Source organism: Acomys russatus, chromosome X (assembly GCF_903995435.1).
Source record: "Acomys russatus chromosome X, mAcoRus1.1, whole genome shotgun sequence".
NCBI classification, from domain to species: Eukaryota; Metazoa; Chordata; class Mammalia; order Rodentia; family Muridae; genus Acomys; species Acomys russatus.
This window is the reverse complement of record NC_067169.1, coordinates 46,798,374-46,870,462: the sequence shown is the minus strand read 5'-3', so window position 1 is coordinate 46,870,462 and position 72,089 is coordinate 46,798,374. Positions and strand designations below refer to the sequence as shown.

General features: G+C 38.1%; 1 protein-coding gene and 1 pseudogene across 3 annotated transcripts; one reads left to right on the top strand and one right to left on the bottom strand.

Moving 5' to 3' along the window:
• The first annotated feature begins 12,426 nt into the window (after positions 1-12,426).
• On the top strand, positions 12,427-29,582 carry Zc4h2 (zinc finger C4H2-type containing). 3 transcript variants are annotated; one of them, XM_051141647.1, is made up of 5 exons: positions 12,427-12,646; positions 24,251-24,422; positions 26,453-26,625; positions 27,692-27,854; positions 29,182-29,582. In XM_051141647.1, exons 1-5 carry the CDS (start codon positions 12,594-12,596, stop codon positions 29,293-29,295), a joined length of 675 nt encoding a protein of 224 aa, XP_050997604.1. In that variant the 5' UTR covers positions 12,427-12,593; the 3' UTR covers positions 29,296-29,582. The 3 variants fall into 3 exon arrangements, with proteins under 3 accessions (XP_050997604.1, XP_050997607.1, XP_050997605.1); XM_051141650.1 differs by lacking the exon at positions 27,692-27,854; XM_051141648.1 differs by lacking the exon at positions 29,182-29,582 and having other exon boundaries at positions 27,660-27,852.
• A 24,671-nt stretch (positions 29,583-54,253) lies between these two features.
• On the bottom strand, positions 54,254-55,113 carry LOC127184653 (reticulocalbin-1-like; annotated as a pseudogene).
• Between the last annotated feature and the right edge of the window lie 16,976 nt (positions 55,114-72,089).

Sequence of the window (72,089 nt, the reverse complement as noted above, 5' to 3'; positions counted from 1 at the left end):
GGGGAAGAGGAAGAGGGAGGGGAGTGGGACCAGAGGACAGCAGAAAAGGGGCTATGATTGGGCTATAAAATGAATAAATAAATAAATTTGTTTTAAAAATTTGTTTTAGAAAATGGTCCTCAAATTTGTCAGAGATCTGCTGAATATGGCATTTAAGACGTTTAAACTTACTATGACAGAGATCCCCCCGCCCCGGCTCCTAATAGTGGCCAAAGTTTCCAAGAAGATGATGGGGCACAATGATGACTCAATCTGAATCATGGTAAAGATAATCACTGGGAAACACTGTCCCCAAGACCTCACCTGGCACCAGGACCCAGCTCAAACTGTGGGCAAACAGGACACTGGAGAGTTGATTGCTCCACTTTGCCTAGACAGTTCCCCCTGTTCCTCCTCCACAGAAAAGACCTCCATTTTTTGGGCCTGGTGGCTGAAGACTGGTGCTCCTCTGATATCTCTACCCTCAAAACAGAGCCATGGAGATCTACCTTCACCTACAGTCAACTGATCCAGGAGGCAAATTTGACCCATTAATGTCTTTCATGTCAACAACATTCAACTTTAATTTTGCAAATGCCTGTTGCCATGGCTTTGTCTTAGTGAGGGAACAGAACAGAACTCTTGAAAAGAAACACTGCTATATAATCTCAGAGCATGCTATTCATGTCTCCATTGTAACAGCTCACATTATATTTTCATTGTTTATTTACTGGCCCATCTCCAATTGGGCCATGAATATCATGAAAACAGCAACTGCTCTTATTAGCTCGGGTCTCTTGCCCCTAAAATAGCATTCAAAACAAGGAGCATACTTATGTATGCATGTAGAAAAATGTAAATAGATCCTTATTTATCACCCCACACAAAACTCAAGTCCTAATAGATCAAAGGCCTTAACATAAAACCAGATACACTAAATTTAATGGAAGAGAAAGTGTGGGAAAACCTGGAACTAATTCGCATAGAAGACAACTTCCAGAACAGAACACCAACAGCTCAGGCAGTAAGACAAACAATTAATAAATGGGACTTCATGAAAATGAAAAGTGTCTGCAAGGCAAAGAAAACTATCAAGAGGACAAAGTGACAGCCTATAGACTAGGAACAGATCTTCACCAACCCTACATCTGACAGAGGTCTAATATCCAAAATATTTAAAGAACTCAAGAAACTAAACACCACCAAACCAAATAATACAATTTTAAAAATGGGGCTCAGAACTAAACAGAGAATTCTCAACAGAAGAATATCAAATGGCTGAGAAGCACTTAAAGAAATTCTCAACATCATTTGTCATCAGGGAAATGCAAGTCAAAGCAACTCTGAGATTCCATCTTACACCCATCAGAATGGCCAAGATCAAAAACTCAAGTGACACCACATGCTGGTGAGGATGTGGAGAAAGGGGAACACTCCTCCATTGCTGGTGGGAGTGCAAACTTGTATAACCACTTTGGAAATCAATCTGGCACTTCCTTAGAAAAATTGGGAATAATTCTACTTCAAGGCCCAGCTGTAACATTCTTGGGCATATACCTGAAAGATGCTCCATCATACAACTAGAACACTTTTTCAGTTATGTTCATAGCAGCTTTATTCATAATAGCCAGAAACTGGAAACAACCTAGATGTCCCTCAACTTAAGAATGGATAAAGGAAATCTGGTACTTTTATACAATGGAATACTACTCAGTTATTGAATACAAGAAAATTATACACTTTGCAGACAAATGGACGGAACTAGAAAAGATCAACTGAGTGAGGTAACCTAGACCCATAAAGACACATATGGTATGTACTCACTTATAAGCAGATACCCATAAGCATTCCCATATAAGCAGGATACCCATCCACAGATTCAAAGAATCTAAGTAACAAGGAAGGCCCAAAGGAGGTTGCTTAAATCTCACTCAAAAGGGGAAATAGAATAGATAGTGGTAGTGGTTGAAGAGAGAGAACAAGAGTGGGAGATGGTATGGGGAAGGAAACAAGGGTAAGGACAGATGTGGGGAAAGCAGGGGAGAGGGCTGGGAGAAAGAATGGAAATAGGGGGTTTGCATCTCTGAGACAAGCTGTAGACCTGAGAGAGGGTAAGCTCTTGGGAGGATATGGGGGTGAGCCCTAGCTGAGACTCCTAGCAGCAGGGGACATGAAGACACTAAGATTCCTAGTAGAGGGAAGGGAATGCCAACCTACCCACAAAACTTTCAACCCAAAATTTACTCTGCCTACAAGAACTGCAAGTATAACAAGGGAACAGAGATTGAGGGAATGTCCAGTCAATGACTGGCCCAACCTGAGACCCACCCCATGGGAGAAAGCCAACCTCTGACACTCTTAAGGATACTCTGCTATACTTGCAGACAGGATCCTAGCATAATTATTCTGAGAGGCTCCACCCAACAGCAGATCGAAACAGATGCAGGGACTGGAAGCCAATCATTGGAGTGGGGGCTTGGAGAGTCTTGTAGAAGTGTGTGGGGGAAGGACCCAGAGGTGACAAGAACTCCACAAGAGGACCAAGAGCGTCAGCAAACCTAGAACTATGGGGGACTTACAGAGACTGAAATATCAACCAAAGACCTAAACCCACTACATATATATAATTGATGGACAGCTTGGTCTTCATGTGGGTCCCCTAACTAGCAGAGGTGACTTGATGTGCTGGGATGGATTGATATGCAGGTCTCCCCTATTCTAGGAAGAAAGAGGAGCAAAGGGTAACAGGATAGGGGGTGGGACCAGGAGGAGAGGAGGGAGGAGGCTGAATTCATGATGCAAAACTAATTAATAAATAAACCTTAAGAAAACGACCACCACCACCATCAAAACAAACTTATGGCCTCATATATATTCTGCTTGGTTTTTCTTTTTTTGAGACAGGATTTCTCTGTGTAGCCCTGGAATCCTGGAACCGACTTTGTAGACCAGCCTTGAACTCAGAAATCTGCCTGGCTCTGTCTCCTGAGTGCTGGGACAAAATGTATGCACCACCACTGCCCACATACATATACTCTTTTTTTGTTTCTTTGTTTATGTTTTTCAAGACAGGGTTTCTTTGTGTAGCCTTGGCTGTCCTGGAACTCACTTTGTAGACCACTATGGCTTTGAACTCACAGAAATCTGCTGCCTCTGCCTCCCAGAGTGTTGAAATTAAAGGCCTGTGGCACCACACCTCGTTGCTATGTATAGTCTTATATACATAACTCCGACCTGCTCATATGTTACTTGTATGTATATGTTTTCAGAGCTGATAATCTGGTATTAGATAACCAATTGGTGTCCTCTTCCCTGGAGAAAACAATTTCTCCCACTCTTATTATTCTATAGTTGCCTAAGGTTCAGGGATCATTGTGGAAAATAGAGTAGAAAAACTTCAAGATCCAGAGGAACAGGGAATTTGCTGTGATATTTTTATCTCCTAGAAATGTCAGAAGCTGGATCAATAAAGTTTTATCAAGATGACTGCCTAAATATGACATGAACGAGGAATAAACCAATAGACATGTAAACACGAATAGGGGAAAGTTCACAAGGCCTCAACCCTACATAAAGAACTACAGGTAAATGAAGATCTATTTCTAATAAAAATTGTAAAGCGCTTGCTTTTAACTACAAGAGCGTAATGCTTTATGTTTCCAAATCATTTAATAAGTTTTAGTAACTACTTTATAGCTCTATTTAATTAGGGTTATTAAAAGATATTAGATTATGCAGAAATTTAAATTAGACCCAAGTTTGTTTTTAAAAAAATATTAGTGCACCGTGACACACCACAGCTTCCAATTCGAGATGTTTTATTTTATTTTTTATTTTTTGTTTTCTTTTGGTGGAGAGGTTGCAAGGGCAGGGGGCAGATGTGGAGGGTTGGGCAGATGAACGGGGTTGGTGCATGATGTGAAACTCACAAAGAATCAATAAATTGGTAAGAAAAATGTTAAAAGTAAAAGAAAAAGTGCCAATGTAAAGCTAAAGCTACTTTTCTATGTCTAAAATAAGGCTTTCCTAAAAATAGTTTTTCTGTACTACAAAAGAAATTGGTTTGTATAAGAGTTTGCATTACAAAAGAAGTTGGTTTATAAATGAGTGTTCATATATATTAAAATTATACAATAAGTTTAATTTTTTTAGTATAACTGACAATTTCAGACAAAATCAACAACTACAACAGCCCTGGCACACAAAGCTTGGCCACTCATCCCAATATGTCACATAAAAACATAGAGCATCAGTGAGGGTTAAAGAGAGAATACTGAACCAATGTGGCCAGCCTAGGGGGGGTAGATGACGGTGGGGATAGAGGAGCCTGATGGCCTTCTCTCTACCTTTAGAGTTCTAACATGTGCTTTAATTTTAAATACAAAAGCACATTAAAACAGAGGACAATTAATAGGTGTAATTTGACAGCCTTGCTTGGAGTGTTAGCTCCAATTATTCTTTCAACTCATTCTACAAGATGACACAAAGAAGTCACTATTGCTGGTAAGGATGAACTGTTACTTAGGAGGGAATGTTTTCCCCCAGTGTTTAGATTTGCACTGATTCGATAATTATCTGTACCTAAGAAGGGGTGGTTTTTCCAGGCTCTATTTTTTCTGGAATATAATGCATGGAACAGTGACTTTTTTTTTTTTAAACCCCACATTTTTTGTCTTATAGGCCCAAATGAGAAGTTGGTATTTTTGTTTGTTTGTTTTAATAAAATCAGTTTTGAATGCCCTCTATACCATCTTGTCACATTCACAGGCACAGATCTAGAAGGTCATATACCACCTTGTCCTATGAAATTCTAGCCATCCCTGTACAATCTCCATACTTAAAGACATAGCTCTATAAGCCATATTGTAGATTATATGCTGCCTTTGTCTAGTAGGTTCATCTGACCTTTACCTGTGTCTTTATCATCTTCACACTTCAAGGTGTGGCTCTAGATTTACAGTGTATCTACTGCCTTCACCTACTGAGTTCCTCAGATTTTCAACCACCCCATGGCATCTCTAAACTTGCAGGCATAGCAAGAACTGAACATCTCAATCGCTGACTGTTCCAGGACTAGTTAAAGGCCAACACACTATGCCCACTAGTCTTATAGAGATGTTTTTGATAAAAATTACCTATATAAAGCCCACGGCATCTACTTTAAACTAACAATCATAAGTTTTATGAAAAAAATTCAAGGAGTTCAAAGAAGACATGGACAAACAGCTCATAGAACTTAAAGAGGATAATAGTAAAAGCCAGAATGATGTCCAAAAAAACACAAATATCTAACAGAATGAAATGACAAAGAAAATTCAGGATTTGACATTTGAATTCAATAAAGACATGGAAAGATTGAGGAGAACTAAAGATGAAATTAAGATGGAGTTGGAAAACCCAGTAAATCAATTAAAACCTCAGGGAAAGCTTACAAGTAGAACGGATCAAGTAAAAGATAATATCAAGATTTGGGAGGAAAAGTATATAAGAATATAAAAAATTAAAACATCATGAAAGAAACATATAAGAACTGCAGAACACCATTTGAACCCCTGAAATCATCAGAATATACGCATAGATGAAGAAAAATCATACATTGGTGGCATAGACCATATCTTCAAGAAGGCCATAGAAGAAAATTTCAATTAACTAAAGACATACCCATACAAATACATGAAACACATAGAATATCAAATAGACAAGACAAGAAAAGCAATCCTTATTGTCATAAAATTAAAGCATTATATATACAGAGCAAAGAGAAGGCACTGGAAGCAGCAAGTGAGAAACACAATTCATTTAAAGGAAAACCCATCAGAATTGCAGCTGATTACTCAATGGAAGCTTTAAAGGCCAGAAGAGCATACAGCAATGCACTTTGAGTTCTAAAAAACCATGGACTCGAGTGTAGATTATGGTAGCCAGTAAAACTATACTTCATGGTTTAAGGAGAAAGAAAAAAATTCCATGATATAAACAGGATAAAAAAATTAATGTTCACCAAACCAGTCATACAGAGAATAATGTAAACAATATGTCAGACTGAAGAAAGGGAAAAATGCAGGAAAAGGCTACATAAAGAAAACAAATGGAGCTATAATTACTGAAACACAAAATAGGACTAAGAACATATAGAAAAAAAAACAGCCACCAACACACATTTTCAGCAACTACTTTAAATATTAATAGCCTCAACTTCTCGGTAAAAGACACAGATTAGTTCAATGGATGAAGGAATAAAAAATCAGTTTCTTTTATTTATTAAAAAAAGCTCATTTTAACTTTAAAGAGTCACCTAAAAGTGAAAAATGGTAAAAACCATTCCAAGCAAATGAGACCCAGAAGCACAGAGGTGTTACTATCCTGATATTTGACAAAATAGACTTAAAAGCAAAATCATAACACAAAGAGGAAGCACGTCATTATAATAAAGGGAACAATTAACCAAGAGCATATCCTAAATATGTACTAAATTCTGATGTACCCAGCTTCACAAAAGTATTAATATTAGACTTAAAGACATAGATAAATTCCAACTCAGAAATGGTAGGTGATTACAATACTTCACTTTCTCTAATATAAAAGTCATCTGGACAAACAATAAGCAGAGGATCACCAGAATTAAGTGACATCTAACAGATATCTACACAATATTCCACCAAACACCAAATACTACACATTATACTAAGCACTCCATGGAAGTTTCTCTACAGTAGATCATGACCTGGAACACACACAAAAAGTCTTAACAAATTAAGAAAGTTGAAATAATGTGGGTATCCTATTTGGCCACCATGTAATAAAACTTAAGACCAACAGCAAATGAGCCTGTAGTTTCACAAATTCATAGTGATTAAATGATGTATTACTGGAAGATGAATGAGTCAAAGAAGAAATCAAGAAATGAACTTAAAATGGCTGAATCTAAATGAAAATGAACACACACACACACACACACACACACACACACACACACACACACACAAACCCCTCTGGATCTTGTAGCAGTTCTGTGAGGGAAATTTATATCTCTAACCTACATGAAAAATCAGAAAGAGCACAAATAAACAAATTAATGATGTAACTCAAGAGTTTGAAAAAACAAGAACATTCAAAATGCAAATCCAATAGATGGCAAGAAATAATACACTCACAGCAGAAATTAAAGAAAACAATACATAGAACCAACAAATCTAAGAGTGTGTTCTTTGACAAGATAAACAAGATAAACATACCCTTGGCCCAATTAAGTGAAAGAAAAAAAATGTTTCAAATTAACACTGACATTTCAGCAGTCTCAAAGACAATAAAATATCTTGTAATAAACCTAACCAATGAGGTGAAAGACATTTATGATGAAAACATTAAATTTCTGAATAAATAGACAGCAGAAGGAAGACACTTAGAATGGAAATATGACCACAGTTCTGTGATCATGGGTTGGTAAAATTAATGTTGTGGTAATTACCATCCTACCAAAGTGATTTACAGATTTAATGCAATCCTCATCAAAACCCCTGTATCATTCTTCACAAAAATACAGGAATGTGTGTGGAAATCGCCATAAAATTTATATGGAATGAGAAAAGATCCCAGATGGCCAATGCAATCCTGAACAAAAAGGATAATACTGGATGGATTACTGTAGGCTCAGTTTTCTTAACCCATATATTTTATTAACAACTTAGTGACCAAGCATATGTCACTTATAACCCGACCAACAAAAACAATAGGAAATGAGCATTAATGGAGACAGTAATAAAACCATAAGGATATCAGTTCTGAGGAACAATTCTCCTGGCACAATCCACAGGATTTCTTTTTCTGGAACCTGGAGTAACCAGAACCCAGAACCTCAGCAGGAGCCGGAGCCCCGAAGCCTTCCGTCCAGCGGTTCTCTCTAGGAGTGTCTTGAAGTGCAGCCATGAACAGCCAAATCTATCCCCAGTCTCCAAAAAGCCCCGCCTCCAGTTCTGGGCTCATTTATATATCTTCTCCCACTGTCCTTTCACGGGATCTTTTCAGCTGGCAACAATTAAGCTCCTGCATGAGGTGGTTGCTCTTCTAGTGGATTAACCTCACCTGTTCTCTCACGTGACCATTCCAATCCCACACTTGGAATCCTAAAAAACATCTTTATCTCTCCTTCAGATTACCATTGCAAACTTCAAACTATATTATAGGAGGGAAAAGGCAATCATCAGTATCCCACAGCTACAAACCCTATGACCCTTATATTCAGAATTTTAGACTCACCAAGATAGGAAAGATGTTTTCTTCAAAGTTGCCAAATACAAATAGCCAAATCACTATGAATGTAACATAAATAAAATTCCTGACTGTTTCATAGTTTTTCTTGCTGTAGGTAGTTTATTGTATATGTGTGTGATATTATAAATGTATAAGTAAGAAAATAAAAAATATTTAATATAATTAAATTTAAAAAAATGCTTCCTGGTCTTTCAGAGGACCAGAGTTTGTTTCCCACCATGCATATTTGGTGACTCATAACTGCCTGTAATCCATCTCCAGGAGATACATTGTCCTCTCCTGGCTTCTGCAGGCACCTACACATATGTACCTAAACACATAAATAAAATGATGATAATAAAATAAATCTAAAAGAAAAAAGCCTGTGGGCCACAACAGTGACCTGTCTGCAAAATATACTGGTGCAATGGTATCATAAACATTATGGGAGTGACCAACCACTTTATGATTGATTTAAGGACCACTCCATGAGATAGAATCCATACCTGATACTGCTAAAGTGGCCAAGAACCTGAGATCAGATAAGCCATGGGCTTAGAGGAAAACCTACTTCAATTATTCTGCTAAAAGAACATAACAATACTATGGCTTCTATTGACATGTTGCTACACCCATAGGTTAGTGTTTCATTCACTACTAATCAAAGATGAGAATTAAGACATGGGAATTAAGACCTACAACTGGACAAAAGTGGACAGTGTGCAGAGAGTGAGAAAATTTGGAGCACTTAGTCCTAAAATGGGATGTTTTATCAAATCCCTCCCTTCAAGCCTTGAGGATTTTGGGGGAGCACAGAGGTCCTACTCACAGATACTCACAGATAAGGAAACCAAGAAGGTTAAACACACAGGGTGGTCTTCAAAGGAAGAGATGTATGACCTGTCTTCTGCCCGGATGGCTGAGAATGGCGATAATTAACAGCCTAGGAGACCTTTGCAATCTGTAAAACCAGATCACACCTGGCTCCCCCAGGCTTCCCCAGCAGTACCAGAAATAGTTAATAGCCCAGGTGAACTCTATGTTATCTGTATGCCCAGGGGCTCCCATAAACAGGACCACAGGTGGTTAATAGCTTAAGTGACCTCTGTGCTATCTTTAGTCCAAGACCAGACAAGATTCTTTCCTGGACCCTTATCCATCTTCATGGAAGAAGTAATATGAATTTTGAAGAGTTTCGATGTAATTACTGCTTGTTGTTCACACTGGATTGTGTTACACCAGGAAACTTTTTTTCTAAATTGCACTGTACTTATGCCTGCAAATATGTAAATATACTCTAAATATGCCTAAAATAAATTGCCCAGTGTCAGACCCTAGAAATTGAACCCACACAGGCTACTGGGTCTTGTTAAATTAGACTTCTCTTACCTTATGCAGATCATTACATGGCTAGCAGTGGCATTTGCAGAGACCCCTCACAGGTATTTATGAAGAAGAGGAGGCAGAAAGATGATAAGAGCTAGAAGTGATGGATGGCTCTAAGGAAACAGCATATTTCAGACATAGTGGGACTGATATACATATGAATTCAGAGACCATGACAGTATGCACAAGACCTGCATAGGGTCAAGCAAGACAAAAATCACAGCATTGAGAAGGAGAAATGGACACACATAACCAAGGACGGAGTTCAACTGATACCTACCAACAAAGGGAAAAATCAGTTTTCTCCAATGGAGTCACACTGGCCATATCAATCATAGTACAGGGCAGGCCCCATGCCCACGAGTAGCTGGGCAAAGAAAATGGACTCTATGTGTGTGTGTATGTGATTTTTGAGTTTTGTTTTATTTTAGCTTTTTGCCTTATTGGTTTTGTTTATTTGTTTTTATTTTATTTTTGTTTTGGGAGGCTTTTTGAAAGAGAAATAGAAAAACATAAAACATGATGCTGAGTGGGAAGCAAGGTAGAGAGGATCTGGAAGAGTTAAGGGAGGGTAAAGAATATGATCAAAATATATTGTATGAAAGAAATTTAAAAATAAAGATAGCAAACGAGTCAAAGACTTTTTATTAACCAAAAATACACATATGCATATTCTATATATAAATAAATTAAATGAAGTTTCATCATCTGAGATGATAATATTCTCCATAGAGCCTTAACAAAATCTCAGTGCCAGACATGAGAAACCTCCTTTCAGTTTATTGGTTAAGGGTATCTAAGGGATTCCCAAAACAATATAGGCTATTCCTGTTGCCTTGGTTGCCTCCACAAACTTGAAGGTAAGGTCCTCTTGTTGAAGATACCACACTTCAGGCATAGGATTTGAAAGAATCAGCCTGGAGCATACCTGACAGCCTCCTCCCTGACTATTAGCCCTAATAGTACAGGAGGATGATGCTATGAAACCAGCCGATGGAGAAAAAGCAGTTACTAATCCTTCCCCGCTATAAAGCCTATGAACTACAACAATGATCAGCATAGCAAGATTTACTCAAATGTGCAATACTGACACTTACATGCTGGTGGTAACCAATGGGTTTCTATAACTGGACTCAAACCCTCTGAATAGGAGAGAATTTATGATTAGTACTGTATACTTACCCAACTCCCCATAGCTGATGAGGTCATTAGCCCTAAAAAATAACCTATTGTTGTCATGTTCTTAAACTAATATAATTCCTAACTGTGTTCTAAATTTCTACCATCATATCCACAGACAACTGTTATTTTCACCCTTCATCAAAGAAGCTTCCTTTTTGACATGGAGACCATTGCATAAATCTACAACTGGTTGAAAAGGAGGGAAAAACTGACCTTGGGGACTCCCCATTCTAATCAGTACACCTAAAACACATTTCCTACACAAGGTTCACAGAACACAGTGGAAGGGGGATTGAAAGAACCGGAGAACTAGAACATTTGCTATAGGACGGTGACTACTATATATGATAGGGAGCTGCGCTCATGAAACCTCAACAATATTTTTACGTAAACCAGGCTAGCAGAATGACAATATTACTTAAAATTCCACTGAGAGTGAGCAAAATCTCAAAAGGCCTCACCCCTAGATGAAGAATTATAGGCAATTAATAGCTATTAAGAGGGAGAGACTCAGTTGTTTTCAGGTGTGAACTCCCTGATCAGTTATCCCATAGTAGTCAGCCCTACAAATGAATCACATATACCTATGAATAACACTGAATGAACTCAGTGGTTTTATTTAAATATATTTACATATTCATACATATAAATATTCATAATTATGAATAAAATATATGCATGTAGCAATAATGATTAAGGAAGAAGAGGTTATGAATTTGAGGCTGGAGGTAAGAGAGTGTAGTGTGGAAACGATGTAAATCCAGTACTCATTTATCAGATTCTAAAAAAATATTAAAAAATGAGTGCTTTACAGAAGCTTTTCAGTTTCTTTTTCTTTTTAAAATATAGTTTATTAAAGCTTTTCAGTTTCATGAGGTACCCTGGACCACTTGCCATTTTCATTCTCTAACGTAGGCTCTTCCGGGATATCTCACTCTTCTCTGGAAAACTGTTAGTTTTAAAAACATATTTATATCTTATGTATTCAGGTTTCACCTATGTACCTCTGAGCTGTAACAATCTCACAGAACACTGTATAATCCAATAATTTTCACTCTTTCATTCATAAAGGCGAGAACTTGTTTTTACTTTCTTAAATGCCTTCCTCAGTAAATCTTTCATTTACTGGCAAATTATAAGCTCAGTAACTCTTTTCTGGATGGGGAACCAGACGTCCTCCCCACAAGCCCAGTTTCTTGTTTTGAAGATTCCCCTTTCTTCAGTTCACCTCCTTTTCCCAGTATTTTCAGCTCCAGTCTATTTAAATTTCAATGTCAAAGCTACAAATCCCTAAGTAGCAGCGAGAACACTTGACATCTTGGAAGCTAAATCACCTACAGTTTCTCTCCAGCCTAAGGCATTCTTTAATCTATTTGGGGGTGGGTAGCCCTGAGGCCCGAGTCTCGAGATAAAAGATATGCTTCTCATCTTTCTAGTTGCTGTCGAGAAAATTTCCCTCATTTTGCCGCACATTGGTAGGACAAATATCTCCATTCCCGTGCACTATTCATAATCTTTGACACAATTATCTGTGACATATTGATTTAAAGTGCCGCTACAGGAAATGGAACAAGAATGTTTCGCTTGGCCTTCTGGGAGTTGTAGTTCTAGAGACACCCGGGTTGCCTGGCTGGCCCCGGAACTGCGGACTACAGCTCCCAGGCCTTCTCTACACAAGCCCCTACCACATAGGCTCAAAGCCACAAACCAGTAGGAGGTGGCTGTATTGTATCTATTGTATCCCTTGGCTGGTGCATTTTCACAATTCTCTGGACGTGAAATTGAGAGTGAAAGTCATGGCAGATGAACAAGAAATCATGTGCAAATTGGAAAGCATTAAAGAGATCAGGTAAGCCTTTCGCTGCTTAATGCAGCATCCTTCCACCGGCTTCGATCCCCCGCCCCCCACCTTTTCCCCTTTTGCGGGCATCCCTGGGAGCAAAGAGAACTGTTTTTCTGTGGAAACTATCTATTGTTGGACTACTTGCAAAGGGAATCAGTAACGGAAAAGGGGTCCATTCATCACAGACTTGCAGATAAGGTGAAGAATGAGGGGACTAGGGGTAAGTTGAAATCAAGTCTTAAGTCTAGAAGAGTTAGTCGGCAGAAGTAAGTGTGTGTGTGTGTGTGTGTGTGTGTGTGTGTGTGTGTGTGTGTGTGTGTGTGTGTGTGTGTGTGTGTGTCTGACGGAGGAAAGGATGGTGATGTCTTTCCAGATGTAGCTGAGCTAGAATAGACGAAGAGGGACACACCAGGAGCTGGTCACCAGACAACTAACTGCATTCTTTTGGGTACAGAGATAAGAGCAGGCATTCGTGGATGCATTTTTTTTTTTTAATGCTTGTTTAGTATAAGTTGATTTTCGCTTCTTGTTTAAAAAAAAAAAAAAAAGTTGAGAATGATTTTCCCTTCAGCTTCATGCCTCAGAACTTGGGAAAGCCTTTTGAGAGCCAAGCTGAGCTGGCCAGTACCATTCAGTTTGTAACTTTGCTGTGGCTATAGGCTGGGGATGCAGATGAATGTGGAGAGGGAGCTGCTCTTCTTCACCACTTTTTCCTATCCTGGGCTTGGAGGGAGGTTGGGAGCTATGGAAATGTGAACAAGAGCTGGAGGTCTGCCAAACTGGGTCTCGTCACACCTCCAATAGCTTTCTCAGCAGGCAAGTTTGGATGTTCAGTGAACAGTAGTAACTCAGGTGCTCTGTCGCCTTCCCCTGCTCTGCTTATCTCCCTGCATCTGGGGTGTTTTTCTGACAAGTGGAGAAAAAAAAAAGAAAGAAAGAAAATGAGATGTAGAGCATATCTTTTTGAGAAATTAGGCCAAGATATTTAATCCTGACAAGTTGGAGAAGAGCTTGAAGCTCTCTGTGTGGGACCTGCACTTGGTGATGGTAGTGAAGAGCCTTGCTTTCTTCTTCCTCTTGGAGGGATCATGGCTTTCCTTTTACAGAGCAAAGCAAATGATCTAAATAAACTCTCCCTTAAGTTAGAAAATACAAAAACCACAGGAAAAAAACCCATGTATCAACAAGAAGAACAACAAAAGCCATAAATAAAAATGCTAAAGGGGATCTTTAAAACAACCTAAAATTTCAACACATAGATTCAAGATGGAGAAGACAGAAAAAAAAGAGTCAGCTTAAACCTAAAACAAGAGAAATCACTGTGAGATTGTTACTAAATTTTAAAAATTCTCACAGGAGAGGAGAGACAGGACAGAATGAAAAAACAGTTGGAGAAATAAAGACTGATATTGTTCCAAACTGAGGAAAAACAGCTTCCAAGTTCAAGAAGCTCATCAAACAGTAATAGATTAAGCTAAAAGAGATATCCACCAAGGCATATTATAGTCAGTCTTCAGAAAAAGTAGGAAAAAGAAAAAAAAATCTTTAAAGGAAGGCAGCTGACAAGAAGCAATCCCCTAATTGTATCTATGAGGGAAAGATTAGAAAGGCAAATTCCTTAACAGAAAAATAGCAAGGATCTAGTGGATCAAGTGCTGAAGGAAAAGAATTGCCAATGTAGAGTGCAATATGCAGTGATCATATTATACTTCATAACTGAAGACTTTCTTAAATGGTGGAATTGTCAGCAGTGGTACTGTGGAAGGATGACAAAAATATTGAAAATAGAGAAAAAGCAACTTTGTAATACCAGGAAGCACAAACTTAGTAAGCCAAAAACATGATTGAGTTGACTTTTTTCTTTTGAGTTTTTCCTTAATTATGTGTGGTTATTGAAGAATTTTTTTACTTTAATTTTTATTATCATATATTAATGTATAAAAACTTACAGTGACATTTCACATATGTATATAATGTACTTTGATCATATTGACCCCTATTATTCTCTCTTGTTCGCTATCCCGTGTCTTCTCCTTCCCTATCAGACCTCTTGAAGGAAACTTTCTAACATAATTATAACATGCCAGTGTATGTACAGGAATATTTATGATATTTTACAAATAGGGGAATGTAAAGAGAAACAAAATAGATAATGTATTTTACTGAAGTTGGTAGTGTGATCTCAGAAGATACTGATAAATTCTGGATATAAGATATTACTGAAAGCAAACACTAAAATATTATACAAAGAAATATGCACAGAAGTATGAAAAATAAACAAAAATAAATTCTAAAACATATTTAGTTCATCCAAGAAAGGCAGGTTAAAAAGTAAAACCCCAAACCAACCAGCCAAACCACAACAAAAACAAAAAAACATCAAGTGAGCAAACGAACCAACTCCCAAGCAGAATATAAACAGGATATATAAAGGTTAAAATGCAGATGTAGTTTTAACATATGAATGATTCTGTTGTAGATAATGTGGGGCTGGAAAGCTGTTGTAGTGGTTAAAAGTACTAATTCCTCTTGCAGAGGACCTGGGTTCAGTTGTGGCTCACAACTGCTTGTAGCTCCTGTTTCAATGTTCACATCTGGCCTCCATGAGCATTTGCATGATACAACACAGTAAACTCACAAGGTGCACACATATACATCATTACATTTTTTTTTATTATTTTGTGTATATGGGTGTTTTGCCTATATGTATGTCTGTGCACCACATGCGTGCAGTGTCCTTAGAGGACAGAAGAGGAAGTTAGATTCCCCTCAGACTACAGTTAAAGATGGTTATTAGCTGCAATGTAGGTGCTGAGGATGGAATCCTGCTCCTCCAGAATGGCTCCTAACTATTGAGCCATTGCTTCAGCTCTCACATTACAAAGGGGGAAAAAAAAAGCTAAATAATTCAAATACAGCTAAAGAGAGATTTGTAGAATGAATTCCCTAAAACATAATTCAGTTATATACTGTCTATAACAAGTTCACTTAAAAATAATGATATAGGTAGATTATTGGTATAAAAATAATAACCTGCAGCTGGGCGTGGTGGCGCACAACTTTAATCCCAGCACTTGGGAGGCAGAGGCAGGTGGATCGCTGTGAGTTCGAGATCAGCCTGATCTATTAAGCAAGTCTAGGACAGCCAGGGCTGTTACACAGAGAAACCCTGCCTCAAAAAATCAAATAATAATAATAACAACAACAACAACAACCTGCAAACAATAAAAAGAGGACTGTCTCCGTGGGAAAAGTCATTTCCCATGAAAGTCTGGCAGCCCAAGTTTGCTGAATCCCTAAAACCCACATAAAGTTGGAAAAAAAGAATCCCACAAAGTTGTCCTCTGGCTTCTACATGTGCACCGTCGCACAGACACAATCATACATATATCATATGCACACATAAACTGAAACAAAAATCCAATAATTTTAAATTAAAATATATCTAAAGAAACCAAGAAAGAATCCTTTTACCAAGGAAAACAGATTTCAGAATGAACATTTTCCAGTGACAGAAAAATAGACATTATCTAATTAAAAGGGCAATGTATCAAGAACACACAATTCAAAAAAACAAAACAAAACAAAACAAAAACAAAAAAAAAGAACACAATTCTAATTAGCATGTTACAAAGGTGACTTAAATTGAAAAACCGCTTTTTGACAATTTTATAGTAGCATACAGGGGTTAATTCACTTAGTTCCTTAATTTTAAGTGGAGAAAAATCCTATCAATATATGCTTGATGTCTGCATTTCCATAGGTAAGTACATATGGGAGTTACAAGGAAGGAACTGCCAAGAAAAGAAAAAGAGGTCAAGAAAGGAACTAGCATTTATTAAGAACATAGAAACTAAAAAGCTCTTGGATCATTTGATCATTTAATCTTTCTTCTTTCTAAGTGAAAGAATTCTTCCCAGTTTGTACATAAGGCACAGATTCAGAGAGAGAGAGAGAGAGAGCGAGGAGTAGGTGAGCGGAGTGGAGAGAGAGAGAGAGAGAGAGAGAGAGAGAGAGAGAGAGAGAGAGAGAGAGAGAGAGAGAGAGAGAGAGAGAGAGAGAGAGAGAGAGATCAGGCTACCTACGGATGGTTACATAGCTATCAAAGAAAGTTTATCCTCTGTTCACATGGTACATGAATGCAGCGTCATTATCAAGTGTTCTTATAAATGCTGATAACCCAACTAACATTCTATTATTCACAGTTCTCCACCTGTTCTAAATCATGATTACCATTATTTTAAAAGTCTCTTTAAAAGACCAATCTATTTTGTTAAAACATTAATGTGCTTCGACTGAAGTAGGAGCGATGTGGCATTTTTACCTAATGAAGTCAGACTAAGACACACACATAGACACACACAAGAGGGGCAGAGGAGACAGAGCTATAGATAGAAGCATGTATATTTATATGGATTATCACATACAACAAATGCATAATTTGCAATGGGAAAGGTGTTAGGGATGGATTCTCTCATTGCAGTGCATTGCCTGATCATGTGCCTAATAGAACCTTCCCTGTCTTTCAGTGCTTATGCTTCAACAATCAGCTTCCAAATTACACATTGGTCTATTTTTTGTCTTTATTTCCTGGTCTTATAATTGGTGGACAAGGAAAAAAAGGAAAGACAAGAATGAACCAAAACCAAGTGTGATAGAAGACAGGAAAAAAAAAAAAAAAAAAAAAAAGAACAGAGAGCCTTTCACTACCTCATGTGTATGCCAATATACCTTTAACATGTTCTCGTTGCCAATACATACATATTGTGCATGCATGTGCTCACGACACACACACACACACACACACACACACACACACATCTGTCTTTGTTTAAAAACCCCTCATTTTAGAAATATATGAGCTGCTGTTAAGGGATATATCATCCAGGTAAATTCTGTACTGAAAACTCCACCTCATTTTCTCACTGTACACACTCTCCTGAGAAATCTGCCATAAATCCATGGCTTCGTAGATCATCTCCCAAACCTTTACACATAGCATCCATTTTCCAACTTCAGCCCTTCATGTACACCACAATGTACTGAGATTGCCCATCTGGATATGCTACAAATTAAGCTAATCTTTGCCAACCCTTTATGACTCCCCGACTCTCCACTTCTATTTAGCTACTCCCCAGAAAACTCACTTTAATGTTGTTATTCATGTTACATTTGCCTCTTGAACTTGAAAGTCCACATTGGCTTCGTATTTCTACCTTCAACATTTCACTCAAATTCCTGTCCATCTCCACTTACTGCCCATTTCAGGCCGTCATCATCAGTACCCTGAATATTTGCGATACTGTGCTTATTTCTATCTACAGAATTACTTCCCTGTCTCTAGTCTCTCCCCTGTCTTTAATTCAATGCATATTGCTATATGAACAACCTTCCTAAAATATGCATGATGTTTCCCCCCAAACACCCCACTGATTTACCTTTTTGGATAGCAGTATTTTGAAAATATTGGTCGTTACCTCTGGTGACTTGGCTTGCATATAGTTTTAATCAGTTGCTACTATTATTTTTAATTTTGATTTAAAAGATAGATTAACAATATACATTGCTTAATAGGTAGTAGGCATAACTTTGGGAAGACATTGTTTTTGTTAGTTTCATGTGCATGCAGCGGCGCGCACGCGCGTGCGCATGTGTGTGTATATATTTGTGTATTTGCTTATGATGTGAAACTCACTTTTTCCCCTAAGGAACAATAATATTATTCTGTTTATCTGCCAGACATAAATTTTCCTATCATTGTTACTATGACATTTATAACTGTACCACCTTTTATCCCACACTTTCTCCAATGCTCCAGATCAAAGGAATCAGTTTGCCTAAGCTACAAAGATATGTTATGATATTCAACATAGCCTGTTTTGTGATGCAGCTTTTAATTTACGTGTCCTCTGTCTTAATTAGGGTTTCTATTATTGGGATTAAAAAAAAAACATGTTGCAGACTGTCTGGATGAGACCTGATAGGCTGTGGTCAAATGGTGGGGGAGGAGGAGCATACCTGTCAGAGGTCTAGTGGAGGGGAATAGGGCAGATAAGGGGAGGGGGGAACAGGAAGATAAGAGCAAGGGGATTACAATCTGGATGTAATGTGAATACATTATAATTAAAAAAAAAACCTGAACAACACCAAAAAAAAAAAAAAAAAAAAAAAAAAAACCTCCATCATGACCAAAAGCAACTTAGGGAGGGAAGGGGTGATTTGCCGACACTTACAGGTGACAGGCCATCACTGATATTAGTCAAGGCAGGAACCTGGCGGCAATAAGTGGGGAAACCATGGAGGAGTGCTGCTTACTGGATTTCCCTCATGGCTTACTCAACCTGCTTCCTTATAGCACCTGAGACCACCAGCCCAGGGCTTGTCCTAGACAGCACACATGTTCTCCATCTGCTTGTTTACTCCACCCCTCTAATATCATCCTTCAGCTAGTGCTCAATACTCAGCTGACAACTGTTTTAGCCCCAAGGTTCAGACAAGATCAAGTCCATGATAGTTTGGGCCTCTGAGACTTAAAGTCAACCCAAACAGTAGTGACCATGGGAGAAAGAAGAAGAAGAAGGAGTTGGAACTTGGAACTGAGCTGCAACAGTCTTTAAATTAATGCTATTTTGCTTTTCTCTTAATAGCTGTTTTTCCCCCAGATAATCCAATTAACTTTAAATACAGAACAGTTGGTATTTGAATAATGTTACCTGAGTGGAAGAAGCAAGAAAAGCTGACTTAAAAAAAAATTCACCCAGAAGAAGGACAGCAGGTAGCCAAGAAGAGACTTGATACCCTATGAGAATATATAGGGGGAGGTAATCCCCCTCAGGAACAGTCATAGGGGAGGGGAATAATGGGAAAATGGGGCGGGGAGGAATGGGAGGATACAAGGGATGGGATAAACATTGAGATGTAACAAGAATAAATTAATAAAAAAAAAGAAAAAAAATCCACCCAGTGTCATTCATAGAACATGTGCATTAAGCCATACACAAGCTGGGGTATTGAGTGGAGGCTTATCACTGAGATTGAATTGAATCTGATCTGAGGTATCTACTAATTTTCATTTGGTTTCTTTCCTGCGTTTCAGACTCAAATATCCAACTGAACACTGACCCATCACTTTTGCTTCTCATACAAGCACCAACAGAATTCTTTACCCAATCATACTACAAGCATCCTCTTTAATCTGTTTCTCCTATTGCAGCAAATGCCACTACCAATCTTCACATCCTTTACTGCTATGGAGTCTGTGATAATTCATATCCAAAGCTTTAGCATACTGCACTGAAACTTGAACATGCATAATGTTTTACCCAGAGGCCTGCTTAATTATAGGCTCTTCAGACTCATCTGCAAGGCCTCTGACTTAGTACTTATTAAACCAAGATGGAGAATGTATATTTCTAACAGGTTCCCAACTGATCGTGTTGGTTTTGGTCCAGTTCTTGAAGAGCCACACTAGTAAGGCCTTCACATTATACCATTAAAATATGATCCGAGTCTCATTTCCACTGGTCAGTTTCTAGTCACTTGGTTATCTCAACCTGGGGTCCTATAGGTTGTAGGTGTCCTACCCCTGCTTTTTGAGTGAGCACTGGTTTTGAGTTGTTATGAAATTTGTCACAGGGGAGCCCATGCAGTTTCTACAAGTAATAGATAAACCATGTCTCTAAGATGCTATTTCTCCTTTCATAATAGGCCCAAAGAAGTCATTCTGGAGAAAGTGGCCAGCTAAAGGCTTTTTTCTTGGAAAGCATTTCCTCTTTCTGTATTTATATCTGGAGAATGTATAATTTAGGAGGATTAGGAAGCTAATTTTAAAAGTTTTATGTAAGGATTTGTTTCTTGGTACTGCGGGGAGCAGTTTTCCTGGCCATGCTCTGGCCTTATCAGCTGTCCTTTAGTCTTTGGGGGAGGATCTCATTAGGAGATTCCTTTAAGGACTTGGGTGGTTTCCTCATCTGTAAGGCCAGTTAGTCCAAAGACATCTCACATAGCCATCCAGCTCAAGATTCTAAAGAGGTCCATGATATTCCTTATTTTACCCTGAAAATTGGTGAGTCATCCAGGACCAGAATGCACCCCACTGCCTTATGGTCCATGAGTTTACACATAGGAAGATGACTAGCTTCATAGTACTAGGTTTTCTTCTTTCTGCATATATGACCCAGACAACTCATTTTACCCATATCAGTCTCAAAATTTTGTCTTTACAAATGAAACTCAATATACGTATGTGGGAGGGTCTTGTGAGCATGACATTTCATAGCATGTAATGTTCCTAGAGCAGTCGCTAGACTGTAGTAAGCTCTACAAATGTAATATCTATTACAATTGATCAAAGCTGTTATAAAATAACTCATTTTATGGTATCGGGAATAGAACCCTGGGCTCATATATGTTAGGCTCTATCACTCTATAACTCTATTACTAAGTTAGGTGATATGTTTCTTAACACATGTTTCCTTCTAACGCAACACAGATTCCTACCACTTCATTTGTATTCGTTTTCATTTTCATTTAATTCCTGGAATTAAATTTTTTTCCTGGTTTATTCTTTGGCCCATTGATCATTCAGTAAAGTGTTATTCAGTCTACATAAGGTTGTGTAATTACTGCCAATTTGTTTGCTGTTGATTTCAAGCTTTATTCAAGCTTTATAGGCTCTATAGAATTATTAAATTTTTCCTTGTTAAAATCTGTTTTGTTTCCCAGTATGTGGTCTGTTTTTAGAGAAGCTTCCATGGGGTACTAAGTAAAGTGTATATTCTTTGGTATTTGCGTGGAATATTCTGTAGATGTGTTAGGCCTATTTGATGTTGATGCCACTTAATTCTGGTGTGTTACTGTTTATATTTTGTCTTTTGTCCTGACTATTGGAGGAAATGGGGCAATAAATGTATCTACTACTCCTGAGTTGAAGCTAATTTTTATCTTGAAGTGCAGTAATCCCCTTTTTATGTAATTGGTTGCACAATAGTTTGTCATATTTTTTGAGACTATAATATAATTACACTATTTCCCCCTTCCCTTCCTCTAACCCTTCTCATGTACCCTGCCCTTGCTCTCATTCAAGGCTTATTTTCTTTAATTGTTGTTACACTGTGCATGTGTGTATTACATATTATAATGTGATATATATATGTATATATGTATATATGTGTGTGTCTGTGTATATGTACATATATAAGTATTTGCATATTTCTAAACTTATAAATAGAACTTTCTCAGTCTATATAATGTTACTTTTATGTGTATGATTTCAGGGGCGCCCACTGGGTACTGGATAATCTTCCCTGGGGAGGGCTATTTCTCCTCCTTTCAGCATTTCTTCACTGCCTGTAGTTCTTTGTCTAGGCTTGAGGTATTGTGAGATTTCCCCCATTCATGTTTGCATGTCTGTTGGTATCATCCTTGTTCACGTCATGTTTTAGCAGCCATGTCTGTGAGATTTCGTGATTGTAGCTTCTCTAACATTTCTAGAAGACACAATTTGACAGCAACCTTCCCGTTTCTTTAGCTCTTACCCCTGACCCCAAAATCATCTGCAATGATCCCTGAACCTTCAGTGGAGGAGTTGTATTGTAGATAGGACTGAGCTCTGCATGCTGAATTTTGATCAGTCCTGGTTTTCTATAAATGGTCTTTGTCTGTTGCAATGAGAAATTTCCTTGAGTGGTGAGAACTATACTTATCTGTGTGTATAAGGATAAATATTTAGAATGTAGTTAAGGATAATATTGGTTTATGTAATTGGTGGTTGTAGATTCTTCTCCAATAGCCATGGCTTCACTAGCATGGAGTAATTAACTAGATTTCCAGTATCATGGAAAACCAGAGGCATGGTTATCTTCTTATTGAGTGAGTCTTAAGTCCAATTTGAGAGCTGTTGGTTACCATCAAGTTATACATGCCACTCTGTTGAAGGAGATAATTATGGCTGAACTATTGGGTAGATTTGGGGAGTTGAGCAGTCAACTATAATTTGTTGACTGCTCATCATGTGCCACATAGCTTGGGAATTTACATTTGTTAACTCATTTAATCCTTACCACGTGACATATGAGGTAGGTGATGTTATTTCCACATGAGGATTGAGTAAATCAAAGATGAGAGAATTAAGATAATCAGATAATCCCACTTGATATTTAAAAGTGTAAGAATCCCCTTCCAGCTGAGGAGGAAGGATTTAACTCATTCCAGCTTGTCAGCTGTGTATTGGTCTCTGCCAAAATCCTTATATTCATCTAAGCCCCTCTCCCTCTTTCAGTAGGTGGTTCTGCCATGCTAATCTGTCCTTATTATTCCTTTAAAAGTTGTGTCTTTCTGCTCTAAGGTCTTCATTCATGATGTTCTCCCTACTTGGACTGATTTCCCTAGTCTCTCTGTACTCACTGACAGAGGATAAGTGTTCAGTAAATACTTGTTGGATGTGTGTGTGTGTGTGTGTGTGTGTGTTTGTGTGTGTGTGTGTGTGTGAGAGAGAGAGAGAGAGAGTGCACATGAGCACACATGTGTACTCATGTTTGCACTACTTAGTGCATATTCATTAAATATAGTTAAATGTAAATTTAATTGTTATTATACGAAGGCAAAAAATCTAGTAAAGGGAAAAACCAGCATGTATGCCCAGGTATGAGTTTAAAGTACATAGTGTTTCATGACATGTCTCTGCCTGCACAAATGGGTAGCCTGCACTGTGATGGCTAAATAAATCAAGATAAGCTGCTGCTCTGAATATCAGTTTCCCATTTCTAAAAGTGGGGTAGAAATAGACAAAGTTCCAGCTGGGTGTGGTGACGCACGCCTGTAATCTCAGCACTCTGGAGGCAGAGGCAGGTGGATCTCTGTGAGTTCAAGGTCAGCCTGGTCTACAAAAGCAAGTCCAGGACAGTCAAAGCTACACAGAGAAACCATGTCTTGAAAAAAACAGAAAAAAAAAAAAAAAAAAAAAAGAAATAGACAAAATCCCAGGTGTTCTGTTTGTAATCTAAAAAAGGTTGAGAACAGAAGTCTAGACAAAAAGGGGTTTAAATAAATGCTTTTCCAATAAAACTAAATATTGTTCCTCTGTAGAACAAGTCAACAGCTACATCAGGAGTTCTACATATGCCTGGTAACTTGACTCAAAGGTAATGTAAGGCAGTGTGTAATATGCAGGTATTGTAGTTAGTTTTGCATCATTATATTAATGTTCCTGGCATGAGCAACACAAAGGGAAATTTTATATTAGCAGCTGTGCTGTATGGTATGAGAGCCATTAGCCAAATGTTGAAAGTTAAATAAAATTTATAACTCAATCCTTTACAGTAGCCACATTTCATGTTCACTGGTTGTCTCTAACTGTGAGAGGAAGGGTTAGAAAAATGGCTTAGAAGAAAAAAACCTAATCCCAGCACTTGGGAGGCAGAGGCAGGTGGATCACTGTGAGGTCGAGGCCAGCCTGGTCTACAAAGTGAGTCTAGGACAGCCAGCGATACACAGAGAAACCCTGTCTCGAAAAACCAAAAAAAAAAAAAAAAAAAAAACCTAACTCTGCTTTCCATTTCTTTCTTCCTCCACTCTCCTATTCGCCTGCTTCCTACTTTTGAGAAATTTCAGGAACAAGACTCTGCAGATGGAAAAGATCAAGGCTCGCTTGAAGGCTGAGTTCGAAGCTCTGGAGTCAGAAGAGAGGCATCTGAAAGAATACAAACAGGAGATGGATCTCCTGCTGCAGGAGAAGATGGCCCATGTGGAGGAGCTCCGACTGATCCATGCTGATATCAATGTGGTATGTGGCTGGTTGCCTGGAGCCCATCTCTGGGCCCATTAAGGATGAGGAAGTACGGAATGTTGTTACTTTTTATTTAGATGTGACAGTAGCCAGCTCAGAGGAGAAGGTATCAAGCTACTGTGGAGCAGAAAGTGCCAGGAGTTCTGAGGCCAGATCTAGTTATGTCCTTTCGGAGCATCATATTTTCTCCCTGTATTATGAAAGAGGTTAATTGACCTTCAAGGGGTCATTCAGTTCTGACATGTTCACATTCTGGAAGCCTGCAGCTTAAGAAGTAGCCAAGGAAAAGTGGACTAGATTCCTGCCTCTTGAAAGGAGAGCTTAGCATGCTCAAAAGCTTTCCACTAGACCAAATGAATCATCTTTGTCTGCTTACCAAAGTGGGGCTGTCTCATTAGATGGCCATTTGGAAGCTCTTGAAACATTGGGAACAAACTGCTGAGTTGACAAACGTCCCTTGTTTGGTGTTATTGGTGAGGAGTCTGGGCTTCTGCACTGCTTATTCCTTGATCAAGAAGAGAAAAGTGTTTACCTGTCAGGTCCTTTTTAATCCTTACAGTCTATGACAGTAACTTTAAAAATTCACTTTTGATGGGGCTGAGTTTCTATTCTTGGGAAACTCATCTCTGTGGGATTACTCATTTTCAGAATATTGTCAGGCCTAGAAACTTTTAAAAAATATGTAAATGACGCTTCCATAATAGATCCTTGGGGTTTTGTGTGCTAGTGAGCACAAGATTCTGGGTCTCCGGAGGGACCCGTAGACTTTCCTGCAAGCTAAATGATGGTATAGAACCAATAGAATGAGTAATGTGTTTTTTTTATTTATTTGTATTAAATATTTTCACATATACATTTATATTATGATGCGCGCACGCATGCACACACACACACACACACACACACACACACACACACACACATTAAACTACCTATAGCAGGAAGAACCACGAAACAGGAATTATATCAATGTTACATTCTTAGTGTTTTGGCTATTTATATTTGGCAGCCTTGAAGAAAACATTTTTCCTATCTCGGTGAGTCTAAAATTCTGAATGCAAATCAATATCTATCATATCTCATCATTATCAACTTAAAACATCTATCTAGATTTAAAAAAGATCTCTGAGACTCCAGCCCACAGATCCCACACTCGACCACCATGGTCAGCTGGAGAGCCTATGAGAACACAAATTGTTGAACTTTACTCCAGAGTTTCTAGTTATGTGTGTGTGTGTGTGTGTGTGTGTGTGTGTGTGTGTGTGTGTGTGTATTAGGTAAGGGCTTGAGAATTTAAAATTCTTAGCGCATAAATGCTAATGCTGCTGCTGCAGCTGCTGGTGAGGGGGATGGAGTGGTGGAGTAGAAGTGTGGGAACCACATTTTGAAAACAATTGACTTAGAAAAAAATGTAACTGGCCTGGAGGACACAAGTCGCCTTCTTTTTTTCCTCTTTCAGATAGTTTCTCTGTGTGTAGACCTGGCTATCCTGGAACTCACTCTGTAGACCAGGCTGGCCTCGAACTTACAAAGATCCATCTGCCTCTGCCTCCCATATGCTAGAATTAAAGGCATGTACCACCACTGCCCGGCTAGGTCATCGGTTTTTGTGTAGGTTTTGCCCCTAAGAAGTATTTCCCTAAATAAATCTCTGAGCTTCTGCTCACTAACCTCTACCAGCAATTCTGAGGTGAACTAGATGGTCTCTAAAGGCAATTCCAGCTATGAGATGTTACTAATTTGAGTAATTTAACCAGCATTTTATGAGCTTTTACTCCTATAGTTCATTCGTATATTAAGTGCTTTGCATGAATTTGATCATTGAACCTTTATTGAGACTACATGGGGTATGCACTATTAAACTTTCACTATTATAGTGAACTGAGGATTGAGTGTATAGAAATGACAGCTAGAGGACTTGGCCATAGATTTGTCTCTCTCTGAATTCTGTGCTATTATCCATTCAGTTATAAAGCCTCTTGAGAACTTTGTGATCCTTTCTGTTTCTACCTTGTTCTATTCTCCAGATGGAGAACACCATTAAACAGTCTGAAAATGACTTAAACAAGCTGTTAGAATCAACCCGGAGGCTTCATGATGAGTATAAGCCACTGAAAGAACATGTGGATGCCCTGCGCATGACCTTGGGCCTGCAGAGGCTTCCTGACTTATGTGAAGAGGAAGAGAAACTCTCCTTGGAGTAAGATGCCTGCCATTGACCCCAAAATAACACATTGTAGCAGAAGGAGGGTGGGGTGGTGGTGGGGGGGGGGGGGTTGCAACATGGATATATACATAAAGCTCGACCTGAAAGTCAGAATACATAGACCTATTCTTAGGCATTTCAGTGGATAATTCCTTGCATAGCCTTCTGCAAGTCTCTAAGCTGACATGTTCTATAAGAAAAATGATGAGATGGAGATTGACAGGCAACTCTTTAAAAGACTTGGTACAATTTTTGACAATATAAGAATTTTATCTACGCACTGGTATGATGGCTCAGGGAGTAAAAGGGCTTTCTACCAAGCCTATGGACCTGAGTTCTGTCCCTGAGACCCACGTGGTGGAAGGAGGGAACGAACTCCAAGCTGTCCTATGACTTCCACACAGACACTGTAGCATTATGTACCTGCATATACACATACATACACACACACACATGCACAAATAAATACATCTAATATAACATTTAAAAATAACTTACCTATGAATTTTAAGAGGTCACTTGCCAAGCTAGGGCCTACAGGAGTATACAGAAACCCTTGAAAACATGAAATGATACACTTCCATGTTCTCCAGGACCTACTCTGTCCTTTAATATCAAGACTCAGAGTAAAACACTAGGCTCATTTTAAAGAGAGGAAGACAGTTCAGCCCAACAGAGAAAGTGTATCTTAAAGGTATAGCTGGTTGCCTATAAAAGTAGTGAGCTTCCTGTTCCTAGAAGGATACAAATATAGGCCTGGGAATACATAATAAAACATTGCAAATGGCCATCAAATAGATAATCAGTCTAAATATCTTGTTAGCCCTGAGATTTTCTGATCATCTATAACCTGACAAAGTTAAGAAGCAAAATGTTGTCTACTGTTTCTACTGATAATGTGTCTTATATTAAGGGGAAAGAGCCATGTGCTGTGGGGAGGGCACTACCTTCCTAGAGAGGCCCCTAGTATAATTTTTGGTTCTGTAGCTTAGAGATTTTCAGAGGGGCAGGGTTCTTCTTGCTTGTAGAATGATCCAGCCAATGTCTTTCATCCCCCAAGTTACTTTGAGAAGCAGAAAGCAGAATGGCAGACAGAACCTCAAGAACCCCCTATTCCCGAATCCCTTGCTGCTGCAGCTGCTGCTGCCCAACAACTCCAAGTGGCCAGGAAGCAGGACACACGGCAGACAGCCACCTTCAGACAGCAGCCCCCACCTATGAAGGTGAGTAAGCTAGACTGGACCATGGAGGGAGCAAAGCATTCTGCAGTAGGAGGCTGATGCTGCGCTGTCTGAAGCTGTGGCCTTATTTACTTTACTTTAGGTCTTACTTAAACATTGTTTGACTGGGACACAAAGAATGGGGTTCTATGTTAAATCTATGTTGCTCTTGTTGCTGTATATTACCAGAGAGATTAAAATATAGGGAGCTTGGCAAGCTCTGCTAAAATACAATTCACTAAAGGTTAGAAAGATAGTCTTTATACAAATATATAGTGAACATATCTCATTCGTGAGGGATTCAGCAGAATCACAAGGCAGGTTCTAAGTACATTTGATGGACATGGTCGGAAAAAAATGAAATAAACTTGAAAATTTTTGTACAGAAATTATTTACGTCTTATAGATACATAAATGAATGACTTTTATGATTATGTTTTCTTACTAATGGAATTAATTTGCAGTTTTACTAGGCTAAAACTATTTGTGAGTTATCAGTGTAATATCACAGAACCAGGCCAATAGTAAATAGTCAAACAGACATTCTACTCAAGTGGTTGCCCAGTAGACCATAACCTATTGGTAAAGCCTGGCTTGCTATATATTTTCATTGAAGTCACCTGGCACACACATATGCCAGGTGATTTATGTATTATATCTTAACATAAAGTTGAATAATTGCAACAAACCAATTAATGTGAAAAATCTAATATATTTATGAGCCACCACATGGCTCAGGATCTAAAATAATTTACCATGTAAACTTGATGGTCTAGATTTGATCTCTAAATCCCATGGTGGATGGAAAGAAAAGTCCTCAGATATGCACACATGTTCTCTGGCATGTTCCCACATCCTCTCTCTCTCTCTCTCTCTCTCTCTCTCTCTCTCTCTCTCTCTCTCTTACACACACACACACACACACACACACACACACGTGCATTTTCATACACAGATCCACAAATTTTTAATTAAAAATATTTTTTGAAGTCTAAATATTCACTGCCTTGGTTATTATAGAAAATTCTTTCTGATTTATCCTGTCCAAGAAAAAAATCAATAGTACATGGGTTAACTTGTTAGGAATAATGTTATGATATAATGCTGCATAGATATATAGTTCTTATTTTATGTCCAAGTTTTACCTTCATTTTTCTATACTTGTCTCTGTGTTGTATCCTTTACACCTAAGTTCTATGGCTTCTAAGAACCCTGAATCTTACCAATGTAAAAGTATAATTGTTTTCTGGGCCCCTGAGTATCAGCCATCTGAACCATTGCTTAGAAGAATCTGACGACTGACTTCATTTATCCTGTCTACCCCCACCAGGCCTGTTTGTCATGTCACCAACAGATTCATCGAAATGCACCTATATGCCCTCTGTGCAAAGCTAAGAGTCGGTCACGGAACCCCAAAAAGCCAAAACGGAAGCAAGATGAATGAAGAGAAGGTGAAGGGGACCTTCTGTTGATCATAAACCCTCCCCTTGGCCAGAGTGATAGATGTCATGATTTTTTAAAATATCCCGCCCTTACCCCTACTGAGTCTTCTATTTAAGTCTTCTATTCGCTGGAAGAATAACTCCTCTCTCTTTGCTCTTAGTTCTTTCTGCTCTTGGAAGTTCTGGTTTAAGAGCTGTGGTTTGGGTGTTACTGACTGAGTCTCATAAACCCTCTTTCCTCTCCCACTCACATTTCAAATACTGCCCTAGGTAGGAACTGAGTAAGGGATAAAAGACCCCAGCTGACTCTTTCTTTTTTTCCTGAGGACTGGAGCCTAATGAGCTGTAGAGTGTAAGGCCAGAATGAGATCTACGTCTTGTTTTAGGAAAAGGCCTCAGCCATTTCCTTCCCTCTATTTTTGCCTTAGGCTCTGAAGGGACAACAACGTTATTTTTGCTGAACTTCTCAATGGGCTGAATGCATGTATCTCCCCAATATTCGGGTCATCATTAAAGCCCAGGGTAACTTAGACCAGTGTTTCTTCGTATATTAACTTGGTGTTATGCTCTAATTCCATCCAAGTCTTCCAGTTTTACTGAAATTCTTACATAGCAGGCTGGGCATCTTGAGATTCCCAAGATCTTTGGGTCTTTCCCCATACTTCTAGTCTTTGCAAACCAGTAGACTTCCCCCACAGTGAAATTAGAGAGCCAGACCCATGCTACAAGTCTCACCTAGTTTACTACTTAAAATGCTAGGTCTTATTATTATGGTATAGGAATATCCTTGGGCTGAGGAACCCTAAGCTGACTTTAGCTTTGGATTTTGTTCAAAAACCATTGCATTACTCTAATATGTGCTCAGTGGTCTACCATTGTGAGGACAGAAGTGGACATGAATGCTAATCATTTTATACATGTGAGTAGGACTTTGTTTTTCTATTCTCTCCTCCTTTTGAGTCCATCTTCTGTAAGGTAGCTTCAGTTAAGGACAGTTATTGGTCACTATTTTTCTGTGGGTTATGTAGGTGACCTTTCTTCCCCCAAAAGAAAAGTCACTAAGCTCCTCAAGTCCCACAGCTCACTTCTTTATCAAAGCTAAACCTCCTAATCATGTTACTCTCAGACCTGTGGCATGAAGTCAGGGCTGACTGATCAAAAAGACTTAGCTTTAGGTCTCTATCTCTGGCTGGGGAGAACAGGGAGATATTTATCCTATTTTTCTTTAACTTCTTGTTTTGTGTTACCATGATATGTGCTCAAAGCATCAAAAATTCCTCTGCCTTTTGAAAGTAAAAGTGTTATGATATTATTTCATAAATCCTTTTAAATAAATGTTCATTTGTTGAAATAAATACTAACTGTGTGCATTCTGTGTACTGGATAATAATAATAATAGTAACAACAACAACAACAACAAAGAGAGGAGAATAAGAAAGACGGAGTGGGCTACAGAGATGTGACCAAGAGTTGGGACCACTGTGTATGGAGAGAGATAGTTGGATGGTTGGGGGCAGTGCAGTGGCTGCAGTGGAACTGCAGGCCAAAAGCAGGACCCCAGTGCTGAGACTCACCATGATTTTCTTAGAGTGACTAGTTAAGAATATGGGGAGGACTATATCCCTGCCACTGCCTAAGTACATGAAAACATGGGGACATGGTAAAAGAGACCAAAGCAATTACTTTAAGGCAGGAAGTATAGAGCATTGGCATAGATCTAGGCAGGATGCGAACGTCAAGCAAGAAAGGTGCAGGGAAGCATGAGTGAGGGACCCTTCCATGTACCCCTAAGAGCCTCATAAACTGAAAGTCAAGCTTGGAAAGTTTGCTCACCAGCACACCAGAGAGAAGGCTGTGGCTGGCAGATGGAGGTGCCTCAAACCAGGGAACTCATATGGAAAACTATCTGACATAGAAACACCCAGCAGACCGAACATACTGCTCTAACTTGCTTGACTTACTAAAAAGACACACAAATGTCTAAACACTGAGTCCAATTTTGTTATTTGTATATGATTTCAGGCTGATCACTTGGCATGGGGCAACCAATATGGTGGCTTATCCCTTGGAAAGGCTCATTATCCTCTTAGTAGTCATTAGTTACCAGTAGTTCCTTGTCTAAAGATGGGACCACATGAAACTTTCCTGCATCCATATTAACATGTTTACTGATACTGCTATTGTTCCAGTCTTGTTTATATGGCTATTTCTAGGACAGATGGCTACACCACAGATTCCCTGGTACTCTGATTCTTATAATCTTTCCACCCCCCCCCCTCTTTCTCAATTTTCTCTGAATCATAGATGCAGGGATTGTGATGTAAATGTTTCTGTTGGGGCTAAACTCCCAATGATCCATTGATTTTGCATTTTGTTTAGTTGTTTTCTATTATGTCTCCATTTGCTGTAAATGGAAGCTTCATTGAGGGGTGACGATAGCTATACTGATCTGTAAGTATAAGGATTAGAATGTAGTAAGAAATTATGCTGGTCTACTAAAGTGATGATCATAGATTCTTTTCTCAAGTCTATAAACTCACTAGCCCCAGGAAGTTCTCTAGGTTTCCAGTACCATGTATGAATTTCCTACTGTTGAGAGGGCCTTAAGTCCAATTAGACAGTTGTTGGTTGCCACCAACATGTGAGTGCCACTTCTTGCACATTTATGCATATCTTGCCATGCTGTTAATTGTCATGGTTCATAGGTGTTGCAGTTGGGTAGGATGTTCTCATTGCTTTCCTCTTGTCAGCTTGTATAGTATTTTCTGGAACCATTGAAGCTAGACGGCAGAGAAGAGGCTTTCAGATCAGGCCCAGTTTGAGTCATCTCAGTCCTGTGTCCTATGTCTGTGGTGTCTTCAGTAATAGGGGCTCACCTTAAACTCTTGAGAGGCAAGCAAGGGCTATATTGATAATCTATATGTTTTGGAAGTCATATGGACTACCCTACCAACCCTTCCAACCTGGTACTAAGGTTTTGTTAGCCTATGGTTCTTATAAAGAGCATTGTCAGCTCAAGTAGCTTAACTTCCTTTAATATGCACATATACGTATATATGTATACATATGCTTAAATGCATAGTGTGTAATTTTAGGTAAATATAAAATAATGATCTAGTGAAGTTTCATCAAACAACCTTGGTGTTATTTGTCTCTTGTTTGTCCTTTTTTTTTTTTTTAATTTTTGTATTGACCTTTCCACTACTTCCCCAGTTGGAGGTCCTCATCATTGTTCTGTTTCCTACCATTTCATATCACTTGTATTCTGCTATTTCCCTCTAAAACCACCCCAATTGTTCCTTTATATTTTTCTGTTTTCTGTGGATACTCCGTGTTGTATACTCACATCTGAGGATTTGGAGTTAGAAACCGTAGATGAGAGAAAACATGAGGCTTTCTGGTTTCTGGGTCAATCCATTTACCTGCAAATTCCATGATTTCATTTTTCTTTATAGCTGGATAGTATGTTGTGTATATGTACAACATTTTTATTATCGATTCATCTGTTGGATGGACATTTGTTTCCATTTCCTGGATATTGTGAATAGAGCACAGCGATGAAAATGGCTTACCAAGTATCTATGGAGTATGATGTTCAATTCTTTGGGCACATGCCACAGATTGGATAGCTGGGTCATATGGTAGATTAATTTTTATTTTTGAGGATTATTAATCTGCACTTCCACTGATAGTGAGAATTTTCTCTTTCTGTATAACCACGTCAAGACTTGTCAGTTCCTTTGTTGATCTTAATCATTCTATCTGGAATGTGAGGAAATCTCAGTGTTGTTTTAATTCTCAATTCCCTGATTGCTAAGTATGTTGAACACTTTTTGATATATTTCTTAGCCATTGTTATTTCTTCTATTGAGGACTGTTTTGATCTCTAGCCGATTTCTTATGAGGTCATTATTTATTTTGACTATTTCTTGAGTTTTTGTATATTATGGATATTAATCCTCTGCCAGATATATAACTTGGCAAAGAGTCTTGCCCGTCCTAATAGTTTCTTCTTGACTCAATTGATTGTTACCTTAGCTATACAGAAGCTTTTTTGGTTTTATGAGGTCCCACTTGTCAATCATTGGCCATAATTTCTTCGCAAATAGAGTCCTATTCAGAAAATCTTTTTCTTCAACTATATCTTTCAGGATACTTCCTGTATTTTCTTTTATCAGTTTGAATGTTTCATACATCAAGTTGAGGTCTATGATGCACTTGTATCTAATATTTGTATAAGATAATAGAAGTGTATTTAATGTCATTCTTCTGCATGTGCACATCCAGCTTCCCCAAGACCTTGAAGATGCTTCCTTTTTCAAGTGTGTCTTTTTTTTAATCTTTTGTCAAATATTATGGTTGTAGTTATATGTTCTCATATTAATGTCTTACACTTTATTCCTTTGGTCTAGCTGTGTCAGTATCATATTGTTTTTATTGCTATAGCTGTACAAGATATTGAAGTCTAGAATAGTAATCCTTCCAGTATTCTTTTTGCTCAAGATTGCTTTGGCTGTTTTGAGTCTTTTCTGTTTTCATATAAATTTTAGGGTTTATTCTATTTCTATGAAGAATGGTGTGGGTATTTTTTACTGGGATTGCATAGAATGTACAAATTGCTTTTGATAAGATGATCATTTCCACAGTGTTAATTCTACCAATCCATGAACACATGATATCTTTCTATTTGCTAGTGTCTTAGTCACTTCAGAGATTTGACGTTTTCACTGTAGAGGTCTTTTACCTCCTTGGTTAAGTTTATTCTAAGATATTTCATTGTCTTTAGTGCTATTGTATTTGGAAGTGTGCTATGGTATCAGTCTCAATACATTTGTGCATTTTGATGAAAGTATTGATTGTTTCTACAAGTTTTCTGGTGGAATTTTGGAGATCTCTTAACACATAATATTGTATTATCTGCATAATTTGACTTATTTTCTTGTTTGTATATGTTTAATTTCCTTGGATCACTTTATTATTAATATTAACATTTCTAGCACCATACTGAAAAAGAGGGTGGCTCTGTATCATTCCTGATTTTAGTGGGATTGCTTTGCATTGGATTTTGGTTTGCCATATATCTCTTTTATTATGTTTGTTATTTTCTCTCCAGTCTTACTCTCTCTAAGACTTTCATCATGAAAACATGCTGAATTTTGTCAAAGGCCTTTTCTGAATCAATTGAGATGATCACGTGACTTTTGCCTTTAATTTATATTATTTATGCTATTTATTGACATACATATTTTAATCACTCTACATTTCCAGCATAAATACAAATTGATTGTGGTAGATGATCTTGATATATGCAGTGATTTCATTGAGGAATTTTGCATCTATGTTAAACAGCAATATTGGTCTGTAGTTTTGGTTTTCTGTTGTGTCTTTTTCTGGCTTAGGTATTGGAGTAATACTAACTTCAGAGAATGAATTTGGAAATGATAATTCTCTTCTATTTTTTTAAGAGTTTAAGGATTGGTTGTAATTCTTTCAAAGTCTGGTGGAATTTTGCTGTGATTCCATCAGGACCTGAGTTGCTTTAGTTGCAAGGCTTTTTATTACTGCTTCAATCCTGTCCTTTGTTATGGATCTGTTTAGGTTGTTGGCCCCTTCTTAGTTTAACATTTGTAGTTTGGATAAATCAGGAAATTTACCCATTTCTTTTATTATTTCCAACTTAAGGAAGTACGGGTTTTTCAAATATTTCCTTATAGTGTTCTGTATTTCTTTAGTGTCTCTTGTAAAATTTCCCTGTTCATTTCTGATTCTGTTAATTTGCATTATCTCCTCCTTTCTTTGCTTAATTGGGCCAAACTAATTTTAGTTTAAAGTCTATTTTATCAGATATTAGCATGGGAACACTTGGTTAGTTTTTTGTTTGTTTGTTTGTTTGTACTTTCTTTTATTGTCACCATAGTCCTTATGTCAAGGTACATAGCAATGATAGCGGGTTTCTTTTTAAAGCTTAGTATTAAATATCTTTCCCATTTTAATTTTATATTACTCTGCCAAGGAAAAAAAGGATTTAAGCTCAGGTTACTTGAAGCTTGGACATACTTCCCTGATTATCCAGGCTACATCAAGGTAGTGGCTCTGTTTGTCCTGCCACATAAGCAGATCTAGGCCCTAGAAAGATGGGACCAAGTTATAATTGTTTTTCAAAAGTGTGCTCCAAAACGAGATGGCCTGTTATTAGTAATTGTTCAACTCTTGATCACATTTTCTTGGAATACTTTTTTTTTTCATCTTTTTACTTTTAAGGTTGTGCCTATCTGTAAATCTGAGATAAGTTTCTTTTAGACAAAAGGTAGATGGTTTTTTTCCCCTCTTGATCCATTTGGCTAGCCTCTATCGGTTGATCAAAGAACCGAAGTCTTTGATATTTAGAGGTACTATTGAAAAAATGTGTGTAAATTGAAGTCAATTTGATGTTTCTTTTCTTTCTTTCTTTCCTTTTTTTTTTTTAACTGACTTATGGTCTTATTTGTGTTTTTTTTTATTAAAATATAACTTTGTTTTCTTTCTAGAGTCTCTTTGATGTGCATATTCTTTTCTTCAATTCAAAGTATTGCTTCCAGTATTGTCTGTAGCAGATTTTGTTTTGTTTCATATAATATTTTAGGTTGTTTGATCATGGAAACTCTCTCTTTATCTTTCAACGGTGGCACATAGTTTACCTAGGCACAATAATGTAGGTTGGCACTCATGGTCTTTTAGATCTAGGAGTTCACTGCTCCAAGTTCAGTTTCCATCAAAAAAATCAGGTATTATTCTGAGGGGTTTCCTTTATATGCGACTTATATTTTTTCTCTTTAAGATTTCAGTACTTTTTCTTTGTTATTTATATGTATTGTTTTGACTATGATATGTCATAGAATGGTGTTTTTTTTTTTATGGAAGATTATCTAGTTGGGTTCTATGTGGTTCTTTAATCTGTATGGGTATGTCTTTTCTTAGTTTGTGCAAAATTTCTTCTATGATCTTGATAACAACCTGGTCTTTGCCATGGGCTTGGGGTTCTTTTCCTTTTTGTATGCCCATAATTCAAATATTTGATCACTTGATATTGCCTCACATTTCCTGCATGTTCCTATCATGTTTCTTTTTATTTTTTCCTTTTCTTTGCTTATTTCATCTAGATTGTCTACTTTTTCCTCCTCAAGTCCAGATAGTTTATGTTCTGTGTGATTCATTCTACTTCTGAGGCTTTCCCCTGAGTTTTCTAATTGAGATACTAAGTTTTTCAATTCTGTCTTCAAGCAGATCAAAGTATCTGTTTGCACATGATATGATTCTATATGTATGGAACTTTAAAGAGTGCATCAGAAAACTCCAAAGAATAATCAAAACTTTCAGCAAAGTGACTTGACATAAAATTAATATACAGAAATCAACAGCCTTTCTTTATACTAAATGAAATATACTGAGAAAGATACCAACAACAACACAAACTCATGGAGACTACATAATATGCTACTGATAATTGTGTCAAGAAAGAAATCAAGGAGATAATTTAAAAGTTTCTAGGTTTGAATAAAGATAAAAATAAAACAGCAAAATCTGTAAGAACTAATGGAGTCCTAACAGGACATTTTATAGTGCTAAGTGATGACATCAACAATTTGAGAGCTCTCAAATTAAAAACTTAAGGGTGCATCTAAATGCCTTTGAAAATATAACTAAAGCAAACAACCAAACACTTGCTGAGAAGATATAATTAAAAGTATGGCAGAACTTAATGAAATGGAAGCAAGGAAACAAACAATACAAAGAATTCATGAAATAAAGAGCTATTCATGGAATGATAAGCAAGACTAATTAATCAAAAGAAACAGAGAGAAAAGAAAAATTAATAAAAATTAGAAATGATAGTTGAGACACTACAACAGATACCAATGAAATTCAAAAAATCACTTGGAAATATTTAAGAAACCTCTATTCCAACAGATTTGAAAATCTTTTAAAAATGGATGAATTTCCAGATGCTTACAGCAAAGAAAATTAAATCAAGATGAAACAAACAATTTCAACAGATCTACAAACAGCAGTGAGATTGAAGCAGAAAAAAAAAAATCCTCAAACTATAAAAAGCCTAGAACCAGATGGACTCACTACAGAATTCTGCCAAAACTCCAAACAACTAACATCACCAATACTAAAGGATTACATAAAATAGTAAAGGAAGAAAGGCTTCAAAACACATTTTCTAATGCCAGTATTATCATGATACCCAAACCAGATAAAGGTGCAAAACCCCTGGAAGTCCCACTTGGCTACAGGTGGTGGCACATTCAGACTCCTTAACAAAGAAGACATGCAGTTTGCAGGCAAATGGATGGAACTAGAAAAGATCATGAGGTAACCCAGGCCCAGAGACATGCAAATGGTAAGTACTTAATTATAAGTGGACATTAGCCACAAAATACTAGATAACCATGCTACAATTCACATATCCAAAGGAGCCACAGAAGGCCCAGGGGAGAGTGCTTGAATCTCACTCAGAAGAGGAAATAAAATAGACATCTGAGGTAGATAGAGGGAGGAAAGTGGCTAGAAGAAGGAATAGGGAGGGTAATGGAGGTGGGGGTTAGGTGTAGGGAGAGCAAGCTTGGAGGACTGAGGGGGAAGGGAGAGAGAGAAAGAGATGAAGGAGTGAAATAAATGGGAAGGGACATCTCTGGGACAGGGGAGGCTCCAGAAAGTCTATGGGGGTGACTCTAGCTGGAACTCCTAGCACTGAGGGTTAAGGAGCCTGAAGTTGCTACCTCCTGTAGCTAGGTGGGACTTCCAGTGGAGGAGGGGGACACCAGCCCACCCATAAAAACCTTTAACCAAAAATTTGGCCTGCTTCCAAGAAGTGTAGGTATAAAGATCATTTACAACCACGTTGGAAATCAATTTGGCACTTTCTCAGAAAATTGCATATAGTGCTACCTCAAGACCCAGCTATACCCACTCCTGGGCATATATTTGAAAGATGCTCCACCATACAACAAGAACATTTGCTCCACTATGTTCGTAGTAGCTTTTATTTGTAATAGCCAGAATCTGGAAACAACCTAGATGTCTCTCAACTAAAGAATGGATATAGAAAATGTGCTACATTTACGCAATGGAATACTACTCAGCTATTAAAAACAAAGAAATCTTGAAATTTGCAGGCAAATGGATGGGACTAGAAACGATCATCCTGAGTGAGGTCGCCCAAACCCAGAAAGACACACATGGTACATACTCACTTATAGGTGGATATTAGCCCAACATAGATGTCCTCTGAGAGACTCCACCCAGAGGAGGATTGGGAAAAATACTGGGACTTGCAGGTGGACTCTGGGTGGAGCTCTGAGTATGGAAGAGTGGAGGTGGGATGGAAGGACATGGAGGGTTCAGGATTTCCACAAGGAGACCATCAAGGCCTTCAGATTTGGACTCAGAGGGACCTGCACAAAGATCTCCTATTCAGATACAGCCAATGGACACTTAATTCTCCATGAGGGGGAGGGGGCTGCCTCTGACATGAATTCTGGTGCCTACAATTTGATCACCTCTCCTTGGTGGGGAGGCTTTGTGGGCACACAGAGGCTGGGGAGGCAGGCTGTCTTGATGAGACCTGACAGGCTGAATTCAGATGGTGGGGGGAGGGAGAAGGAACCCCCTGTCTGAGATCTAGGGGAGAGGAATAGGGCAGAAAAGGGTGGGAATGGTAAGATATGAGAGAAGGGATAACAATCAGGATGTAATATGAATAAATTATAATAATTTAAAATTAAAACACTAAAAAACGATGGATCAGAGATTGAGGGAGTGGCAAATGAATTACTGGTACAAATTGAGGCCCATCCCACTGGAGAGAGCCAAGTCCTGATGCTATTAGTGACACTCTGCTATGATTGCAGACATGAACCTAGTATTACTGTCTTCTGAGAGGCTGCATCCAGCAGATGATGAAAACAGAGACAGAGAACTACAGCCAAATAGGCCAAGCTCAAGGAGTCTTGTGAAAGAGTGGGAAGAAGGACAGAGGGAGCTGAAAGGGCCAAGGATACTGCAGGAAGACCTAAAGAGTCAACTAACCTGGGCCCATAGGGGCTCACAGAGACTGAACCACCAACCAAAGAGCATGCTTGGACTGGGCCTAGACCCCAACACATATGTAGTAGATGTGAAGTTTGGTCATCATGTAGGTCCCCTAACAATGGGGTTAGGGGCTGTCTCTGACTGTGTTCCCTGCCTCTGGATTCTTTTCCCCTAACTGGCCTGCCTCAGTGGTAGAAGATGCTATTTAGTCTTGCTGTGAGGAGGTGCCAGGGTAGGTTCATACACCTTGGGGGTCTCCCTTCTTCTGAGGAGGAGAGGAAGGAGTGGAGGGGGGAGGGCATGAGGGTGGGACTGGGAGGAGAGGAGAGAGGGGCATCGAATCAAGCTGCCCCTCCTTAAACTGTTATCCTACTGTGTGTACTTACCTGTTTGTTTAACTTGCCTTTAAGATAATAATCATTTCCTTACTTTGAGCATTTTATTTTCCTTACTGGTCTTTTGCTTTTATACTATAGCTTCTGATTTGTGTTTATATGGTGTGTGTGTGTGTGTGTGTGTGTGTGTGTTTGTGTGTGTGTGTTTCTTGTGTTTTTTCACTGTTTTTTGTTTGTTTGTTTTTTAATTCTGGTTTCTTTGCTTTTCTTATTTGCCTGCTTGTTTTCTAAAGAGAGAGAAAGAAAGCATAGAGTTGCATAGGTAGGCTGAAGGAGATGAGATGGGGAAGGGGAATCTTTGAATAGAATAGATTATATGAATTTTCAATAAAAAAAGGAGAGAATAATGTATGGCGCAGCAATGAACGTGGTTGAGCAGGTTTTAAAAAAATGAGAGAACAATGTAACAACCAAACTTGCTTGCCTTATATTTCCCATGAAGATAACTCTTACAATCAGAGCTAATGCGGAGATTTCACCTTAAGAGGTATAATATTCCATGACCCTGACCCAAAGAGCAATATATGCATCTCTGTTTTTCTGTCAGGATAATCATTTACATTAAATGGGATAAAAACAAATATCCACTACAAATGTTGAAAGTAACGCTGCTTGTTAGTGTTTATTTGCTATCTGGGTCAGTTAGGGTCAGTTGGAGTCTTAACTTTACCCCTTGTAAAACTCTGTTAAAATTTTTTGTAAATTGTCCCTTATTTCTTTCTTACCTGGTGCTTTCTGTGCTGTTCAGGATATAAAGAGCTAAAGGGACATTTGTGTTAGAGTCTCATCTGGGTCTCCTGCTTCTGCCACTCTTAAAGGTGTCCAGGGAAGTGAATGAAAGAAAGAATTGGGAGAAGAGGATCAAGATGTAAAAAAAGAGCAGAGTCATTTACATATACTTGCCTCTCCCAAGTTTATAAAATGCAAGTTTGTTTAGGAGTTTTGTTTGTAGCATGCTCCTTTGGTTGAATAAGCCTAGGCAGGTTTAAGGTCCTAGTTTTATTCTGGTGATGCCTTCCCTTTTGTTAATCACTGCCATCTCTCCCACCACCTTAATTGCTATCCTTCTGCTTCTGGGGGATATCAAACCATAAGTCAGTAAGTCAACGAGAAAGGGCTTTACCAATTCCCAAGGACAAGATGCTACTTCATCTGATGTGCCTAAGAAACTGGTTTGTGGTGGTTCTTTCAGAAAAGGACAGGCTGGAAAAGAGATCCATGAATGCATTATTTGACACAGAAAAGGGCAAATAACTGTACAAACAAAGCCAATGTCCTAGAGAATAAAAGACTGCATGGTCTAAAATACCAAATGGTTCAATTACAATCTAGGATTTGAGATTTCTGGCCAGGTGGCCTCAGGAAAAAGTACTAGTCTCCTTGTGCTTCTTGTACTTTCTTGTCATATAGAAGATGTGCTCTTAGGTTTTATCAACTTAGCACATATTAGAGTCACCTGGGAAGATGGAGCCTAAAATGGAGAAATGTGTCTGACACATTGGACTGTGGGCATGACTATGGGGTGTATTTTCTTAATTATTAATGGATGTAGAAGGTTTCAGCATACAGAGATGTATGGTAAATCCCTTATCCTATCCTGACCCTTTGGAGGAAGAAGAGATATTTGGCCTTGCTCATGTGCAAGTGCTTGAGAGGAGTGAATAGGGTTATCTCTTCTCTTCTCTTTTCCTCCCCCACCTCTCTCTTACACACACACCACAGAGAAAGTAGAACTTGAGCTTCTCCATGGGCCACAAAGGAATATAAATTATTCACAAATCCAATGTCCAAAGAATTAGTATTAGCTGCCTCTAGAAATCATTTTTGTAAGGAAATAGTGAGAAGACTTTGAATTTTTAAGACAGATTGGGTGATGTGTCATATTCTATCAAGAAAGGATGGGATAACCTTAGATAAATGAAGATTTTGATCTAATCTTCAAAACATGGAACTGTGACAAACAGAAATCTTAAAGGGTCTAGATAGTTAGAACTTATAAGGGAGGCTTGACTATTAGTCATAATTCAGGGATAACCTATAGAAAATTCCTACTTGATGTATTTGAATTTGAAGCTAAATGTGGTTTTTGCCATTCTTTAATTTTTTTCTTCAGGATCAAATATCCTGAATTAACCATACTGATTAATGTAAGCTATATTCCAGTTACCAGCTTTTTCTTTAGCTTCAAAATCTTCTTCCTCTGCATAGGTCCAAGTTCAATGAGTCTCTGAATATGATAGTCATAAAATTATCCCAAAGCTATGACTTGAACTAGCTGATTAATATATTAGTCTATTGTATATTAATATTAATTTCACTTTTGTATTCTGTTCTGCAAAATAATTTATAAGCAGAACAATAGAAGTCTTGTTGAATGTGCCGATTTCCAATAATGTTTTCTAAAGAGTTCTGATTTACTAGATGAATGTAGTACTCTATACTTGAAAAAACTTTGAATGGATTGGAATAAGTTGTCTCCTTAGTCTAAAATTTTTGATAGCTACATCTGGAAATTGTATATCTAGTACAACAAGGTACTGATTGTGCCACACAGGCTAAATGTTATCAAGATGAAGATAAGATTATTGTCTGCAATAATTGTGACAAATAACTCTACTCATGATCCAAAGATCCATGATCATATGTCTATTTTTATTTCTTTCCTAGTAATTTAATATGAATATTTGAGAAACACAGGTAGTAAACAATCAGTCTGAATACAGCCTAAGTATGTTGAATAAATAAACAATAAATAAATATGAAAGAATAATACACATACAAAGCTGGGTGTATATCATGTGCTTGTAGTTCCGGCACACCAGAAACAAAGACAGGAGGATTTCTATGAGTTCAAGAGAAACCAGGGACACTTACTTATAAGCCATCTTGGGCTACAGAATGAGTCCCTTTCCAAATAAGGCAATATATAGAGTTCTTGTCTCCCCAAAACCAACCAAACAAGCAAACAAAAAAATAGCACAATTACTGTGCTTTTGTTATAAAATTTACCCTAAGATGCTGAAATAGGGGGGTATTGCAAAAATAAACATAATGCAATAAGAGATTCTCTTCCTTTTTACCTGTTTAATATATATTCACTGAGCTATCTCTATTTCATTACAAAATCCCATGCTATCAACAGGTAAGTGGTGCCAAAACAGTTTCTTTCTGGTATATAATTTAGATTTACATTTTGGACCTCAAAGTGACACCACAATTTAAGCAAGTAGATAAAAGGGAATAGAGAAGATGCATGGAATAAGATACAGCAAACATTGTAGGTAGGGAGCATCTTACTAGGAAAATTGATATTTAAGAATTCCCATAGACTCAGTAGGCCAAGATCTCACTCTGAAAGAAGGCTCCAGATGAAAATAGTGACACACACCTTTAACCACAGCATTTGGGAAGCAGAAACATGTAGATCTCTGTGAGTACAAGGCTAACCTGGTCTAAATAATGAGCTTCAGACCAGTCAAGGCTATATAGTAAGACCTATATAAAGGTTTCTAGAAACCTTGAAAGAAATAAAAAGCTGAACAGTGATGGTGATAAAAGAAACCATAAAAATGATAACATTATTGTCATGTATAATGATGATCATCTGTGAGTAATTTCAGAGCTTTAAAGATAGCAAATTTTATTCAAATCATACAACATGACATACATGTATGTGACAAAAAACACTATTAACCAAAATTGTATCTTCTTGTCTTCCATAATGATAGATATACAAGCAGATCTATAGGCCCAGAATCACTAAATTTTTTTTTAATCTACAGATACAGACATGTGATAAAATATTCTCTAATGGACTGAAGGTAGAAATTATATGCCACTTCTAGGCCTGGACCATGGGAATTTCTACATGATAAGCTACATTGTTTCTCTCATTCCCATGGTGGAAATGACAATGACCAGAACAACTGTAAAATCTGTAGTTTGAAAGTAACAGGGACTATCCAAATGAGATTTTGAATAACTAAGTAAAGCAGAATGACCCCACACAACACACACAAATGAAACACTGGTATTCAAAAGATTAACATAAAGTAAAGGGCCGGAAAAATGTATTCCAAGCAAAGGGACCTAAGAAACAAGCTGGATAATCCATTCTAGTATCTAATAAAATAGACTTTCAACCAAAACTAATAAAAAGAGATGAAGAAGGACACTTCATACTCATCAAAGGAAAAATACACCAAAATGACATCTCAATACTGAACATTTATGCCCCAAATACAGGAGTATCCACATCCATAAAAGTAACATTACTAATGCCTAAATCACACATTGAACCCCATACTTTAATAGTAGGAGACTTTAGCACCCCAGTTTCCCCAATAGATAGATGATTGTAGTGAAAATTAAGTGGAGAAATGAAACTAATAGATGTCATGAATCAAATGGACCTACGTGATATATACAGAACTTTTCACCCAAACATGAAATAATTCACCTTTTCAGCACCTCACAGAACCTTCTCCAAATTAGACCATATACTTGGTCACAAAGCAAACCTCAACAGATACAAAATAATCAAAATAATCTCTTGCATCTTATCAGGTCACCATGGATTATATAGCTTGAACTCAACAACAACAGAAACAACAGAAAGCCTACAAACTCATGGACACTGAACAACTCTCAATGATATCTGGGTAAGGAACAAAATAATAAAAAAAAAAGAAATTAAAAACTTCCTAGAAGTAAATGAATCCGAAGGCACAACATATCCATACTTATGGGACACAATGAAAGCAGTGCTAAAGGGAAAGTTCATATCACTAAATGCCTTTATAAAGAAATTGGAGAGATCCCATACTAGCAATTTAACAAAAAGTCTATAATAAAAAAATCAGGCTCATCAAAGAGGACTAGATGGCTGGAAATCATCAAACTCAGGGCTGAAATCAATAAATTTGAAACAAAAAGAACAATTCAAAGAATCAACAAAACTAAGAGCTCTTTGAGAAAATCGACAAGATAGACAAACCATCAGACTAACTAAAAGACAAAGGGCGCATAACCAATCCACAAAATGAAATGAAAAGGGAGACACAACAACAGACATTGAGGAAATCCAAAGAATCATTAGGTCATACTTCAAAAGCTTATATGCCACAGCATTTGAAACCCTAAATGAAATGGACAATTTTCTTGATAGATACCAACTACCAAAACTGAATCAAGATCAGGTTAAAAAAATTAAATAGTTCCATATCTCCTAAGGAAATTGAGGCAGTCATCAAAATTTTCTCAATCAAGAAAAACTCAGGGCCTGATGGAATCAGTGCAGAATTTTACTAGACTTTCAAAGAAGAGCTAATACCAATTCTCTTTAAATAATTCCACAAAATAGAAACAGAAGGAACATTACCAAACTCATTCTATGAAGCCATAGTCACCTTCATACCTAAACTACAGGAAAACTCTACCAAGAAAGAGAATTTCAGACCAATTTCTCTTATGAACATTGATACAAAAATATTCAATAAAATACTCATAAACCGAATCCAAGAACACATCAAAAAAACCATTTACCATGACCAAGTAGGCTTGATTCCCAGCATGCAGGAATGATTCAATATACAGAAATTCATCAATGTAATCTAGCATATAAGTAAACTTAAAGAAAAAAATCACATGATCATCTCCTTAGATGCTGAAAAAGCATTTGACAAAATCCAACACCTATTCATGTTTGAAGTATTGGAGAGATCAGGTATACAAGGCATATACCTCAACATAATAAAGGCAATATACGGCAAGCCTATAGTTAACGTCAAACTAAATGGAGAGAAACTTAAATCAATTCCACTGAAAGCAGGGATAAGACAAAGCTGTCCACTCTCCATATCTCTTCAATATAGTGCTTGAAGTCTTAGCTAGAGTAATAAGACAACTAAAGGAAATCAAGGGAATACAAATAGGAAAGGAAGAAGTCAAACTCTCACTATTTGCCAAAGATATGATAGTATACCTAAGTGATCCTAAAAACTCCACCAAAGAACTCCTGCAGCTGAAAACACCTTGAGCAATGTGGCTGGATACAAAATCAACTCCAAAAATATAAGTAGCCCTGCTGTATACAAATGACAAACTTAGAAAGAAATTAGGGAAACTATACCCTTCACAATATCCACAAATAATATAAAGTATCTTGGTGTAACTCTAACCAAACAAGTGAAAGACCTATATGAAAAAAATTCAAGTGTCTAAAGAAAGACATTGAAGAAGATATTAGAAGATAGAAAGAGCTCCCATGTTCGTGGATCAGGAGAATCAACATAGTAAAAATGGCCATCTTACCACAGGCAATTTACAGATTCAATGCAATTCTCATCAAAATTCCAAGACAATTCTTTACTGACCTTGAAAGATCAATTCTCAGCCTCACATAGAAAAACAAACAACCTGAATAACTAAAACAATCCTGTAAAATAAAACATCTTCGGGAGGAATCTTGATCCCAGATCTCAAGCTGTACTATAGAGCAACAGTAATAAAAACAGCATGGTGCTGGCATGAAAGTAGGCTGGTTGATCAGTGGGATGGAATAGAAGACCCAGAAATAAACCCACAAACCTATGCACATTTGTTTTTTGACAAAGAAGCCAAATCTATTCAATGGAAAAAAGACAGCATCTTCAACAAATGGTGCTGGTGTAACTGGATGGTTACATGTAGAAAAATGCAAATAGACCCACATTTATCGCCACACACAAAACTAAAATCCAAATGGATTAAAGTCCTCGACTTAAAACCGGACACCCCAAATCTGTTAGAAGAAAAAGTGGGGAAGAGCCTTGAACTCACTGGCAGAGGAGACAACTTCGTGAACAGAACACCAATAGCTGAGGTTCTAAGATTAGCAATCAATAAAGGTGACCTCATGAAACTGAAAAGGTTCTTTAACGCAAAGCAAACAGTCAACAGAACAAAGCAACAGCCTACAGACTGCAAAATGATATTCACCAACCCCACATCTGACAAAGGGCTAATATCCAAGATATATAAAGAACTCAAGAAATTAAACACCACCAAGCCAAATATCCCAATTTAAAAATGCCATACAGAGCTAAGCAGAGAATTCTCAACAGAGGAATCGAATGGCTGTGAAACACTTAAAGAAATGCTCAATATCTCTAGTAACTAGGGAAATGCAAATCAAAACAACTCTGAGATTGAGTGGCTAAGATCAAAAATTCAAGTGACACTACGTGGTGGTGAGGATGTGGAGAACAGGGAACATTCCTTCATTGCTGGCGGGAATGAAAACTTGTACAACCACTTTGGAAGCCAATCTGGAGCTTTCTCAGAAAGTTGGAAATAGATCTACCTCAAGATCCAGCTATACCACTCCTGGACATGTACCCAAAAGATGCTCCACCACACAAGGACATTTGCTCAACTATGTTCATAGCAGTTCTATTCATAATAGCCAGCATCTGGAAACAACCTAGATGTTCCTCAAACGAAGAATAGATTTATACAATGGAATACTCTGCTATTGAAAAAACCAAAGAAATATTGAAATTTGAAGACAAATGGAACTAGAGACAATCATCCTGAGTGAGGTATTCCAGACCCAAAAAGATGTATTGTATATTCTCACTCATAGGCGGATATTAGCCATTTAATAAAGGATAACCACATTACGATACAGAGACTGATCCTTCAACCAAGGTCCATGTATGATGTAGACCTAGACCATTTGCTCAGAAGTAGTAGATAGGCAGAACAGTCTCCTTGGGGGTCCCATAATAAGGGGAGTAGGGACTACCTTTGACATTAACTCTGGCCTCCCACCCTTGATCACCTCTCTCTAGGCAGGGCAGCCTTGCCAGGCCACAGAGGAAGAGGTCACAGGTAGTACAGATGAGACTTGATATGCTGAGGTCAGGTCTTAGAGGAGGAGGGCTCCCCTTTCTGAGGACTAGGGGAGGGAGCAAGAGGTGATGAGAGAGGGAGGGTGGGATCAGGAGGTGATGAGGGAGGGGGTACAATCAGGATGTAAAGAATTCAAACTGCAGAACAAGCAGGTAACTTATATTGCTAATCCCACTACATGGGAATAACTCTGAGACTCACTGAGACATGAATGTTTATGCATAGACAAGGCTTCTTGTTGGTCACAGAATCCCTGTGACTTATTATTAGATTCAATTCTTTATATGGCATGAATGAAGATTTGCAGATATCTTTCTTTTGCTCATACAAAGAAAAAAGAACCAATCTTAATTGTTCTGTGCATCCTGCACACCTCATACACTTACAATTTTTAGGGATGTATAATGCTTGTGAGAAATTATGTTTTCAGAATAAAAGAACCGGACACTGACTCTGGATCAGACCTGACAGGATTCTTTCCTCTCAGCATGCTGGATGCTGACATCCTGCATCCTTCATGTTCCAGCCTCAGGCGCTTCAATTGCTGTTACTCATCAGAACAAGACAGTTTCAAAGAAAACTTCAGATACCAGTTGATCCATCATTTCAGAATGCCCCACACAGGAATCCTATTAAGCCTGTACTTTCTCAACATTTAGAAACTGGACCACAGATACTATTCCTGGCTTGTTTAACCATTTCCCCAGTTTTATTTGGGCCCCTTCAAAGGTATTACTTCACCTAAATCAGCCTGAAGAAACCATAAGAGAACAATGCCTTATTTACCCTAATGGGGGTTGGGTAGGTTTTTGTTTGCTCTCTTTGACTACAGATGCTTATTTTCATTGGGAATTAGTTATAAGTTATTATTGGTCTTATTTAGAGAAAAAAACGAGGTTGGACTCAGTGATGTCTCCCTTTTCCTTTATCTTTCTTTTGTAAATATGGAGATAGGGGTTGAAAACAAAGAAGGGTGATATAGAAATATGTAGGGATGGATGACAGAATGAAAAGATTATTGAACCTACTCCTTAACTCAAGGCCTTAATTGTTACTCACAAATAAGGTTATTTTTAATTCATTGGTATAGAATTTTGTATATTGATGCAAAATAAGTTTAATTTTGATACATTGGTATAGAATTCAAATTTAAGATTATTCTTCACACACATTATATATATTTCTACTCTAAATGAGATGTTGTACCCATACAACTCAATTATAAGGTTTACTTCCAATACCTTGAAGGTGGTATTGCAGGCTGTTTAGGATTATTAAATAGTACAAGCTAATTGTTAGTTCATCAAATTATGGCCATGTCAATTACTAGTCTATTTTTATCACAATAATATACATCCTAAGTTTAGCAGAGAGATATAATAGATAAGGTCTTCAAAAGCCACAGAGACCTTCAGAATATGGCATTTAAAGATGTTTTTTATTATTCTAAAGATTCTTTGACAAGAAGACAGATTAACTCCTGGCAACACCCAGTCTACCTCAAAGAAGACAATGAACATCAAAGAACCTCCGTATGGAGATGGCTTCAACTGTGGCAAACAAGCCACTGGGCAAAATGCCCTTATTTCTGCCATAGACAGAATTCTGCCTAAAAATGGGCAAGCTTGGATGCAGGCAGAGTCAATGGCTAAACTCTGCCAAGACATGGTAAGCAAGTCCTCAATAGTCCCTGCCTCACAAATATGTCTGTCAGATATATTGGGCCAGAAGGCTGAAGATGATGCTCCAACATATTAGAGAGTTTTGGGTGACTATTCAGGTAGAAAACTGTCTCTGTCATTTTTTCATTTGGAAAGCTGCTAACCTGCAGCTTACTCAGGTAATTAAGTTTTATTCCTTCTCAAATCTCTGATGTGGTTGAAGACCAGATAGTTTAGTCTTACAATTACGCTTAGTTGTTTAGGGGTTAAGATGGTTTTGATAGATGTTTTAAGTTGATAATGGTGATATATGATAAATATTGATTTACATTCAGAATTTTAGACTCGCCAAGATAGGAAAGATGTTTTCTTCAAGGTTGCCAGATACAAATAGCTAAAACACTATGAATCTAACATCTATAAAATTCCCGATTGTTTTGTGGCTCTTTTTTCTTATTTAGTTTATTTTATTTATATGTAATAATATAAATGTATATGTAAAAAAGAAATATAGTAAAAATGGCTTTAAAAGAATTAAAGATCAGGGTAGTAAAAAGGTAGAAACTTAATAGAGAATATTTAAAGTTATATGGACAGATAGAGTGGCACTTTAGGGAAGGCTGAAAAAAACTACCATAGAAAATGTCTAAATTGTATTAAAAATATTTAAGACACTATAAATAATTGATGAATCCAGTTGTAAAAGAAACATATTCTATGGCTCTAATTTTTACCATACATGGCAGTTAGTAGATGTACAAGCAGTATTTGTTGAGAGAATGGAAAGGTCTAAAGGCTTTTCTATGTGCTCTTCTTTATTGTGAGGCCCTTTTGGCAGAAAAGGCTAGATGGGAGCTGAACAATTCTCTTCTGGATGCCACAGAGACAAATATAGTTTGAATATGAAAGCACTAAGATTCAGAGGTTTCAGGTCCTAAGTGAGTCTAAGAAGACTCTGTCACACTCTGATTTTTTAATAACTTGCAGAGGAAGAGAGTAGTAAGGAAAAGGTTTGAGTATGCTCCCACTTCCAGGATCCAACTGCTTTAATGAAGACTCAGATAAGGTGAGGTCACTCTCAGAGATCATAACTCCCTTTTCATCTCAGAAAAGCTTGGACTGAGTGGATCTGGAGAGCACTCATGTAGAATAGGGAGAAGACAATCTCCCCTGATTCCAAAGCCCTCACCCAGAAAGGAGAGGGGGAAAAAGACAAGCCACTTCCCTCCAAAGATACATTTGATTAAACTATATGAAAATTGTATCTGGTCATGTGGTCATATATTGTACGTGTTCATTCCAGGGAGTTCCATGATGTAGGTACCCATATATAAGAAAAATACCAAGTCTGAAAATTAATCATGACCCTGAACTGAGCTGTGGAATTTTGCCTCTCATGCTGTGAGTTAGTGGAGCCTTCTGTTTCAGGTATACTACACAAATCATTTAATCTAGTGTCAACTCTGATCGTCTCAGGACCCAAAGAAAAAAATTTCCCTTTTTTCTGCTTCCATTGTTAATACCAAGGCCCCATGTGTCCAGGGAGGGATGCATCTACTGATAAGAAAATGTCCTAATGCTGTAGACAGATAGAAGTTCCGGTAGTCCCAAACCTTACAAGCAGTGTCAATGAAGGAATTCTCCAAAGCGGCAGGGAGGCCCTATGCACCATATCACAAAGTAAACAGTGACACTCACATGGGACCAGCACCTCTGTGTTGTGGCCTTCGGTGCTTGACTCATGGTACTCTGCCTTTCACAGCACTAGCATCAGACATTTAGCATAGGCAGGGTCATCACGAACTATCAAGTGCCAGCACGGGAGCTCTGCAAGTCAGTGCACTCTGTAAGGAAGGTGACATGGCCTCTCCAGCTTTTCAGTTGCTCTCTGTTCTTCTAGCCTGCAGCTCACAGTGTCCATGAAGCTGCTTGAAATGCCTGTGAACTTACTCTAGCACATCAGAATTGACACAGAGTAGCATAGCTACACAAGCCAAAAGAACATTTGAAGTCCAGCAAGTAGAGCAGCATACATATATTAAAAAATGCCATCAGCCAGGTCCCAGTCAGGACCTCCACTGAGGACATTTTGAGAAATAAGGTCTAGAATTTCTGACTCGGCACATTTGGGGACTAAGAGGTATTAGAAGAAAGTGTGGGAGAAAGTTACTGCTATACATCTGGAAATTCAAATTTCTGTTAGCAAAAGAATAATGTGGTGAAGAATTATTTGCAATGAAACGTAAAAATTGTTGAGGTGAAAAATTGGTGGTGGTGCATTTTATATTGTTCAAACTATTTTTTTTTAGATTATGCTGATGTTTTCATCTGGCACTATATAGTTGAGCATGATGGGGTGGGAAATAAAATAGATGACATCATGATATTATTTATCATGTAGCTTTGGATATATTGTAGCTGAAATAATGTGTAGATGCATTTATGTGGTCTCTGAGGATTATTTAGAAGAGACATTCATTGAAGGCTACCAAGGACTGAGCTAAGCAGCTAATCATATAATTGGTCTCATGCACAGTACTAATTATGGATGAGGCAGTAACTTTTCTGATATTCTGGTGTCTTTCACAATGAGGACAAAGCCAGGTAAAGCCTGGTTGGCCACAGGGTCTGCTGACATACCATTTTGCTTAACCACAGAAAAAATAAACTGTAGAGGCCTGACTGTTATACATACTAGCATGTAGGGAGTGGTCAAAAAGTTCACCACCTCACTCATCATTGTAGTAGGGTAGCTAAAGGTTAGGGAGGTTCTGTGCAACAGGACATTGCTTCTAGTCAGTGTGCATTTCCATAGTTCATATTTTGTTCTCTCTTTTCTCTGTAATATGAACAATGCGCTGAGTTCATTGGGAGTGATATTTTGCCACATGTGTGGCTGCTAGAAGTCTTGACAGTATCTAGAGCATGGCCTTGATTTGTTTGCTTAGCACCTAGGAGATATGAAATTTCTTTATATAGAATCCTAGGAATCCTGGTATTTGGCACTGTCTGAGTTTCCAAATGTTCCAAGCTTTGTTATCAGATTATGTGCTTATTTTAGCATTGATTCATTGTTTGACTTTAGTCATTTACTGTCTAATTTCTTCCTTACACATCCTCATGATTCATCCCAATTTTTCTTTGTAAATGTCAAATTCTTTAAGAAGAGCAGAAAAGAGAAGAAAAATGAAAAAGAGAAGTGGTATAAATTGTCTGGGAATCTGAGCATTTTTCCAAGTAGTGATAAATAGAATTTGGGAGACTCAGTATTCATGGTTTCACAGTTCAGCTAGTTTTACGCTCTCATACTTTCTATCTTAGCAAAAGATAGGCTAGTGCCCGAAGAGTTTCAGTGCACTGCTACACATGTCACAGAACTCAGGCCTTTTTAAATGCTTAATTTGACCATAGATCTTGTTTGTCACAACAAACCTAGCCTTTCCCTGTTTTCTGTCTTACAAAGTAGACATTGTCTTGTTTCCTCTCATCATCATAGTCTTGCTGCCTTATATACTAAATTTCGATGAGGCCCACCTTCTTAAAACCCAGAATAAAAGATAATAGGACCTAATTTGACATTATTTCTCTGTGTTCTCTTTCTTACTTTCATGTGTGTAGGAAGACAAATGTAATGAAAAAAAAAAATGAGAACATTCTTCTACCTGAACCTTGGTGAGCAATACATAGTTATCACTCCACAGTGAATGAAAAAAATATAATGCCTGAGCATTATTATGAAATCTTGTCTCTAGTTTTCAAAGGTAAAACCATCTGCAAAGGGAAACCCTAGTATACACATTTGTGTCTGCATTATGTTTCTTTAAATGTAAAACTTTCAGTGTGAAAATTAACTAGTAACCGCAGGCTTATCCTTTAAATAATAACTTCTACAATGGTCATAAGTGGTGCTGTTTCATAGAAGACAGCTTAGGATGTTCTTTCATAATAAAAAAGAATGAGGGCTGAGCCTATTACATGATAAAGCCTAGAGATAAGTGAATGATGTCACAAACTTCTTTCATGGACTCTCATGAAATGAAAATCCACTCTCATTTATGAGCAAGGAAAACTTTGATTCTAAAATTTATTCTAGATCAATGAATGATAATTTTCCTTAGATGTCAGCAACACACTTTTTTTTTAGTCTTGTTTACCCTGATTGTCAGTCTTTTTGTTTTGTTTTTCGAGACATGGTTTCTCTGTGTAGCCCTGGCTGTCCTGGACTTACTTTGTAGACCACGCTGGTCTTGAACTCACAGCGATCTACCTGCCTCTGCCTGATTGTCAGTCTTGAAGTGATTACTGGACAAGTTAATGAGATTAGGCTACTGTGGTGTTGGTAGTGAGATCAGTTTTACTTAAGCCACACAAGATCACTGAAGGAAGTTGGGTACCTTAATAAAGTAATGGATTTTTATTAAGGAAGGGGGAGTCCATAGATGTCACAGAGACATGTTGAATTCCTTCAGAATGTGTTCCTGTTTATAGATAGCTTTCTCTTCTCATAAAGGTAGTATTTATATGAATTTTAATTATGTATGTGCATAATGCGTGTGAAAGGGAATATTGCTGTAGCATGGGGGGCACAATGTGTGTGTAGGGGGTGAGTGGTCAGAGAAGAAGCATTATGGAGTAAATTGTCAGTTCTCAACTTTATTTGGTTCTGAAAATCAAGAACAGGTCATCATGGCAAGTATTTTTACCTGCTAAACCATCTATCTCACTGGTCCTAATAAAAAAAGAATTTTTATCTGAGTGTTACAGCAATGGCTGGTTTCAAGTTAGTATGGAGTGAAAACTCATTTTTATCTCAATCTGAGGTATTATCTCACTGTTTAGGGACACAACTGCTATACCCTTGACAACTGTAGCAACTACTCAGAATACCTGAAGAGAAAGCTTGTGACAGTCAGCCATATCAGGATAAGCATCTTTTAAAGTTCATTGTAATTTCTTGTAAGATCTTTCCCATAATTGGTAATTTGGCTTCCCACATATTCCAGGTGTCTAGAATCTCCTTCTTGGTTAGCATCTCGTTCTTGTTTTGGCCTGACTCTTAGACCAGGTGCCGGGCCTATGCATAGTCATAGCCCTAAGGGAGGACACAGTGGCCAATCTCAGCCTTGTCCAGTTTCCCATCCTTGTTCAGATCTCAGGAATCATTGGACTGCTCCCCTTTTGGACAAAATCCAGTCTGCCTCAGGGCTATTTTGGGAAAACATGTCTGCAATGTACTCATCCTGGTTCACAAAGTCATCCCCATTTTATCAGTGTCCTTCAGCATTTCCAACACTATAATCTCCTTCAGATGTTCAAACTCCTCTGGGTGCAGAGAAGCAATGAGTTCCTCCCAATAGCTGTCAGGACACTGTCATGGTCTGAAGCCTTAAACCGCTTATCATGTGGCAGCATCTTTTTTAGAGGTTTCTTAGGTATTAGACATAGGTGGCCTGCTTGTATTCTTTGCCCCTATCACAATCCTTCTATACTTCAGTGACATTACCTTTTAGCGATGTACCAGTTTGATCCAAACTTTCAGCTAGTGCCTCAGTGGTGACAAGGCCAACTCCATTGCTATCAATTCGCCCAACAATTTTCTCCAAGCCTTTCCTTGCTCTCCTCCAAGTTGAGCTGACTGGATGTCTTGAAGGTCTCCTTGCTTAGGAAGGCCACGTGATTGTGCCGGAGCAACTATCTGCCTGTCTTCTGGCAGGCCACCCAGCTCCCGGTTTGGTTGTACCATGCACTCCTTGTGCACCACGGATTTGGAGAGCAGCATGAGTGCCAGTGCCATAGCAGCCACAAGGTGGGCGAATCCCAGGAAGTCACAGCAGGCCAAGGGCACAAGCAGAGGGATGACGCAGTGCAGTAGGGAATTGTGGCACTGCAACTACTGTTCTCTCCTCAGTAAGGGGTCTTTAGGCTGGTGACTGCAGACTCCGGGCTGCCCCACTCATGTGCCCATTGACTGTGGTGCTGCTAGGGCTATCCCTTGTAATTAATGTGTATATGCATGTGTGCCTGAGTGTATGTGTATATGCCACTATTTTAAGACACTATTTCTGGGTAAATGTGAAAACATACCTTCTTACGCCAGATAGGGTAGAGAGTAGACAGAACACCACACTCCAACTTTATTGAATTATTGCTTATAGGACCACAGAAAGCTCAAACACAGCTGCATCACCAAAATCCCACTCCACCATGGTGATAGCTCTGGAAACTGAGAAACCTGCAGCACATTGCACCACCTGCAGGCAGCTTTAGAGGTTGCAGAATAACCTTCCAGGCTGTTTATTTGGCTTCCATGGTCCTTACTGCTTATATACATGCTTGGGAAGGGAGGAGCCTACTGAACTGGGTCAGTATCAGGGACTTCTTGAGCTATTTTTGATATGTTTACTTCCTTAGATTAAGGAGCTTCTCTTCAGCATAGACTATTCTACCTCCTTTTAGAGACCATCCTGCGGTTTCACTCACTATAAACATTCTTAACATTTTCACCTCCATTTGCACATCTTATATCTTAAGAGTTTCCCTCCAAAATGGAAGGTTTTAGTCTCAGAAGAAACTGCTACAGAATAATACACGTGTAACAGATGGTCTGATGCTTTATATTTGTTAGTTATTTTGCTCCCCGAGGTCTGCTTCCTGTTTCTTTCAAACAAACTATCACATACCCCAAGTAATGTTGTATAACCTTGCCTCCCTCTTTGACCAATAAAGCCCTTTTAGTGGCTTAGCTCCTCCCAGTGATACAGCTCTCTTGATTGGGAGGAATAGGGGCTATAGACCTTGGGGAAGTGGGTAAGGGTTTTCAGGTGAGTGTACATCATTGGCTGGGGCTGAGGTGCTAGATATGCTTCATATGAGTGAAGAGGAATTCCAGATGCTAGGCTATGTGACTACCTTAAGAATTGTGAGGGTGCGTACTCTGGTGCCTCATATTTGACCACGTCTGCTGGAGGGGGAGACCTGGTGGCACTCAGAGGAAGGACAGCAGGTTGCCAAGAAGAGACTTGATACCCTATGAGCATATACAGGGGGAGGTAATCCCCCTCAGGAACAGTCACAGGGGAGGGGAATAAGGAGAAAATGGGAGGGAGGGAAGAATGGGAGGACACAAGGGATGGGATAACCATTGAGATGTAACAAGAATAAATTAATAAAAAAAGAAAAAAAGATGGAAAAATTGTGAGGGTGGAGGACACAAGACTATGTGAGCAGAGGCATGCAGGCAAGGAACAGGGAAAGATGATCCTTACTCCTCCCTGTCATCCTGAATGAGGTAACCCAGACTGAGGAAGACACTCATGGTATAAGTGGATATTAGCCCAACATAGATGTCCTTTGAAAGAGTCCACCCAGCAGGGAATCAGGACAGATGCTAAGACTCACAGCCAGACTCTGGACTCTGGGTGGAACACTGAGAGTGGTATGAAAGAGTGAGGGGATGGTAGGACCCAGATGGTTCAGGAGCCCCACAGGGAGACCATCAAGATGGAATGGGGAGGTAGACCCAGGAGGACCTGCACAAATGGATGCACGAACCAAGGACAATGCATGCAGAGAACCTAGACCCCTTGTTCAGATGTAGCCAAGGGAGCAGTTTATTCTGATGAGACCTGATAGGCTGTGGTCATTTGGTGGGGGAGGTGGTCCCCTTCTGTCAGAGGTCTAGGGGAGGGGAATAGGCCAGAAGAGGGAAGCAGGGTGGGAACAGAAGGATACAACCAAGAAGATAGCAATTGACATGTAAGATGATTACATTATAATAAATAAATAAATATAGATATATTTTTAAAAGATTGATATTTTCTGGATTTGGACACTTCTTGATCTCACTCTACCTCCATGCAAGTTTTTAAAATCACACAGTCCACATTCCCCACACTTATGTGATTTCTGAGGTTGAATTTCCTCAGTATTGGGGCAGCAGATATACAGCTAGGAACAATTCTGAATGACCATTAATTCTAGACTGCATTTAGTCTAGCATTGCCCAAGTTTTTCTCTGTGATGATTCATGCTGGATTAGCAACAAAGAATACTGAATGTTAGCTGAGCTCTGTGTATTGATTGTGGATAATCTAGTTCCAAATGGGTCAAAACTAACTCAGCAGAGTACATCCACATCTCAACAAAACTCAGATTCTAGTTATGAGCTTTATGGCCAAGTTGTAATCCTTGTTTTTTATTTGTCTACCTAAGAAGATAAATAGGCAGAAAAATTACTGGCTTAGCTCTCTAGGCAACTGAGGCAAACTAATCACTCGCTTTTTTGTTTTATTAAAAATTTTAGCATCCAAAGACCAAGATGAATGCCATAGTTATTTCAGCTTACTGTTGATTAGTAAGCCTCACTTCAAACATTTAAAAAATGGAAAAGAATACTAGGAGTAGAGAGCCCGTGTGAATCACATGGAACTTAACAGATGATGAGTGATTATGGGTGACCAAATGCTGAAAATATTTACTCAGAGTAGGCTTAATGCACTGGGAAAACAAGAAACAAATGCCAAAGAAGAAAGAAAAATCTAAGATCAGGGTAGAAATTGATTATATAAAATTTTTTTAAATCCTCCAAATTCAGTGAAGCAAAGAGTTGCTCCTTTGAAAAGATTGGCAAACTCTTCGCCAAATTGGGCAAAAGAATAAAAGAGAGAAGAGCCAAATTAATAAAATTAGACATGAAAAGGGAGGAGTGCCAACAAATATGAGTGAAATTAAGAAAATCATAGGGACATACCTTAAAAACCTGTACTCCACTAAACTGGAAATTTTAAAAGAAATGATGGGTTTCTAGATGCATTGAATTTACAAAAATTAAATCAAGATGAAACAAATATTTTTAAAAGCTATATCCAGCAACATGATTTAAGTACTAATTAAAATCTCCCATCTAAAAGAAACCCAATACCAGATAGATTTACTGAAGAATTCTACCAAAACGTCAAAGAAGAACCAACTAAGACAATAATTTTCAAGTTATACTGTAAAACAGAAAAAGAAGGCTTTCACACTCTCCTTAAAGCCAATATTATCCTGATACCAATACCAGATAAGGATATAACTGAAAACAGAAAGCTACAAACCTAACTCCCTGATGAGTTTACATGCAAAAACCCTCATTAAAATATTGCAAACTGAATTCAAGATCCTTTCAAATAGACACTTCATTATGACCAAAGTTGGCTTCATTCCAGAGATCCAGGAAGGGTTTAACATCATTCAAATAACTTATCTGGGTCCCAGTGATTCCAACACTGGACCATAATATGAGCAACTTCTATTTGTGATTTTTCTATGACATTTTCCTTATCTATTTCTAAATAGCAGTGTCTCAGACTGAACTTTACACAAACGTCCTCTTCAGAAGCAAGCAAATAGTCTAAGGCTAAAGAATCTTGTCAACTAGCATAGCACATGTTTGTTGTTGTTTAGCTAAGATATTAAGGGCCCTTGCAGTTGCATTGGCTATAATTTCAGTAACAACTTATAATATGATGATACAGTTTAACTATAGATGAGAGTACAATAACCCCAGGACTATCCTCTGCCCAGGTGGCTAGACCATAATAATGTATTATATGTTTAAGGGAGCTTTTGTTATCCTTCTAATCACCTGCCTTTTCAGGCGTTATCCTCTGACAAGTGCAAGTAGGCAGAAGGAGGGACATATAGAATTCAGCAAAAATGATCCAAACCAATTTGGAGGACATATAGCTTAAACTGTTTTCCCATATATTCAATATATTCCACCTAGGGTTTGCCACTTGGTGTTAGCATGGAGATTATGCCATGCCTGCCAGAGGTGAGACAAATTAGACAAGGATTGGGAGCCTTGTTAAGAATGGTTTAGGGATCCTCACCATTGGGATTTTCAGCAGTTGTATTACAGAATCTTTAGCCCAAGCAAGTTTTTCAAAAGAAATTTTGAATTGTTTTTCCCATTGTTCATTGCAATTTCCCCCCAATAACTGTGGTTTTAAGAAGCCAAATTCTGGCAGCAGAATAGCGGTACTCTGTTTTTATCACAAGATTTAAGCGAATCAAACTTTTATGCTCCCTAAGCTATTGCTCACCAATATTAGTGTCACAACATACATAACAATAAGAGACCTCAAGAGCCCGGGAATGTTTCCTTCTAGGTCTAGAAACAAGTTTCTGGTTGTAGCAGGGATGGGAAATATTGTTATTCACTTCTTTACAGAAGAAACAGACTTGGTAAGAAATAAGTAGGAAGACATGACTTAATAAATGATAGAAACTCTTTAAAAACAACAACAACAACAACAACACAGTCTCCTGATCTGGGCCACAGCTACTGATAAACATATTCCAGCCTGCCGTTTTTTTTCCATCTGGTGTCTTTTCAGATGAGAGAAGAGAAATTAACTGTGATATAAAACCCCAGTTGACAGTCTGATGTGATGATTTCCCTCTGAAAATTTTTCATTTTGTTTTCTTTTTGCCAAATGTCTGACATAATGCTCATCCTTCTGGGATAGTAGATTCCAAGAGAAGGGCACACTCTAATCTACAAGGAGAGGACTTTCACATGTATTTATCATTTAGCCTCATTTCTCACTCTCTGCATGATTCAATGAAAGTTTTTCAAGCCTCAGTTGTGAAATTACATAAGTACAAAATATTGACACTGGCCATTCTAAATTAGTGAGACTCACAGTTTGCCTCATTTGACCTTTTCCTGGAGTGTGACATTGGACTGATAGTTATTTCTCATCTGAAAAATAGTGCAGGTTTAAGCAAGTGTACTGGCTGCCCTGCTGACAGACGCAATAGGTGAGGTGGCCTTGCTGTGTACAAAGGCTCCCTGGATCTTTCCCTGGTATGAAAACTGGGTATGATAAAGTAGGGTCCAAGTAATGCCTTGATTTGACTAAGTTATTTGAATACAGGGGTAACAAGAAGAGCACTCTGAAACCACAAAACAGTATTAGATTAGAAGCAAGAGGCAAAGACTATACATACTATCCATAAAGGTAAGAACATACCATCAGAAGTATTTTACTTCAAACCCAATCCTACAGCAAGGGCTAAGATGAAAGTCACAAACACCACTAAAGATAATGAGTAATGAAACATTTGGAGAGATGAGATTTTGGATTAATTTCTCTTACCCTTATCCCTTCACAACATCATTTGCTTATTACCATAGCATCTGTAATATTGTATGTTTTTGTGGGTGAATTCATAAGGCTCTCTTCCTTTCATACTAGAACAGAAACTCTAAGTTCACCTACCCTCCCATCTCAAAATAACCTACTAAAAATCCTGCATCATAGGAGGCCCTTGTTGTGCTTTCAACCAAAATTCTTTGTTACCTGTTAAGTGCTAAGCATCTTGTTAGTCACTGAAACTAAAGCATATTCTCATGCCACTTACTTTCTTTTATAGGACACAGACAATGAACAAGTAAGTCAATACACAAAATGTAAGATAGTAAAACTATTATTAAATACATAAGGCAGGGAAAGACTAATAGAGTAAGATCAGTGTCTACATTAGATAATGAAGGACATTCTATCATTTCTACTGCAGGCATTTCTATTCTATAGAACAAACAATAGTAATCTTGGTTGGAAGTGGTTTACATTCTAGTTGTTCTCCAGGTTTTTTAAAATTCCTTTAACCTTTTTCTGTTTTTCTTTCTCTCTATTACAATGTTAGGGGGCAGCCTATCCCAGAACAAAAACAAAAAACTGGCAGAAAATGGGAATAAGCATTCTAGAATCTTACAAGAAAACCCATTTGGCTCCTAGTTTCAATAATCTTAAACTCATGAAAACTTACCAGTGTATTTTATATTCTAAATATAATAAAGCAAAGGCTGAAAGTTAGTGGCCTGAATTAATGTGTTGTTTGGCCAATATGGTATTCAAAAGAATTAATATGATGACTTTTACATAGAATGAAATCTCTTGAATCTAGAATACTTCCTTTTTCCTGCTGTCCAAGAAATCAATGCTTAAGTAAGACTATCTGCTTGCACAGCCCAGATCTCTCACCTGGTGGTATTCCTTCCAGGCCAACATTTCTATATGGGGAAAATGATAAAAACATTTCTTGGGAAATTTGAGGATCTAAAGGCTTAATGTAGTAAACTCTCAATATATGGTATTATGTTTAGCTGACTGAATTTTTCTTCATTTATTTATTTATTCACTTTACAGCTTGTTCCCAGCCCCCTCCTTACTCTCCTCAGTACTATCCTTCCACCACTTCCTCCATTCCACCTTCCCCGTCTCCTCAGAAAAGGGGCAGTCCTCCATGGGTACCAACCTGCCCAGGCAGAGCAAGTCACAGCAGGACTAAGTGAATCTTCTCCCACTAAGGCCAAACAAGACAGCCCAGCTATGAGAAAGGGAACCAAAGGCAGGCAGCAGAGTCAGAGAGAGCCTCCACTCCAATTGTTAGGGGACCCACATCTCCTACATATGTGTAGGGGGACTAGGTCCAGCCTACTCATGCTCTTTTGTTGTGGTTCAGTTTTTGTGAGCCCCATGTGCCCAGGTTAGTTTATTCTGTAGGTTTTCTTGTGGTGTTCTTAACCTCTCTGGCTCCCTCAAGTGGGGAATAGACTTGAAAGCATTGGTATAGGAGACAACTTCCTGAACAGAACACCAACAGCTCAGACACTAAGATCAACAATTAATAAATGGGACCTCATGAAACAAACAAACAAAAAAAGCTTCTGCAAAGCAAAAGGCACTGCCAATAGGACAAAACAGCAGTCTACAGAATGGGAAAAGATCTTCACCAAGCCAACATCTGACAGAGAGCTAATATGCAAAACATATAAAGAGCTCAAGAAATTAGACAGCAGCAAATCAAAAAACCTAATTAAAAATGAGGTGGAGAGCTAAACAGAAATTTCTTAACAGAGGAATCTCTAATCATCAAGAAACACTTAAAGAAATGCTCATTGTCCTTAGTCATCAGGGAAATGCAAATCAAAACAACTCTGAGATTCTATCTTACATCTGTCAGAACGGACAAGATGAAAAACTCAAGTGACAGCACATGTTGGTGAGGATGTGGGGAAAGGGGAACAACTCTTCCACTGCTGGTGGGAGTGCAAATTTGTACAACCACTTTGGAAATCAATCTGGAGTTTTCTCAGAAGATTGGGAATAGTTCTACCTCAACCCAGCTATACCACTCTTGGGTATATACCCAAAAGATGCTCCACCATACAACAAGGGCATTTGCTTAGCTGTGTTCATAGAAGCCAGAAGTTCATAATAGCCAGAAACTGGAAACAACCTAGATGTTCCTAAACCAAAGAATGGATAAAAAAAAATGTGGTACAATTTATACAATGGAATACTACTCAGCTATTAAAAACAAAGACATCATGCAATTTTCAGGCAAATGGGTGGAACTAGAAAATATAACCCTGAGTGAGGTAACCCAGATACAGAAAGACATGCATGGTATGTATTCACTTATAAGTGGATATCAGCTATCAAGTACAGGATAACCATGCTACCACCCACAGACCCAAGGAAGCTAAGTAACAAGGAGGGCTCAAGGGAGCATGCTTGAATCTCACTCAGAAGGGGAAATAAAATAAACACCTGAAGTATATGGAGGGAGGGAAATAGGTGAGAGGGAGGGTAATGAGGATGGGTATCAGGTGTGGGTAGAGACAGGGGAGGTGCTTTGAGAGAAAACAGAAATCGGTGTGGGGAGTATATCTCCAGGACAGGGGCTGGGGGAGGCTCCAGGGAATCTGTGGGGATGACTCTTGCTGAGACTCCTAACAGCAGGGGGCCAGTTATATGGAGCCTTAGGTGGCCACCTCCTGTAGCCAGGTGGAACGTCCAGTGGAGGGATGGGGTGCCTGACTGAAATTTTACCCTCTAGTCTAAAGGGAAGAACTCTGAAAATATCAACAAAAACACTTCATAGACAACGAATCACGTGATCCAGGTATTTTTTAAATTTATCTTTTCCTCTTCTGATTTGTTTTTAAACACTATTATATATGCAAAGGACCTGCCGCAGGCCCTGTGCGTGCTGCCTCACTCTATGTGGGTTCATATGTGCTATTATCATGTTGATTTAGAAGGCCTTTTTCTCTCTTATCCCCTTTGACTCTAATACTCCTTTGTCCTACTCTTCCAAATGGTTCATTGAACCCTGTTGGAGACATCCTGTTTAGGGCTGAGTGTTCTGAGGTGCCTTACTCTCTCTACACTTTTTTTTTGGCTGTAGGTCTCCATATTTGTTCCCATCTGCTTCAGGAAGAAGCTTTTCTGATGATGGTTGGGCAAGACACTGATCTGTGAGTATAGCAGAATGTTATAGTATTTTATTGCTATATCTTTTTAGTAGACTTTAGTAGAATTGGCTTTCCCTAGGTCCCTGGGCGATCTAGCCTCAGGTTCTTGTCACTCAAACAGTGTCGGGTATGGGTTCCATCTCATGGAGTGAGCCTTAAGTAAAATAAACTATTGCTTGGTTACTTTGTGCCACCATTGCCCTAGCATATCTTTCAAGCAGAACACTGTGGGAGATTAAAGGGTTTGCTGTTAGGTTGGGTAGTATGCAGAGTAAAACTAGGTTAAAAAAAAAAAAAGAATGACCCAAGCAATGTCATAGGTGCATGGACCCACAGGCTGTTTTCAAGGCAAAAACAGTACTGATATTACCTTCTAGGAAAAGTGCATGAGTGGGTCTGGAAAAGGCCAACAATGCATTGTGGTTAACTTTCTATACTCTGATAAGTTATGTTAAACATTCATTTGAAATACACCACCACTTAATTTTTATTTTTTGAGACAAGGTTTCTCTTCTTAGCCCTGGCTGTCCTGGAATTCACTCAAACTCAGAGATCTGCCTGGCTCCTCCTTCAGAGTGCTGAGCCACCACACCTCAGCTACACCACCACTTTAAAAAGACAAAGCATTATTCATCACCTAGTTCTGAGTAAAGATTTCTTTTCCTCTTTCTGATAAGGAGATTAATGAAATTGATCATATTTCAGTTTTTGTCTTGGCTAGCAGAGAACTCAGAACCAAATGTAAGCTTAACTACCACTATGATCTTGGTTAATTATTGTTATTTTTCCTTGATGCTTATTTTCTGCATCAGTTAGTGGATCAAAGGAAAAACGAAAATGTGTCAATATCACATTAAGGAATGAAAACAAAGCACATTCTCTTTAATGAATTTGAGCAAGAGTGAGCTCAAATTTGAATTCTCCTCTTCTTTCCCTGCATCTTTTATCTGTAATTTGTGGTTACTGGCTGGCCTATAGTCTGTTGTGTGTGTCTCTCTAATTTCTTATTGTCCATGTTTTTGTCTCTCTCTAACAAAGGGCTTTGCTCTGTATTTATTGAACAGTATAGAAAAAATGAAATGAGAAATGAATGAAGGTGTATTGATAGAAATCTTTAAGAGTTTTATAAAGGGGGAGTAGTAAACAAAATCCACAAATACGGTATCAACCTATAGCCACTTATTTTTTGCAACAATTACGGTTGTTATTTGTTGTATAAGGTTGCTTTCAATCTGTTTGCCCTTTTCTGCAAATGACACAACACACACACACATACATCACTTTGTTTCAGAGGCATGTAAGACTACATAATTTAAGATTAAATCTATGCACTAACTTAGGTTGCAAAACTTGATTGCACTGGAAATTTAATGCAAGTAATGTTGGTTATTACATTATTCTCTTAAAGTCAGGTTAAACTTAAACAGGCTGAGTAAACCATAAGAGAGCACATAAGCTGAGTACACAGGAAGAAACTGGGTTAAGTACATAGTCTTAGATAACTTCAATGGTTATTGTTAACTTTTCTGTGACATTGATCAAAAGTTCAGTCTTTTGGGAAGTCAGGAGATATTTTCATAAAATGTATTACCACAGCTTCTGTTTATATTGTAACTCAATATGAAATTACTTTATTATTTACTATAATATTATATGTGTTATATTATATGTGTTATATATAAGCCACCACCATTAATTAATTTGTTGGAAAAAGAGAGCATAAATACACTGATAGATAAAACATGCAAGACTTGAGATGCATCTTCTTTGACACAGTACTTCTTCATTTTTATTTTCATTTTCTTCTGGTTACTTTATTATAAAATTTTATAATTTTATCACAATAAGTATAAATGATGTTCTAAATATTAATTAGCTTTTTGTCGAACTAATGTAATTGATAAGAATTTCCCAAACACTACCAAAAAGAATTTTAATTGGAATAATTTGATTATTCATCTTTGTAAGTAAAGGGAGACTACACTAGAAGTATATTTAAATTTTTTAATTTATTATAATTTATTGAAATTACATCCCAATTGTTATCCCCTTGCTTATATCTTCCTGTTCCCAACCTCCTTCCCACTTCTGCCCTATTCACTTCCCCTAGACCTATGAGAGAAGAAAGCCTCCTCTCCCACCACATGACCACAGCCTATCTGGTCTCAAACAGATAGCCTGCTTCCCCTTCCTCTGTGTGCCTGCCAGCCCTCACCCATCACAGGAAAGTGACCAAATCACCTGCAACAGAGTTCATGTCAGAGCACCGCCCCCCCAACCATGGAGAATGAGATTTCCATTGACTAGATCTGGACAGGGGGTCTAGCTTTACTGCATGCATTGTCTTTGGTTGGTGCAACAGTTTGTGCAGGCCGACCAGGGTCGAGATCTTCTGGCCTTGAAGGCCTCCTTGTGTGTGGCTCCTGAACCTTTGGGTCCTTCCATTCCCCAATTCTTCCATACCACTCTTCGTGCTTTACCCAGAGTCTAGTAGGGAGACTCAGAATCTGTCCTGATCCACTGTTCTCTCAGAGGACATCTGTGTTGGGCTAATATCCACTTATGAGTATATATCATGCATGTCTTTCTGGGTCTGTGTTATGTTACTCAGGATGACCTTTTCTAGTTCCATCCATTTGCCTGAAATTTTCAAGATTTCCTTATTTTTAATAGCTGAGTAGTATTCCATTGTGTAAATGTTCCACAGTTTCATTATACATTCTTCAGCTGAGGGGCATCTAGGTTGTTTCCAGATTCTGGCTATTACAAATAAAGCTGCTATGAACATGGTTGAACAAATGTCCCTGTTGTATGGTGGAACATCTTTTGGATATATGTCCAGGAGTTGTACATCTGGGTCTTGCAGTAGCAATTTTCTCAATATTCTGAGAAAGTTCCAGATTGATTTCCAAAGTGGTTTTTCAAGTTTGCACTTTCACCAACAATGGAGGAGTTGTTTCCCTTTCTCCAAATCCTTGTGAGCATATGATGTCACTTGAGTTTTTAATCTTAGCCATTCTGATAGTTGTAAGATGGAATCTTAGAGTCATTTTGATTTGTATTTCACTGCTGACTAAGGACACTGAGCATTTATTTAAATGTTTCTTGATGGTTAGAGATTCCTCTGTTAAGAATTCTCTGTTTAATATTATTTGGGTAAATACTAATAAAAATGTGTAAACACACACACACACACACACACACACACACACACAAGAATTCACTGTTTAGCTCTGTATCCCATTTTTAAATTGGATTATTGTTGGTGTTTAATTTCTTGAGTTCTTTATATATTTTGTATATTAGCCCTCTGTCAGTTGTAGAGTTGGTGAAGATATTTTCCCAGTCTATAGGCTGTCATTTTGTTCTGTTGACAGTGTCCTTTGCCTTACAGAAGCTTTTCAGTTTCATGAGGTCCCAGTTATTAATTGTTGATCTTAGAGCCTGAGCTGTTGGTGTTCTGTTCAGGAAATTGTCTCCTGTGCCAATGCTTTCAAGGTTCTTCCTCAATTTTCCTTCTAATTGATTTTAGTGTGTCTGGTTTTATGTTGATGCTCTTAATCCACTTGGACTTTAGTTTTGTGCTGGGCGATAAATATGGATCTATTTGCATTTTCTACATGTAGACATCCAGTTCGACCAGCACAATTTGTTGAAAATGCAATCTTTTTTCCGTCGTATGGATTTGGCTTCCTAGTGAAAAATCAAGTGTCTATAGGTATGTGGGTTTATTTCTGGCTTTTTATTTCATTCATTTCCTGTGTTTTCCTGGGTGTAGTTAACCTCCACCTAAGGTTGGAGTTTTCTTTCTATTACATTTTGTAGGTCTGAATTTGTGGATAGGTACTGTTTAAATTTGTTTTTGTCGTGGACTATGTTGTTTTTTCCATCTATGGCTATTGCCGAACATAGTAATCTGGACTGGCACCTGTGGTCTGTTAGTGTTTTCAAGACATCTGCCCTAGCCCTTCTGCCTTTTATGGTCTCTGCTGAAAAGTCAAGGTGATTCTGATAGGTTTGCCATTTTATGTTACTTGGCTTTTTCCCTTGCTGCTTTTAATATTTTTTATTTGTTCTGTACATTTAGTGTTTTGATTATTATGTGGTAGAAGCATTGTCTTTTCTGGTCTACTCTATTTGTTGTTCTGTAGGCCTCTTGCATGTTTATAGGCATCCCTTTCTTTAAATTGGGGAAATTTTCTTTTTCATTTTGTTGAAAATATTTTCTGGGCCTTGGAACAGGGGAACTTCTCTTTCCTCAATTCCTATTATTCTTGTGTTTTGTCTTTTAATGGTGTCCTTGATTTCTTGGATTTTTTTGTCAGGAATTTTTTGAATTTAATATTTTCCTTGATGGTTGCATCAAATTCTCTCATTATATCTTCTACACTTAAGATTCTTTACTCCATCTCTTATATTCTGTTCATGATGCTTACCTCTGTAGTTCCTGTTTTCTTCTCTAAGTTCTTTCCTTCCAGGATTTCCTCAGTTTGTGCTTTTATTATTGCTTCCATTTTCATGTTCAGATCTTATTGATTTCCTTCACCTGATTGTTTGCATATTCCTGAATTTCTTCCAATGATTTATTCATTTCCTCTCTATAGGCCTCTGACGTGGCCTCTGTAAGGGCCTCAATCTGTTTGACTATATCTTCTTGTATTTCTTTATAGATTTTATTCATTTTCTCTATTGATAAGGAAAGATATGAGGTCATTTTCTTGTGTTTCAGTTGTATTAGACTGTCCAGGGCTGATTTCTTTGAGATAACTGGGGTCTGGAGATGCTATATTACTTTGGCTTTTGTTGTTTGTGTTTTTACACTGGCCTTTAGTCTTCTGGATATCTCTGGCATTATGTGGTAGTTTCTGGTGTCATTCACTGGCCACTGACAGCTGCTTGTAGGTGAGTGGCTATAAGCTGAGACTCCTCACCTGGAGAGCTCAGGGACCCCTTCTGTGGACCATCTGGGTGACCTGAGGTCAGATATCCCTGTGTTCCACAGTATGGTGTCTCCTATTGGCAGGGACACTCCTACCTTGGTGTTTTGTGGTCTATACTTCAGTCTGAGACACAGAGGGCAGGTGCTCTGCCCAGGCAGGAATGTGGCTGGTCACTGGAGACTTCTTGTCTTTTTAGACCCAAGGACTTCCTGTGGATTACCTGTGTGACCTTAGCTCAGATCTACTTCTGTTTGACACTGTGAGTTCTCCTCCATGCTGGGAAACCCAGACACTAGTGTATAACCAGATCTTATGAATGCATTTTCTCAATTAAGTCTCAATCCTCTTTGATGACTCTAACATGTGACAAGTAGACATAAAACTAGCAAATAGAGTGACCTATATTATTATAGTGTCAGTGACAATGAATGCAAAGTAGGCTGATATGAAGGGTACTTAGGAATTATAAAGAATAGGGCACAGTGATTGATTATATGTGGTTATGGGTTTACAGGACAAGAAGTTAAAGATGACTTTTGGGAACGATAGAAATGGTTTAGCAAATGAGTTCTGTTCTCAGTACCCAGGTCACAAGAATCCTAGCCATTCGTAACTACAACTCTAAGAAATTCAACACTCTCTTCTGAAGTTTGCAGGCACTGTGCTCATGTGTACATACACATATGCACGTATTCACATATATGTTTGGGTTGAACTAGAGCCACTATGTATTCAAATATTAATTGCTTGCTCCCCAAGATCTTTATTGTCCTATGAGCAAATTCCCACGTATTCAAAATGATGTTATATAAACCTTACCTCCCAAATTATACCTGATTGGATAATGAAAGTTGTTGACAGCTTACATGAGCAGGAAGTGGAAGGCAGGACTTCCTGTGGGAGAAAGGAACTCTGGGGAAAAGAAAGGAAAGCCTTTTCATCAGGAGACAGAAGAGAGACAGACGTGACTACGGACCTGGAAGGTATAGCTATCCATGTGACTGGATGGGGCTAGGTGGATGGGTTACATTAGATAAGCTATTTGAGAGTCTGACAAACTAAGGGCTAAGCTTTGAAATAGGAAAAGGTCTTGGAGTCTTTATTTTTATGGACGAAAAGCCACCAGGTTCATAACAACAAGATGGTGACTAACTTACGGCAATTAGAATTCATGCTTACAGCCTGAGACAGTCCAGGTGAAAGGCAGGAATAAGTCAGGCTACCAAAGTATGAGGTCTGGTTTCTTTAAAAAAAAAAAAGAATGAAAACAGACCAAAGCCTCAGGCATACTGGAGAGCTAGGCCTAAAGCTGTGGGTAAAATAGAAATCACTATATCAGAAAGTGCTTGGATCTTGTATAGTTTCATTTCAGTTGTTCTTGTCAAGGAGCTAGTTATAATATACACAGTGATGATCACAGTTTTTTATGCCCTCTCTAAGCCTGGTCAAAATAAAGCAGATTTAGGTAAGGAGAGAATTGAGAGGTGGAATACTAAATTACAAGCAGTAAGTAAGAATAAAGAAAGGAAAAGGTCTCTTCCCAAGGAGGGAGAAAAGGAAACTGATAGCAACTGGAACTCAGAGCTCTCTGGCTATGAGACATTTGTCAGCTCTTTCTTTGCTTGATATTTTTGAATGTTTTTGTTTTCCTCTATTGGCAGGAAATAGAAAGGATATTTTTATTGTTTGGCATTAATAAAACATAGGGAAATTTTAAAGATTTTAAGTAAATTCAAAATGTCACTACAATTCAAATTTGTTGTTTTTTAAATTATATAGGTACAATGATTTGGTATTGAGGTGAAATAGTTGAGCAGGGTGGTAATGACACATACCTTTAGTACCAGCACACAGGAGACAGGGACAGGCAGATCTCTGTGAATTCTAAACTAGCCTGGTCTATACAATGAAGTCAGAGCAGGGCCCCCTACTGATAAGATAAATGACAGTCAAAGATACAAAATGGCACATTTTCCCTTAAGATTACTATGTAAGTATTTGCTTAGTAATAAATAACAATGTCCTTATTGATGTAAAAGACAAATATATCCATCTTAAGTGGGGGAAAGAGGAAAGGGGTAACACACTTCTCTGAGTAGACAGCCAGTCTCCTTGGGATGTGGAGCTCCCACTGGAGAACTGATGGCAACTCAGCCTAGTGAGATAGAACCAAGATCCAAACCTCTAAACAGGTACAATATACTCAAAATGTGCTTGAGCAATAAGATGGAAAAGAGTTTAACTAAAGTTGAATACATGGAAGGATATTAAATTAAAAGAGAAAAATGGAAGGATAAATATATCCAATTAAAAATTAATTAAATACATGCCTTTTATTCCAATACATGGTAGACAAAGATAAAAACAGATATGTTCCTTGTGAGTTTGAGGCCAGCCTAATCTATAGAACAAATTAAAGACAGACTGGGCTACACAGAGTAACTCTGTCTCAATAAGGACAGAGGAATGCAATAGTTTTTTGGACATTGTAGTATGGAAAGTGTTCCAGACATAACTTACAATCTTACAGGTCAAACAATTATAGATAGATAGATACTGATTATGCACTATGTGAATGTATACAATTAGATAGATTGTCCCTCTGTTAGTAATATATATATTTAATTATCACACACACACACACACACACACACACACACATATACATATATATGATAACCTCAAGACAGAAGAAAGGAAATATATTGCGTTGGGAAGGAGATTTTACATTCATTCCATCAGGAAAAGAAAAGCTATGTCTTCCATCCAATCTATTGGAAATCAGATTTTATAATGGGAAATCTTGGCTGAAGATGGGATAAAGAGGGAAATAAAAAAGACCAAACAGGCTGATGCTTCTATGTGGAACAACTTTGAACCTGACTGGGACATATAAATGTCTCCAGCCAGAACTTCAACTATGCCTGACCAATAAATCTTTGGCTTCAAAGTCCTCAAGACTTATAATGCCATCCTTTCCAAAGGCATAGATAAGTATTATATATTACAGTTTATTTATATAGTCCAAACTAACTTACAGAGAATGGCAAATGTCTTTCTCTTGCTCAGAGAGCAGAAATTGATCTTTAATTGATTTGTGCTCATTGTACATTCTATATATATGTAATTGTAGAGCTATATATTACTTGTGAAAATTTATATATTTTCAGAACAAAAAGACCAAACACTCACCACTCCCCCAAAGCATCCTACACCACATATCATCAGGAAGCAACCTTGAGAAGAACAATGTCTCATTCCCTTAAGCTTGGGTTGATATGTTTTGGTTATTCTATTGGGCTACGGATGTTTGTTGTCATTTAAGGGAGTTTATTAAATGGTCTTGATCAGGGAAAAAAAAAATGTTTAGGAACTTAGACTCATGGATTTCTCTCTTTTCTTTTCTTTTCTCTATCCTTTTCTTCTCAGGTAAAGGGAAGGGAGTTTAGAAGAAGAGGCGGGTATAGGAATAATAGGATATAAGGGTAGATTATCAAATCTACTCTTCTACTTAGAATT

What these genes read in the sequence shown, in the direction of transcription:
- Zc4h2 (XM_051141647.1), top strand. Translation starts at nt 12,594, where the DNA reads ATGGCAGATGAACAAGAAATCATGTGCAAATTGGAAAGCATTAAAGAG. An exon ending in GAAGAGAAACTCTCCTTGGA is followed by an intron (nt 26,626 to 27,691) that starts GTAAGATGCCTG and finishes TCATCCCCCAAG; the next exon opens with TTACTTTGAGAAGCAGAAAG. An exon ending in AGCAGCCCCCACCTATGAAG is followed by an intron (nt 27,855 to 29,181) that starts GTGAGTAAGCTA and finishes TACCCCCACCAG; the next exon opens with GCCTGTTTGTCATGTCACCA.